Raw genomic sequence first — 72,089 nt, forward strand, 5'->3', positions numbered from 1 at the left:
TCAGTGTAGTCTCCGGTGGTATTGTGGCTGACACTGTTTCAGGTTGTTGTGTGTGTTATACCTCTTAGCTGGAAGCGCTGGGACGCTCCTTTGTTGGGGCAGCTGCGCGCTATACAAGATTCAATAACATAGCATAACAACATAACATATATTCATTTTGCTTCCATACTGCTCTGTGTAAAGTTAGCATTTGAGGCACCATTTTATATTGAGCCACCAATTTGTACCATGATCAGAACTAATCCTAGCTTTCTGAGAAATGTGTCCTCTCATGTTTCGTTTCTTCATGGTTCAATCTTGTCCTACTAATTACTGCACTGTTCTTGTTAGCGCATACCTTTCCCACTAGATATAGGCCCTTTCCCACCAACCTAGTGGTGGGCATGGGCAGAATGATAATGTATACCCAGTCTTAGAATTGAAACTTATCCTACTGTTTCTCTGTTTTAGCTGCACCCTAGTGGAAAAATCCATAGTTGCCGTGCTTTTGTTGGTTCTGAATTGTGCATAATGTATCTTATCTCTATACTTACTGATGGCTGTCCTTCTGTAGCACCCCTAAGTGGCTGGGCAGACCGGGCTCTGCTTGAGTGGGAAGGCCGAGAAAGTGGTCGCGAGTGACCCAGGTGATCCTAAATGGGCCACTTCCTTCACAAGGATGTTATTGCCAGTCGAAAACCACAATCAACCTTCCCTGGCTCGGTTAAAAAATGAACTTACACCCTTACTGTTTAAGATTGCATAAAACGTACTCTATTGTTTCAGTGATCTAGGGGTTCAGTTTAGTACCAAGAAGCTTTATTATCTGTGTGCTTTAATAATACCTTACACATAAAAATACACTGGTGTGTAAAGTAAGTATGAACAGGCACAAGTATTTCTGATGATATGGAACAGTGTGTTGACTATTTTATTCATAATTTTACACATGTATGGGATAAAGTAGCCCCTACAATACATTATAATAATATTACAAGCCACCCATGATTCCTTGACCTTATAGAGGATCAAGTCCAATATAATATGTGGCGCAGGGTGTTTAATACCTTATAATAAATGGTCATACCGTTACCCTTCTCAAAAACAGCTGAAATTATTTGTCTTTTCTTTCATATTGAAGATATGAGATACTTTCAGGCATGTAAAATAAAAGTGGAATCTGTGGTGTAAAATAAGTAAACAAATCTCAGTTAGATATTTGTTCCAATAAGATGCTATGATCCAATTAATGCAAGCCACATTTAAAAAACGCTGCAGCTCAGAATGTGTAGACACATGCAATATTTTATCTTTTCTATAATTACCTAAAGCGTGCTAAATATATGCATATTTCCATAAATATATCCTTTCTGCTCGTCGCTAAGCCTGGGCGTAGTACGCGAAGTAGCGCTACGTGTAGCTATGCGAAGTGCATTTCCCACTACGCGAGCTATGCGTAGCACTATGTGAACTGCGTAGTGCGCTGTTCGCGATGATTGCACAGTGCCTGATGCTTGTCCGCACTGTGCAATCATTGAAAACAGTATCTTTCACAGTGCGAGCTGTCTTTTACTGCCGCTCGAGTAGATTTTTACTCGAGCGGCAGTTTTCTCAAAGCGGACTGGTATTGTCTCATCGCGAGCGGTCGTGAGCATATGCGACCACTCGCAATGAGAAACCTGACCTCCCCGCGTTGAGAATCTCCCTTGAAGGTTTATTTTCCACGCTTGCAATCAGCAACTTGACATTGCTTTTCGCGAACGAGGTAAAAGTATCGCCGGGATGTAATTTTGCTTGTTCGCAGTCCACAACTTGACGTTGAGGACAGCGAGCAAGCAAAAAATGACCCCTATGCTATGCTACGCATGTTTGCACTGTGTTACATGCAATTCACGTAGTGCGAAGTAGCCCAAACTACGCGAGCATAGTGTAGTGCTTTGCCTAGGGTTACTCGTCACTGTTCACTCCGCAAATCAGGTGAAGGAGGAAGCACCAGGTTTTGTTTTTGTTCTTTAACTATCATGAGACTCCATGTCATGCCATTCTCCTTGGCTGCTGGAAGAAGGTATGATACTGTCAGTACTAATCTGTAATAACTTATTACTGTTGAGTAACAATGTCATTTCGTTATTACAGGAGATACAAGACATCACCCATCGCCATAATGCAGAAATTAGAGGCAAGAGTTTCCAGGTACATGCATTACATTATTATTAAATCAGATATTCGAAACAGAGCAGAATATGGTTGCATGATACAGAGTTCGATATTTACACTATCTGTCAACTACCCACAGTTGTGGAACTTTTGACAAATATGCTTGAGTGTTTAGAGGCCTTAATTACTGTCACATAACATATCTTCAATAATTTGTTTTAACTGGTATCACGAAACATCTATTCATGTGCCCCACCCAAAACGGACAGTTAAAGTTGTGGACGACTTCTCAAGTGCCCTTTTACATCTTATGAACCTGGACATTAAAATGCTCTGCTTAAGCGGATTTTTAAGAAAGTTTCTTGGACGGAGTAACCCCAAAAACCTCAAAAACCTCTTGAGGGAGGTGGGCACCATTTAGCATTGCCCACATGGACAGTGCCGGTGGCAGAAGTGGGTGGTGTAAAAAATATTTTGAGAATCTTCACTTATTTTTTTTTTTTAAGTAAATCCTGTCTCTTGCTATTAAAAGAGTCCACTGATTCCAGTATTCTGTAGTACCTAGGATGACCTAAAAACAAACGTGTACGTTTTTGTCATCCTTGAACCTTATGTGATGCCCATAAATGTGGAACTAAACTCTCAGACAGCAGAGGATTTAACCAGTTGTCTAAAACTTAAAAACTCGTCCATTTCAGATCATCTAAATCCAGTGTTTCTCTTTCCCTATAACTGGCTCCTCTCTTTTCTCTGCTCGGGTGATTGGCTACGGAGAGCCAGTGGGCTCAGCTCTCTTCGCAATGCAGCCACATGCGATGATCTCTCTCTCTCACTCTGCAACTAACTGCACATGATGAGAAGCTTGACATTTAACAAGGAGGGGGCGATCCCTACAGAGTAGGACTGCAGAGCTGTGTTTTGGTTTGTGAACATCCCAGTCAAGGAGGCGAAATGTGAAGCATCTGCCTGAAAACACAAACACAAGAACGAGACAGGGCGTCCTTTCTGCATATAAATAAGACCCTCATCACATGCAGTGCCAGGCGTTCTGCACTATAAAAGTCAGGTGCAACTGTACATTATGGAGTCCAAGTAGCTCGCCGTGATCGTATAGTGGTTAGTACTCTGCGTTGTGGCTGCAGCAACCTCGGTTCGAATCCGAGTCACGGCATTGCGGGTGGCAATGTCACGGCAGTTGGACAATAACTTTTCTTTGTTAATATACATTTTCAACAGATAGACTTTTTAGGTCTCGCCGCTCAATGCGCTTGCGAGAATATTGGGGCTTATCCAGAGTTTAACCAAACTGGCGATTTCATGAAGTGCCCGTGAAAAGCAAGCTCAATGCGCAAGCGCATTGACCTAAAAGCGCGTGCACATCTGCCAAGCCATCTGCCACCAGCAGCTTCACTTGGGATCCGCTCCGCCCCCTGCTGCACACATCACAGCCATCAGCCTCGCTCCCACGGGCAGCTTGGCCTCAGGCATTCACCCCAGCGCGACTTCTCCTCCCCCCTAATTACATCCCTCCTGTTTACCTCTTTCACGGCCGCGAGGCCGTGCTTCAAAGGGATCCGCCCCCTGCTTTAATTACATTAGCTTAGTTTTGGTGATTTTGGTTAATAAAATCTTGTTCTTTCACGGATTCCATACACATCCTTCAAGATTACAGCGAACGTTTCCCAGAGCCCTAAACAGAACGAATCGAGACTGCCACTTTTTCACAACTTTGAGGGATGTGCTAATGTTGCTGGCATAGCTGACATAATCACACTTATAGTGCCATTGCGCCCTTCCTTCGTGTAGTCTTCTATTTCCCTTCAGCTCCGGATTAATTATGCAGACCATGTCAGTGACTACACCAGAATCTATTCTGCTTTTCATATACTAAATATATCGGTATATAGAATGATGTTAAATCTACATATTGAAAAAATGCATAAATATTTCTCTGTGCTAAAGCATCCCGTTACGTTACAATTGTTCTCTTTCTGCAAAATTCTCACTCTATATTTCTGGTCTATCTCTGTCTCCGCTCTCCACCCCCTGTTCACCTCCCTGTCGTCTGTACTCTGTCTCTGCATCTCCCGCTCTCTCTCTGCTGCCCTCTGTCCTTGCAATCCTCCATCCCTCTCGCTGCCCCTGCTGCTGTTTCCCTTTCTCTGCATCTCGCCTGCTCTCTGGCTGTCTCCAGTGACGTGACCCAGTCTCTCTCACTGCCACACTTAGACTGCTCTCTGACTGTCTTCAGTGACCTCTCTCTGTCGCTGCTCGCCCCTCTCTCAGCTGCCCTCTGTCTGTCTAGGCTGCTCTCTGACTGTCTCCAGTGGCCTCTGTCTGTCTCTGGTCACCCCTCCTCACTATCACACACCCTCACATCCACTCACCTCACACCCTCACCCACCCTCACACCCCCTCACCCTCACACACCCTCACCCTCACACCCTCACTCACCCTCACCCCCTCACCCCCTCATCCTCACACACCCTCACTCACCCTCACACCCTCACAACCCTCTCACCCTCACTCACCATCACACCCACTCACCCTCACCCCCCTCACCCTCACACACCCTTACCCTCACCCCCTCACCCTGACACACCCTGTCACCCTCACACCGTTACCCTCATACCCCCTCACCCTCACCCCCTCACCCTCACCCCCTCACCCTCACACCCCCTCACTCACCCTCACACCCCTCACTCACCCTCACACCCCCTCACTCACCCTCACCCTCATACCCCTCACCCACCCTCACACACCTTCATACCACCTCACACACCCACTCACCCTTGCACACCCTTACCCTCACCCCCTCGCCCTCACACACCCTCAGTCACCCTCACACTCACACTTCCTCACCATCACACACCATCACATCCTCTCACCCTCACACACCCTCACCCACCCTCACACCCTCACCCACCCTCATGCCCCCTCACCCTCACACCCTCACTCATCCTCACCCCCTCATCCTCACACACCCTCACTCACCCTCACAACCCTCTCACCCTCACTCACCCTCACACCCTCACCCTCACACACCCTCACCCTCACACACCCTCACCCTCACACCCTCTCACCCTCACCCCCCTCACCCTCACACACCCCTACCCTCATCCCCTCACCCTCACACACCCTTACCCTCATCCCCTCACCCTCACCCTCACACCCCCTAACCCTCACCCCCCTCACCCTCACCCCCTCACACCCCCTCACAAACCCTCACTCACCCTCACACACCCTCACCCTCACACCCCCTCACACACCCTCATACCTCCTCACTCACCCTCATCCTCACACCCTCACACACCCACTCACCCTCACCCTTACACCCCCTCACCCTCACACCCCCTCACCCTCACACCCTCACTCACCCTCACGACCCTCTCACCCTCACACACCCTCACCCTCACACCCCCTAACCCTCACACCCCCTAACCCTCACACACCCTCACTCTCCCTCACACACCCTCACCAGCATAGCATAGCTGTTGGACCCGGCCTCGCGGCGTGGTCCTACCCTTCCCGCATGGCGGGCCCTGGACGACATCGGCCCTCCATCGACCCGCTGTCGCCCCCCCGGACACCACCCTCAACAAACTCTCGATGAGAGCAGCCCCCCCTGGCAACCCCCGGCTCTCCCCCCTGGAACCCGGCAAACCCGGCTCGCCCCAACTCTGCCGGTCCGGTCACCACCCCGGGCCACCATTTCAGGCCCGACTCCATCTTGGGCCCATCACATCCCGAGCACATGGCCTCGGCCCGACCCCGGTCGCGGCCCCAGCGAAGCCCCGACATCGAGGCACCAAGATCAGCCCAGGTGGTAGAGCGGCCACTTGACGGATCCCGGAGGAGGGGAGTTTCGATGGCCCCCCAGCCGTCCCCGGACGCCTGGTATCGATCGACACCTGCTGGGTGTCTGGACACCTTCATCCCGGCCCCTCTGCCCCCCAGGCGCGAGGGTCCGGACATCAAAGGACTCCAGTCCTATATCTGGGTCAGCCCTGGATCAGGACGCCAGTTGTATCTTGGAGTCGAAGCCCTGCTGACCTCGTCGCGGCTGATCCTGATAAGAACTCTTGTGCCTGGAACCTGGAACCTCTGAGCCCTGCTGACGCTGTCACGGCTCGACCAAGCTGAACCAACTTCGGAGCCCTGCTGACGCTGTCACGGCTCTACCAAGCTGAACCACCTTCGGAGCCCTGCTGATGCGGCCCGACACCGCTGAACCACCTTCGGAGCACTGCTGACGCTGACGCGGCTCAACCAAGCTGAACCATCTTCTGAGCCCCCCTGACGCTGTCGTGGCTCGACCAAGCTGAACCACCTTCGGAGCCCTGCTGACGCTATCGCGGCTCGACCAAGCTGAACCACCTTTGGAGCCCTGCTGACGCGGCTCGACATCGCGGAACCATCCTCAGAGCCCTGCTGACGACGTCGCGGCTCCTTGCACCCCCCCCAGCTCGAGGATTGAGAGCTGTGCGCAGGGTATCCTAGTACCAGTTGGTACCAAGACTGTCCCGCTACCCCCTTCCCCCTGATACTGAGACTTTTGAGGATCCCCCGATCCCCCTGTACATATTGCTGCGAGAACTTGCCTTTATTCTTTATATAAAGACTCTTAAATCTACTCTCGTGTGGTGTCCCTCTGTAGTGGTGTGATTGCTCGGCTGTTACGATTGTAGGAGAGGAGCCTCGTCAAGGAGGCCTCTCGACAGCGCTCTGCCTATTCCATAAAGAGAGGTGGGTCTCGGGCTGGTCAGTCAGACATCTTCTGTCTCCCCTGGGATCGCCTTTCTAACATTGGTGGCAGGCGACGGGATCCGAGCCGACGCATATCGTACAGCGAGTAACTCGCCCACTACTAACAGAGACCCACAGCAACCATGAGTGCTAAGGAAGCCGGAACGACCGCAGAGTTCCAGAAGGAACTATTGGAGGAGTACACACATAAAGAACTCAAACAATTTTGCAAAGACTTAGTTATCGCTACCACCGGACTAAGTACTAAAGAAGATTTTAAAGAAGCTCTGCAAACATGGGTGGAGGCCAGAGAGACACCACCCCCAACCGAAGGTGACACGGTCCCAGACGCAGCCCCCGCAGAGGAAAGAACCACCAACAGAGTCACGGACCTCTCCCGCGAAGACGCCAGAGAACGAGAGAGAAGCCGGCTCCACGAGTTGGAGCTCGCCCGACTCCGGCTGGACGGAGAACTCCAGCTAGCAGAAAAGAAAATGGCCATTGAGCAACTCCGGCTGCAAGGAGACCTAGAGGAGAGACGGAGGCAGAGAGAATTAGAAGAGAAGAAAATGACGCTCGAGCACGAGCGTGGCCTCAAAGAACTGGAGATCAAGGCCAAGAGCGAAGAAGCTGGCGCCGCTGTGATCCGAAACCCCCCCGCCTCCTACCGACACGAAGGTCCACATTTCCAAGGATGTCGTCAAAGAGTACTATAAAAATGACGACATCCAGCAGTGGTTTAAGGTCTACGAAGTCGCCATGACCGCGCACCGCATACCCCGAAAAGATTGGGGTGCCGGCTTATGGGGGAAATTCGTCAGCGAAGGAAGAGACACCCTGCTGGAACTGGCCGACGACGTGATGTCCTCCTATGATCACATGAAGGACGCCCTGCTCACCCGGTATGGGCTCACCCCTGAGATGTACTGGCAGAGATTCAGAGACTGTAAAAAGATCCCCGGTACTACATGGGTGGAGTACGTGAACTTTTATAGCAGAGCGCTAGAAGGGTGGATCAAGGGCAGCAAAGTGACCACCTAGGAGCAGCTGTTCGACCTCATCGTATGGGAGCACCTCTCCAACAACTGCTTTGTCGAGCTCAGACAGCATCTACTCGACAGCAAGCTGACCGAGCCACGGAAACTCGCCATCGAGGCCGATCAATGGGTGAGCACCCGGGTCCCCCGGACCCTGATAGGAGAATCCGGACGGAACACACAGGAGCACCCCCGCCAGCGAGGCGGCGGAGGAGGCCAGAACCGGAGCCGGGACTTCCCGCCTGCGCCGCCCCGGAGTCCAACCCGGGGGTCGCCCCAGAACAACACTTCGCCATCCCTGACCAGAAGAGGGCCCCCCCCAGCACGGCTGGGGCCCCGCCCGAATGCTACCTGCTACAAGTGCCAGCGGCCAGGTCACTTTGCCAGTGACCCCCACTGCCCCATGAACCAGCGTCGCGGCCCCACCGGGCCTCCGACCCACCAGATCGCTGCCGCAGCCCTGGGAGAAGGAGGGGAGGAAGAAGAAGAGGTCTACAACGAGGACCAGACTGAGTGGGAGCCAGCCGCCATGGCCCTAGTCTGTCTGGGTGAGAGAGACATGATCCCCCGGGCTCCACTCCCGAGCAACACCCAAAAATACCATCAGTGGGTCAACATTAATGGGCGCCGGGCCAAAGCACTCCGTGACACTGGAGCCAGTGTGACAGCCGTCCGCTGCCACTTGGTGACTCCCGAACAGATTCTACCAAATGTGCTGTGCCCCGTGCTGGCCGCCGACAATTCCGAGACCCTGTGCCAGATGGCCCGAATCCCCTTCGAGTGGGGAGGGGTGTCGAGCATGCTAAAAGTGACCGTCCGGGACGACGCCCCCGTGGACTGCCCCCTCGGAAACGACCTTGAGAGTTCCCCCTGGGCCCAAGTCGAGTGGAGAGAGCATCTGGGGATGCTGGGACTACCCGAGTGGGTCTGCGCGACCACCCGATCCATGGCAGCCCGGGCCCCGGCGCCGACCAAGGCCACCCCGACCGAAGAGCAGGAGTGGCCCGCGCCGCCGCCGCCCGCCGTCGAGGAAGAAACCGGCCTTGAGTCCGGGCCACCGGAGCCCAACCGCGAAGACATCGCCGAGCTCGGCGACATCCCTGAACTAGGCCAATGGCGCCAGGAAGGTGGTCCCACCCGAGAACAATTCCGGCAGGAACAGAAGACCTGTCCCTCCCTCGAGGGGACCCGGCAGCAAGCTCAAGCCGCCGGGGACACGTTGGGGTCCCACTGGGTCTACTGGGACCACGACCTCCTATACAGTGAACAGAAAATTGCCGAACTGGGGGCCAGCCGAGTGTTGGTGGTGCCCCTACGATTCAGAGACTTCCTCTTAAACCTGGCACACGACGTGCCCCTCGCAGGGCACCTAGGGCAGGACAAAACCTACAGCCGCCTGGTGACCCATTTTTACTGGCCCAAAATGCATAACGATGTGAGCAATCACTGCAGGACCTGTCCGACCTGTCAAGCCAGCGGGAAGAGTGGGGGAAAAGTCAAGGCCCCGCTCCAACCCTTTCCCGTGGTAACAACCCCCTTCGAGCGAGTGGGGATCGATATCGTGGGGCCCCTGGACCCCCGCACCTCTCAGGGGCACCGCTTCATCCTCGTCCTGGTGGACCATGCCACCCGCTACCCAGAAGCCATCCCCCTCCGGACCATAACGGCCCCCGTGGTGGGCCGAGCGCTAATGGGGATCTTCTCCTGAGTGGGGTTGCCCCGAGAGGTCGTGAGTGATCGGGGCACAAACTTTATATCAACATATATGCGGTCCCTGTGGCAACAGTGCGGGGTCACATATAAGTTCACCACCCCGTATCACCCCCAAGGGAATGGACTTTTGGAGCGGTTTAACAGAACACTCAAGGGGATGATCAAGGGCCTAGAAGAACCCCTCCGCCGCAAATGGGACGTCCTGCTACCCTGCCTCCTGTTTGCCTATCGGGAGGTACCTCAGAAGTCCCTGGGGTTCAGCCCCTTTGAACTATTGTACGGACACCCAGTCCGAGGTCCCCTCAGCCTGGTCAAAGAAGGCTGGGAGACTACAGTCCGAGATGCCCCGCCAGATGTCTACCGGTACCTCCTGACCCTCCGAAAACAGACTCGGAAGTTCCGGGAACTTGCCGAGGCCAACCTGGAGGCCAGTCAGGAGGAGATGAAACGCTGGTATGACCAGAACACCTCGTCCATCAAGTTCGAAACGTGCCAACAAGTCTGGGTCATGTCCCCAGTTTAACCCTGTGCCCTCCAGGACAAATGGATGGGGCCCTTCAAAATGGTGGAGCGCAAGAGCCCCGTCACCGATCTGGTGGACATGGAGTCCCCCAGGAACCCCCTCCGGGTTCTGCACGCCAACCGGCTCAAGCCTCACTTTGCCCGCACAGAGCTGAGCCTGCTGCTAGCTACGGATGACGGAGCCGAAGACGACTCCGAGCCCCTGCCCGACCTCCTGAAGTACTCTGAAAAAGACGGCTCCGTCGAGGGAGTCCCCCTCTCCTCCACCCTGACCTCCGAACAGCGCCAGGACTGCCAAGAGCTGTTGGGGCAGTTTGCGGACCTGTTTTCGCTCACTCCCGGGGTCACACAGTGGTGTGTCCACGATGTCGACACCGTGGACAGCCCGCCCGTGCGACACCGGGCCTACCGAGTTCCCGACCGAGTCGGGCCTGCATCCAGTCCGAAGTTGCCAAGATGCTAGCCCTGGGAGTGGTCGAGCCCTCAGACAGTCCCTGGGCCAGTCCAGTTGTCCTGGTCCCTAAAGCCGCCGCCCCCGGCGCCCCTCCAGTACTCCGGTTTTGTGTCGACTAAAGGGGACTGAATGCCGTCACCAGGACCGACGCCCATCCCATCCCCCGGGCTGATGAACTGATCGATCGCCTGGGGGCCGCCAGGTACCTCAGCACCTTCGACCTCACGGCCGGGTATTGGCAGATCGGCCTCACCCCTGGTGCCCAAGAGCGATCTGCCTTCTCGACCCCCGATGGCCACTTCCATTTCAAGGTGATGCCCTTCGGCATGAAAAATGCCCCGGCTACCTTCCAGAGACTGGTGAATAGGGTGCTAGCAGGGCTAGAAGAGTTCAGTGCCGCATACCTGGACGATATTGTGGTGTACAGCCTCCACTGGGACGAGCACTTGAGGCACCTCTGGGAGGTCCTGACGGCCCTCCGACGGGCCGGACTAACTGTGAAAGCGAGCAAGTGCCAGATAGGCCAAGGGTCTGTGACCTATCTGGGGCACCAAGTGGGGAGCGGCCATGTGGCTCCCCTCCAACCCAAGATTGACGCCATCATGGCCTGGAAGCCCCCGGTCACCCAGACAGCAGTCCGAGACTTCCTGGGGCTCACTGGATATTACCGGCGCTTCATAAAAGACTATGGGAGCATTGTAGGGCCCCTCACTGAGCTGACCTCCAAAAGGCAACCACAGAAAGTACACTGGACCCCCGAGTGTCAGACGGCCTTTGAGACTCTGAAGGCTGCCATGTGCACCGCCCCTGTGCTCCAAGCCCCCGACTACAGCCTAGAGTTTGTGGTCCAAACCGACGCCTCGGAGCACAGCATCGGGGCGGTCCTGTTACAGGTTAACCCCGAGGGGGTTGACCATCCTCTGGCCTTCATCAGTCGGCGGCTGCTGGCTCGAGAACAACGGTGGAGCACCATTGAAAGAGAAGCCTTCGCCGTCGTGTGGGCCCTAAAGAAACTTCGGCCCTACCTCTTCGGCACCCACTTCCGGGTCCAGACAGACCACCGGCCCCTGCGGTGGCTGATGCAGATGCGTGGCGAGAACCCGAAGCTGATGCGATGGTCCATCTCCCTGCAAGGGATGGACTTCACTGTGGAGCATCGCCCTGGCAACGACCACGCCAACTCTGATGGCCTGTCCCGCTTCTTCCGCCTCGACGAGGAGAATCCTCCAAGAAGATGGGTGACTCTCCCCGCCTTCAGCTGCAGGGGACGTGTGTTGGACCCGGCCTCGTGGCGTGGTCCTACCCTTCCCGCATGGCGGGCCCTGGGAGACATCGGCCCTCCATCGATCCGCTGTCGCCCCCCCCGGACCCCACCCTCAACGAACTCTCGACGAGAGCAGCCCCCCCTGGCAACCCCCGGCTCTCCCCCCTGGAACCCGGCGAACCCGGCTCGCCCCAACTCTGCAGGTCCGGTCACCACCCCGGGCCACCATTTCAGGCCCGACTCCATCTTGGGCCCATCACGTCCCGAGCACGTGGCCTCGGCCCGACCCCTGCCGCGGCCCCAGCGAAGCCCCGACATCGAGGCACCAAGATCAGCCCAGGTGGTAGAGCCGCCACTTGACGGATCCCAGAGGAGGGGAGTTTCGATGGCCCCCCCAGCCATCCCCGGATGCCTGGTATCGATCGCCCTCCGGCCTCCCTGGGCGCTGGCTCCACCCCCTGCTGGGTGTCTGGACACCTTCATCCCGGCCCCTCTGCCCCCCAGGCGCGAGGGTCCGGATGTCAAAGGACTCCAGTCCTATATCTGGGTCAGCCCTGGATCAGGACGCCAGTTGTATCTTGGAGTCGAAGCCCTGCTGACCTCGTCGCGGCTGATCCTGATAAGAACTCTTGTGCCTGGAACTTGGAACCTCTGAGCCCTACTGACGCTGTCGCGGCTCGACCAAGCTGAACCACCTTCGGAGCCCTGCTGACTCTGTCGCGGCTCTACCAAGCTGAACCACCTTCGGAGCCCTGCTGACGCTGTCGCGGCCCGACACCGCTGAACCACCTTCGGAGCCCTGCTGACGCTGTCGCGGCTCGACCAAGCTGAACCATCTTCTGAGCCCTGCTGACGCTGTCGCGGCTCAACCAAGTTGAACCACCTTCGGAGCCCTCCTGACGCTGTCGCGGCCCGACAAAGCTGAACCACCTTCTGAGCCCTGCTGACGCTGTCGCGGCTCAACCAAGCTGAACCACATTCGGAGCCCTGCTGACGCTGTCGCGGCTCGACCAAGCTGAACCACCTTCGGAGCCCTGCTGACGCTGTCGCGGCTCGACATCGCAGAACCATCCTCAGAGCCCTGCTGACGACGTCGCGGCTCCTTGCACCCCCCCAGCTCGAGGATTGAGAGCTGTGCGCAGGGTATCCTAGTACCAGTTGGTACCAAGACTGTCCCGCTACCCTCTTCCCCCTGATACTGAGACTTTTGAGGATCCCCCGATCCCCCTGTACATATTGCTGCAAGAACTTGCCTTTATTCTTTATATAAAGACTCTTAAATCTACTCTCGTGTGGTGTCCCTCTGTAGTGGTGTGATTGCTCGGCTGTTACAATTGTAGGAGAGGAGCCTCGCCAAGGAGGCCTCTCGACAGCGCTCGGCCTATTCCATAAAGAGAGGTGGGTCTCGGGGTGGTCAGTCAGACATCTTCTGTCTCCCCTGGGATCGCCTTTCTAACAATAGCAAAACATAGCATAGCATAACAAAACATAGCATAGGATAGCAAAACAAAACCTAGCATAACAAAACAAGAAATAGCATAGCAAAACACAACATAGCATTGCATAACAAAACACAACAAAACATAGCATAACAAAACATTACAAAGCCTAGCAAAACAAAACATAGCATAACAATACACAACAAAACATATCATAAGATAAAACATAGCATAACAAAACAAAGCATTGCATAACAAAACATAGCAAAACACAAAGCATAGTATAACAGAACACAGCATACATAACAAAACATAGCATAACCAAGCATATCAAAACATAACATAACTTAGCATAACAAAACACAACAAAACATAGCATAGCATAACAAAACAAAGCTTAGCACGGCATAACAAAACATTGCATAACCCAGCATAGCATAACAAAACATAGCATAACAAAACATAGCATAGCAAAACAAAGCATTGCATAATAAAACACAACAAAACATTGCATAGCATAACAAAACATAGCATAGCATAACAAAGCATAGCATAGCTAAACAAAACATAGCATAGCATAACAAAACATAGCATAGCATAACAAAACAAAGCATAGGATAGCAAAACTAAACATAGCATAGCATTAAAAACAAAGCATAAAATAGCAAAACAAACCATAGCATAACATTACATAACATAACAAAACATAGCATAACAAAACACAACACATAGCATAACAAAACATAGCAAAACAAAGCATAGCTTAACAAAACACAACATAGCATAGCATAACAAAACAAAGCTTAGCATAACATAACAAAACATAGCATAACATAGCATAGCATAACAAAACATAGCATAAGAAAACATAGCATAGCAAAACAAATCATAGCATAATAAAACACAACACAACAAAACATTGCATAGCATAACAAAACATAGCATAGCATAACAAAGCATAGCATAGCAAAACGCAATACCACTCAGTGCCACATAATTATATGCTACATAATTAAACTGCACTCAATGCAACATAATCTCCAAATACCACACAGTGCCACATAATTACACACCATATAATTACACTCTACTGAATGCAACACACTCCACACAATACCACTCAGTGCCACATAATTACATGGCACATAATTACACTGCACTGAATGCAGCATACACTCCAAATACCACTCAGTGCCACATAATTACACTCTACTGAATGCAAGACACACTCCACACAATACCACTCAGTGCCACATAATTATGTTACATAATTACACTGCACTCAATGCAACATACACTCCAAACAATACCACTCAGTGCCACATAATTACACGCCACACAATTACACTCTATGGGAGAGGTGTGGCGCCGCGGCCAGGGCGACTGACGTTGGAATCTGGGGACCACGGTTCATCCCGGCTCCAGGGGCAGGTTAGCCCAGCACCATGTGACTCTGGGCAATAGCTCGCTTAATCTTCCCGACGGCGCCTAGAGACCCCTACGGGTGATTGTGCGCTTTACAAATGTGGACTTTACTTTACTCTACTGAATACCTCAAACACTCCACACAATACCACTCAGTGCCCCACATAATTACACTTGACTGAATGCAACACACTCCACACAATACCACTCAGTGCCACATAATTACAAGCCACACAATTAAACTCTACTGAATACAACATACACTCCTCATAATACCACTCAGTGCCACATAATTATATGCCACATAATTACACAGCACTCAATGCAACATACACTCCAAATACCACTCAGTGCTACAACACATATTGTGTTACAATAGGTGTCACATTTGCGAAAGATAAAACTATTGGCATTGTAAATAACAAAGCTATTAATTTCGCTATTTTCAAAACAAGCACATAAATAAAAAATGTGTCATTTACAATACCAATAGCTCAAACTTTCCTAATGCGAGACCTATTGCATTGCAAATGCTTGTTTTTAAATACCGCCTGTGCCCATGATTTGTACTTTGCAAGTGGTGATAATGTCAGCTTTAATCAAGAGAAGTCATTTCATTATGATGACACAGCTGTACTGCAGTAGAGAAGGAGTGTTTTAATTAATAGCTTACTTTTAATATACTGTTGCATATTGTGGTCGGTGTAATTGCACAAAGGTTTTTACGGAATGCAGACACGTTTGCTTGTGTTTTTCTGTAGGGATGTTTGATTTTTTCCTGTAATGTTGCTTTATTTCTCGCCCAGACAAGAACGGGCATTAAAGACTTGTCCACATTAATGGGTAAACATGTATCCCTTTGTATCCCTTAAATATGGATAGAGACGGCCGTCCCATAAAGTGTAGCCCAGCTCCACGAGAAAGCGCTAGTAGCGTCCCCAAGTCTGCTGCATGTGATCTGTGTCTCTTCTCACCATACAGGAAGGGCCGATGGTTCATTGGTGCTTGTCTCTGTTCAGTGCAGAAAGCATTGCCTTTCCAACGCCTGCGGATGTCAGTTCTGTCACTTCTCTTCATTTCCGGCATGGGTTGTACTGTGCAGCATCTTTGTTTCTGTCTGGTTCGGGTACAGCCCGGGTGGTTTAACATTGACTACATCTAAAGATTCAGCATCAGCGGTGGCCAAGTTGTATCATCTTCTGTGTCTCTGAGGTTCATATGTACTATGGAAGCATTGGTGGGTCACAGATAGCACCTGTTACATACTACATGTGAGCTTCATAGCTGCTCTCTTCATATGAATCCCTGTGTTCTTGTCAGCCTCATGCATGGACTCGAATTATGTACAAATAACATCACATATCACGCATGAATACTGTCACAGTATTAACCATATGTAAGCATCACACGACATCGATCACAGCGAGGCATTGGTGGTTCAGTGGTAGAATTCTCGCCTGCCACGCGGGAGGCCCGGGTTCGATTCCCGGCCAATGCAGCACTATCTTTTGTAGTAATCATATATTTAGTATTTTTTGAAGTGTTAGAAATTGCCATAGAATTTTTAAATGAATTCGCACTATACAGTACTAGAACATTATATATAGGTTTGCGATTTCTTTGAAAGGGTGTTGACTTTATGAAATAATTCTTTCAGAGTAGCTTTCGGAGCTGTTCTAAAAAAAAATCCAGCCTTCAAGCCACGTGGCGGGTTTTACTGTGTTTAAAGCACAGTGCAGCAGCCTCGCTGTTTGTGACTACCTACACCACTACTCTCATGACAAAACTCATTTTTGTAACCAAAGCAATAAAATGAGGAAGGTTTGTGCAAATGCGTGTCGATTGGTAAACGTGCTTCGAAACATTAAAGAGGACTCAAGGCACTAAACCAACAAGAGATGTCGCTGTCATAGGTGGACCCTCCATTTCGATATGACCTATAATGCACGATGTACATTATTTGAGAATAAATGAAGCCCATGGTTCACCTAAGTTTTGTCTTATAATTGATTTGTTCATTTCTTACTTGTGTAGTAAATGTGTCAATACAGTTCGTGGGTAACCGTGCAGTAAAATGAATGAAAAGTAGAAAACGAGAAGTGGCCAGTACGGGGATCGAACCCGCGACCTTGGCGTTATTAGCACCACGCTCTAACCAACTGAGGTAACCGGCCTCGGTATCAGCGCTCACATGACCCAAATTAAGAAGTGAGGTGTCTACACATGCTTGTTCAATACTATACATTTTATGCGATTTCAACAATTTGCGGTATAGTAAGTGTGTTTCCCGCCTCTCGCCTTTCAGTTGCACCATCTAGAGCGGAGCTCAGCGCCACGGCGCATGCTCTATCAGGACACGTTTTAACCCTTCACGTCCTCTCTCCTCCTCGTCCTCTCCACACACCTGCCACAGTCTCACCCTTTCATTCCCCCCAGGGGGTCTTTTGGGCATCACAGGCTCGCGCACACACTTCCCTGCTCGACACGGTTACACATCTCAGGCATAAAGCATCAACCCTTAAACGTTCGCACTTGTTTGCCTGTCAAACAACTCATCCCAAGAAACCCCCGTTAACAACCCCTCCATTAACATCCGCTGTGACGGACCGTCACCCCCTTTCACATCCGTCTCTGTGACTCGTCGGGGTTCATACTGAGCACTTTCACAGCTCGTTTATGACAAAAGGCATTTAATCGTCATTCTATGTAAGGACACTAAAGACAAAGAGCAGCGATTCACAACCCGGAGTGAATCAACAGGCTGCCTGGACAAGCAATCCCTTCCCATCTAAACGACCTATTCAATGTGCCCAGCTGCATGCACTTTTAAAATTAGTATTTAACAATTCCCATTTAACAAAGTCTTTATGTTTCAAAGAATGAAGGTATGCAAATCTGATTTAGATTAATATATGTATTTTAAAAATTTAGTGAACAGTAAAAAATTATCACGCCCAACGTGGGGAACCCACGACCCTGAGATTAAGAGTCTCATGCTCTACCGACTGAGCTAGCCGGGCTCTGGTGGATTGAGGCACGCGTTGCTTTCTGCCCTTCCTATGTGACTTTTAGAGTATATCCAGTCTTACCCCTTCCCTATGTATATAGAGATAACTCTAATCACTAGTTTATGCAGGAGTCCGCTGTGCTTTCTACCATTCCTATGTGACTCTTAGAGTATATCCATGTGTATCCCCTCCCTAAGTAGATAGAGATATCACTAGTATATGCCTAGATTTGATCCATTTGTACCTCCTCCCTGTGTGATTTTATCTCTTGTACATTTGCAATTTTTTCTGTTTGTAACGCATGTGATCCTCAATCCGTATTTTTTCAACTGGTTCTTATGTAAGTCAACAATTTGCAAATTCTTTTTGTACCGACAGTCCTTATGTTTGAAACTGGGTCCTATGTAAAGCGCTCTGACACCTTCGGGTAAAGTTCGCGCTATATAAAATCGCATAAATAAATAAATAAATAAATAAATAACCCGGCTCACAATGGGAATGCACAGCCTGTGACATGCTTAGTTTTATTATAGTGCCTGTAGATCATCTAAGGAAGAGGAGACTGGAGGCACAGCTGCCTGGTCTGGTTCTTGCTTGACCTTGGTTGACTTTCCACCTCCCCTCTCCTTTTCTTCCACCTCTCTCTCTGAGTTATCTTAGTTGCTCCCTCCGTTACCCTCCTTCCCTCTCCGCGCCCCTGGCATTTTGTTTATTTTTTGATGGGGGAGTCCTCTTCCTGACTATCCGTTCCTGTGTTTAATTGCAAGACTCAAGACTAACTTTGTGGTTTTCTTGGCTGTGAAATGGAATGAGGTCAGTTGTGGCATTTAGGCATTGTCACGCGTGTCGGCCTCGTCCGCTGGATTATAACTAGGACCAGTGGAATTATGCGATTCTGAAGCTACGTCGTTTTCCGCATAACAATGGATTTGCTCTACTGGCCACATAATACATCACCTGCGGCATAATTTGAAAGTTTGAACAAAACAAAAATTGCGCAGTGGAAGACCCTTCACGTAGGTGGACTGGTCATTTTGAAGCTTCGTAAATATGCAATGGAACTTAAAGACAGGCATGATGCGCGGAGCCCTCAGTCTCACGAGTAGACAAGCTGCAGGGGTGGTAAACACCAGGGGCCTCATTTATGAGGCCGTGCATCACTTTTACGCCACCGGTGCGTCACTTTTTGTGACGCACCAGCAACGTAAAAAATGTGCCTTGTTGCACCATATTTACAAAGTGACGCATCTAGGTAGATGCATCATTTTGTAAACCCCTGCGCTACATTATACCTACGCCAGGTATAATGTATGCAGGGGGGCGTTTTGACGCAAGAAAGGGCCATAGAAGTGACGCAGTGAAATCTATGAGATTTCACTGCGCCACTACTAGGACACAAATGCGTCAATTTCTTACGCCAGCCTCACAGCAGGCTTAAGACTGACACAACACATTGCTGGAGTTGCGTCACTTTTGTGACACACTCCAGCAATGCGTCACTTTTGCGCCATACAGATACGTCAGAAACACTGATGTATCTGTAACTCCTTGTGCCATGATGCGTTATACTCTAAATATGACGCATCATTGGTGTCGCAAGGAGGGTGCAGTGAAAAAAGGGACGCATCGCTATTTTCACGCAGCGATGCGTCACTTTTCATAAATGAGGCCCCAGGGGGCAGATTTACAAGCCTGTTGCACCACTTTTGCGTCACTTTTTCCATGTTTGAAGTGACGCAAAAGTGGCGCATGGGGCTTGTAAATCTGCCCCCAGGAGTGTGGCATTGCTGCACCTCTTGTGACTTGTGAATAGAGTAACAGCCCACTTGTATCACAGCCCACTTGCATATCCATGTTCAATAGGGCCTCCTCGGTGCCAATCTGATCAACATTAGGCTCAAATCACGTTATACTCGCTTTCTGCTCGTGTACTAACATGACCCACCCCCTCCAAGGCCAGCCCCAAATAGCAGCCAAATAGAAAGTTTGTCATCGCAGACACTGGGGTGGAGGCGCCCCCTAACGCTCTAATATTGCAGGACGCGTCTTTTTAGGTTTCGCCTGGCGTCCGCTGCGCAGCAGCGTTCGCGCAGGCGAAATCTGTTGATCTACACTATGTGGCAATGTCCCGCCTTAGTCCACCATTGGCTAGCTCCATAAATGGAGGCTAGCCATTGGAAGACATTGTTGTCCGTCACTCTTTCCCCCGTCAGGACGCGAATCGGGGGCGTTCCCGTGCGTTTTTTAAGTCCCGCCCCCTTTTTTCGTCACCCGCCCCTTTTTTCGTCACCCGCCCCTTGGTCGTCACAGCATTTTGTTTTGGTGTTCATTACGAGTCTCAGAGGTAAGACGTGTTTATTATTTATTTTTAGGAACTGCTAATGTTAATGTGTGTTTAACGCTGACTTTACTGCTAATGTGTGCTTATTTTTAAATTTCTTTCAAGGCTTATCCCGTGTCCCGTCGTGACTGGCTGTTGTCTCAGTTTCCCGTTGTCCATGTATTCCTTTCCTATACTTTTAGAGGGAAACCGTTTTGACTTTACTGCTAATGTGTATTTATTTTTTATTTTCTTTCAAGGCTTATCCCGTGTCCCGTTTAGTAACTGCTAATGTTATCGTGTGTTTAATGCTGACTTTACTGCTAATGTGTGCTTATTTTTAAATTTCTTTCAAGGCTTATCCCGTGTCCCGTTGTGCCTGGCTGTTGTCTCAGTTTCCCGTCGTCCATGTATTCCTTTCCTATACTTTTAGAGGGAAGCCGTTTTGACTTTACTGCTAATGTGTATTTATTTTTTATTTTCTTTCAAGGCTTATCCCGTGTCCCGTTTAGTAACTGCTAATGTTATCGTGTGTTTAATGCTGACTTTACTGCTAATGTGTGCTTATTTTTAAATTTCTTTCAAGGCTTATCCCGTGTCCCGTTGTGCCTGGCTGTTGTCTCAGTTTCCCGTCGTCCATGTATTCCTTTCCTATACTTTTAGAGGGAAGCCGTTTTGACTTTACTGCTAATGTGTATTTATTTTTTATTTTCTTTCAAGGCTTATCCCGTGTCCCGTCGTGCCTGGCTGTCGTCTCCGTTTCCCGTCGTCCATGTATTCCTTTCCTATACTTTTAGAGGTAAGCCATTTTGACTTTACTGCTAATGTGTGTTTATTTTGTAATTTCTTTTAAGGCTTATCCCGTGTCCTGTCGTGCATGGCTGTCGTCTCCGTTTCCCGTCGTCCATGTATTCCTTTCCTATACTTTTAGATGTAAGCCGTTTTGACTTTGCTGCTAATGTGTGTTTATTTAAAAATCACTTTTTAGCCTTATCTCGTGTCCCGTAGTGCATAGCTGTTGTCTTTGTTTCCTGTTGTGCATGGACTCATTTGCCCTGTATGTATGCTGATGTTCCTGTGTTAAAGGTACAGTTAAGCGATTTGGACTTTGCTTCTAATGTGTGGTGGTTTTTTTTCCCGTCACCTTTTAGGCTTATCTCGTGTCCTGTCGTGCCCGCCATTGCTGTCGTCTCCGTTTGCCCTATGTCCCGTTGTTTTCCTCAACCCTATTTCGGAGTTTCAGGTAAGTGATGACCTTTTTTTTATTTAAGAATCTTTTAGTGAATGTGTTACTATTGAATGTCTTTTGTTCTGATATATTTTTAGGGGGTGTACTTTATTTCAATATGGCAGTGTGGGGCACGTTTTTATGGTTAAAGGCAGATGGTGATGTCTTAGGTGTCGTGTTTGTGTAAGTGTGCTTTTTGCATAACTTTATTCTCCAATTAGATAGTACTTTCGTTTTGTTTATTTTAATTTTACAATAGGCTTTTCATGTGAATATAGCTTACTGTTTATTCTATTTAATATTGCATGTTTTTCGCGAATCTGCTGTTCGTATCATTTGTATCATTTGCCGGAGGGAAGTACAGCCATGAAATACGTCAGGGTGGGGCACGTTTTAGATTTAATTAGCGGTAAGCGCCATCTTTTCCAGACTTCGTACATCTTTTCCAGACTTAGGAGCATAAGGCTTTCGTTTTGTTTATTTTAATTTTACAATAGGCTTTTCATGTAAATATAGCTTACTGTTTATTCTATTTAATATTGCATGTTTTTCGCGAATCTGCTGTTCGTATCATTTTTATCATTTGCCGGAGGGAAGTACAGCATTGGAAGACGTCAGGGTGGGGAACGTTTTAGATTTAATTAGCGGTAAGCACCATCTTTTCCAGACTTCGTACATCTTTTCCAGACTTCGGAGCATAAGGTAATTGCTATTTTGTACCAATGTTTTATTGAAATTGTCAACATAAGATGTATTTGTTTTTTGCATTTTATTTACAGGCGGCTGCAAAACTGACTTGACTTTACTGCTAATGTGTGTTTAATGCTATTAAGGCTTTCTGTGTCCCGTCGTTGACTTTACTGCTAATGTGTGTTTAATGTTATTAAGGCTTTCTGTGTCCCGTCGTTGACTTTACTGCTAATGTGTGCTTATTTTTAAATTTCTTTTAAGGCTTATCCCGTGTCCCGTTGTGCCTGGCTGTTGTCTCAGTTTCCCGTCGTACATGTATTCCTTTCCTATACTTTTAGAGGTAAGCCGTTTTGACTTTACTGCTAATGTGTGTTTATTTTGTAATTTCTTTTAAGGCTTATCCCGTGTCCTGTCGTGCCTGGCTGTCGTCTCCGTTTCCCGTCGTCCATGTATTCCTTTCCTATACTTTTAGAGGTAAGCCATTTTGACTTTACTGCTAATGTGTGTTTATTTTGTAATTTCTTTTAAGGCTTATCCCGTGTCCTGTCTTGCCTGGCTGTCATCTCCGTTTCCCGTCGTCCATGTATTCCTTTCCTATACTTTTAGATGTAAGCCGTTTTGACTTTACTGCTAATGTGTGTTTATTTAAAAATCACTTTTTAGCCTTATCTCGTGTCCCGTAGTGCATAGCTGTTGTCTTTGTTTCCTGTTGTGCATGGACTCATTTGCCCTGTATGTATGCTGATGTTCCCGTGTTAAAGATACAGTTAAGCTATTTGGACTTTGCTTCTAATGTGTGGTGTTTTTTTTTCCCGTCACCTTTTAGGCTTATCTCGTGTCCTGTCGTGCCCGCCATTGCTGTCGTCTCCGGTTGCCCTATGTCCCGTTGTTTTCGTCAACCCTATTTCGGAGTTTCAGGTAAGTGATGACCTTTTTTTTTATTTAAGAATCTTTTAGTGAATGTGTTACTATTGAATGTCTTTTGTTCTGATATATTTTTAGGGGGTGTACTTTATTTCAATATGGCAGTGTGGGGCACGTTTTTATGGTAAAAGGCAGATGGTGATGTCTTAGGTGTCGTGTTTGTGTAAGTGTGCTTTTTGCATAACTTTATTCTCCAATTAGATAGTACTTTCGTTTTGTTTATTTTATTTTTACAATAGGCTTTTCATGTAAATATAGCTTACTGTTTATTCTATTTAATATTGCATGTTTTTCGCGAATCTGCTGTTCGTATCATTTGCCGGAGGGAAATACAGCATTGGAATACGTCAGGGTGGGGCACGTTTTAGATTTAATTAGCGGTAAGCGCAATCTTTTCCAGACTTCGCACATCTTTTCCAGACTTCGGAGCATAAGGTAATTGCTATTTTGCACCAATGTTTTATTGAAATTGTCAACATAAGATGTATTTGTTTTTTGCATTTTATTTACAGGCGGCTGCAAAACTGACTTGACTTTACTGCTAATGTGTGTTTAATGCTATTAAGGCTTTCTGTGTCCCGTCGTTGACTTTACTGCTAATGTGTGTTTAATGTTATTAAGGCTTTCTGTGTCCTGTCGTTGACTTTACTGCTAATGTGTGCTTATTTTTAAATTTCTTTCAAGGCTTATCCCGTGTCCCGTTGTGCCTGGCTGTTGTCTCAGTTTCCCGTCGTCCATGTATTCCTTTCCTATACTTTTAGAGGTAAGCCATTTTGACTTTACTGCTAATGTGTGTTTATTTTTTATTTTCTTTCAAGGCTTATCCCGTGTCCCTTCCTGCCTGGCTGTCGTCTCCGTTTCCCGTCGTCCATGTATTCCTTTCCTATACTTTTAGAGGTAAGCCATTTTTACTTTACTGCTAATGTGTGTTTATTTTGTAATTTCTTTTAAGGCTTATCCCGTGTCCTGTCGTGCCTGGCTGTCGTCTCCATTTCCCGTCGTCCATGTATTCCTTTCCTATACTTTTAGATGTAAGCCGTTTTGACTTTGCTGCTAATGTGTGTTTATTTAAAAATCACCTTTTAGCCTTATCTCGTGTCCCGTAGTGCATAGCTGTTGTCTTTGTTTCCTGTTGTGCATGGACTCATTTGCCCTGTATGTATGCTGATGTTCCCGTGTTAAAGGTACAGTTAAGCTATTTGGACTTTGCTTCTAATGTGTGGTGTTTTTTTTCCCGTCACCTTTTAGGATTATCTCGTGTCCTGTCGTGCCCGCCATTGCTGTCGTCTCCGTTTGCCCTATGTCCCGTTGTTTTCGTCAACCCTATTTCGGAGTTTCAGGTAAGTGATGACCTTTTTTTTTTATTTAAGAATCTTTTAGTGAATGTGTTACTATTGAATGTCTTTTGTTCTGATATGTTTTTAGGGGGTGTACTTTATTTCAATATGGCAGTGTGGGGCACATTTTTATGGTAAAAGGCAGATGGTGATGTCTTAGGTGTCGTGTTTGTGTAAGTGTGCTTTTTGCATAACTTTATTCTCCAATTAGATAGTACTTTCGTTTTGTATATTTTAATTTTACAATAGGCTTTTCATGTAAATATAGCTTACTGTTTATTCTATTTAATATTGCATGTTTTTCGCGAATCTGCTGTTCGTATCATTTGCCGGCGGGAAGTACAGCATTGGAATACGTCAGGGTGGGGCACGTTTTAGATTTAATTACCGGTAAGCAACATCTTTTCCAGACTTCGTACATCTTTTCCAGACTTCGGAGCATAAGGTAATTGCTATTTTGTACCAATGTTTTATTGAAATTGTCAACATAAGATGTATTTGTTTTTTGCATTTTATTTACAGGCGGCTGCAAAACTGACTTGACTTTACTGCTAATGTGTGTTTAATGCTATTAAGGCTTTCTGTGTCCCGTCGTTGACTTTACTGCTAATGTGTGTTTAATGTTATTAAGGCTTTCTGTGTCCTGTCGTTGACTTTACTGCTAATGTGTGCTTATTTTTAAATTTCTTTCAAGGCTTATCCCGTGTCCTGTCGTGCCTGGCTGTTGTCTCAGTTTCCCGTCGTCCATGTATTCCTTTCCTATACTTTTAGAGGTAAGCCATTTTGACTTTACTGCTAATGTGTGTTTATTTTGTAATTTCTTTTAAGGCTTATCCCGTGTCCTGTCATGCCTGGCTGTCGTCTCCGTTTCCCATCGTCCATGTATTCCTTTCCTATAATTTTAGAGGTAAGCCATTTTGACTTTACTGCTAATGTGTGTTCATTTTGTAATTTCTTTTAAGGCTTATCCCGTGTCCTGTCATGCCTGGCTGTCGTCTCCGTTTCCCGTCGTCCATGTATTCCTTTCCTATAATTTTAGAGGTAAGCCATTTTGACTTTACTGCTAATGTGTGTTTATTTTGTAATTTCTTTTAAGGCTTATCCCGTGTCCTGTCGTGCCTGGCTGTCGTCTCCATTTCCCGTCGTCACTGTATTCCTTTCCTATACTTTTAGATGTAAGCCGTTTTGACTTTGCTGCTAATGTGTGTTTATTTAAAAATCACTTTTTAGCCTTATCTCGTGTCCTGTAGTGCATAGCTGTTGTCTTTGTTTCCTGTTGCGCATGGACTCATTTGCCCTGTATGTATGCTGATGTTCCCGTGTTAAAGGTACAGTTAAGCTATTTGGACTTTGCTTCTAATGTGTGGTGTTTTTTTCCCCGTCACCTTTTAGGCTTATCTCGTGTCCTGTGGTGCCCGCCATTGCTGTCGTCTCCGTTTGCCCTATGTCCCGTTTTTTTCGTCAACCCTACTTCGGAGTTTCAGGTAAGTGATGACCTTTTTTTTGTTTAAGAATATTTTAGTGAATGTGTTACTATTGAATGTCTTTTGTTCTGATATATTTTTAGGGGGGTACTTTATTTCAAAATGGCAGTGTGGGGCACGTTTTTATGGTAAAAGGCAGATGGTGATGTCTTAGGTGTCGTGTTTGTGTAAGTGTGCTTTTTGCATAACTTTATTCTCCAATTAGATAGTACTTTCGTTTTGTTTATTTTAATTTTACATTAGGCTTTTCATGTAAATATAGCTTACTGTTTATTCTATTTAATATTGCATTTTTTTCGCGAAACTGCTGTTGGTATCATTTGTATCATTTGCCGGAGGGAAGTACAGCATTTGAATACGTCAGGGTGGGGCACGTTTTAGATTTAATTCGCGGTAAGCGCCATCTTTTCCAGACTTCGTAGCTTAATGTAAGTGCTGTATTGTACCAATGTTTTACTGTAATTGGTGACTTTAGATGTCTTTGTTTACTTTTTCTTTACAGGCGACTGCAATAGAGTTATGTATGCTGATGATCGCGTCTTAGAGGTAGAGGTAAGCCATTTTGACTTTGCTATTATTGTATTTTTCCACATTCACTTTTAGGCTTATCCCGTGTCCCATCGTGCCTGGCTGTTGTCTTCGTTTCCCGTCGTGCATGGACTCCTTTGCCGGGTATGTATGGTGATGTTCGCGTCTTAGAGGTACAGGTAAGCCATTTTGCCTTGGCTTCTTATGTGGTTTTTTTTTGTTCACATTTTAGGCTTATCTCGTGTCCTGTCGTTCGTGGCGTCTCCAGGGAAAACATCGTATGTAAATTGCTCTTTATATTTGCTTTTGCGTTTGTTTTACAAATAGATCGCAGCTCGTGTCCCCTCTGCCGTCTCTGCTTGTAGTCTGGCAAGTCTTGTTATGTATTGCTTTGTTTGCCAGTTTCTTTTCGAAGTTTTAACAGGCTCCTGTCCAGCTGCTGTCACCTCTGTCAGGATTTAGGTACAGCGGATACTGTTTGCTCGAGTCAGGTAAGCGGGCGTTCTCATGAAAAAATTCAATGTTAAATGCTCTGTTGCCTTTGGGACCTCTTTACAGGCTCGTGTCCATCTTTTTTTTTTCCTTGGTACAGCGGATGCTGTTTTACAGCGCCAGGGTAAGCCATTATGTGTTTTTACCTACTCTGATGTATTTTTACGTTTCCTTTATACGTCTATTCAACATTGTGTCATCTCAAGTGTTTAAGGCCACGTTTTCTGTTTCCTTTACTTTTCTCAGATTGAAAGTAACAGCACTTTTTCTTTTTTTCTTTTTTTTTTTAACAGGCAGACAACTTGGAGCCGCATCTCTTTCAAAGTAACACCATGCTTTGTAATTCAAGTTAGGGCAAAGTCACACATCCCCACTAACGATTCTACAAAGTCACAACATCGGCAATCCTTTCATTCTTCGGGACAGACTCCTCCTATCTACAATTAACATCTTCGTCTAGCCTGTCTAGCCTCTTTCGGAGTTTTAGGTAAGACATTGTATTTTTTTATTATTTAAGAATCTTTTAGTGAACGTGTCACTATTAAATGTCTTTGGTTGTTGTTTCTTTATAAGTATCTGCTGAAGCGTTATTGGACGGGACATCTGTGAGTTTTGACTACCTTGAAACTACATTGTGCTGTATTGCATGATATTGGGTATACAATGTGTTCCCTAATTATGCATGCTACTTTATCTTCACTTAATAAAGTTTCAAGGGATTTGAACGTAATGCTTTTTACGAAAGTGTTGCTGATAGCTTTTTAGGGTGTGTACCTTATTTCAATACGGCAGTGTGGGGCACGTTTTTCTGTAAAAAGCAAATGGCGATATCTTCCGTCAAGCTTACAGGTAAGTGCCACTTTTCTTTTATGTTGTTATACTAATGTTTTTGATTCTGTGACATTTTTCTGTTTCTGAGTTTTTAGGTATTCACTGTCCGTGTCGTGTTCGGGTAAGTGTGCTTTTTGCATAACTTTATTGTTATCCAATTTGATTGTACTTCCAGTTTGTTTCTTTTAATTTTACATTTGACTTTTTATGTAAATATATAGCTCACTGTTTATTCTATTTAATATTGCATGTTTTTCGCGAAACTGCTGTTCGTATCACTTGCTGGAGGGAAGTACAGCATTTGAATACTTCAGGGTGGTGCACGTTTTAGATTTAATTAGCGGTAAGCGCCATCTTTTCCAGACTTCGTAGCTTAAGGTAACTGCTGTATTGTAACAATGTTTTAATGTAATTGGTGACATTACATGTCTTTGTTGTTTGCTTTTTCTTTACAGGCAACTGCAATAGAGTTATGTATGCTGATGATCGCGTCTTAGAGGTAGAGGTAAGCCATTTTGACTTTGCTATTGATGTGTTTTTTCCCATTCACTTTTTAGGCTTATCCTGTGTCCCGTCGTGCCTGGCTGTTGTCTTTGTTTCCCGTTGGGCATGTACTCCTTTGCCGGGAATGTATGCTGATGTTCGCGTCTTAGAGGGACAGGTAAACAGTTTTGACTTGGCTTCTTATGTGTTTTTTTTTTCTTCACCTTTAGGCTTATCTCGTGTCCTGTCGTGCCCGCCATTGCTGTCGTCTCCATTTGCCCTAGGTCCCGTTGTCTTCGTCTTCCCTCTTTCGGAGTTTCAGGTAAGTGATGCATTTTTTATTATTTAAGAATGTTTTAGTGAACGTGCCACTATTACATGTCTGTGATTGTTGTTTCTTTATGTATCTGCTGAAGCGTTGTTGGACGGGACATCTGTGAGTTTTGACTACCTTGTAACTACCTTGTGCTGTATTGCATGATATTGGGTATACATTGTGCTCATTAATTATGCATGCTACTTTATGTACAGTTAATAACGTTTCAAGGGATTTGAACATGATGCTTTTTACGAAAGTGCTGCTGTTAGCTTTTTAGGGTGTGTACCTTATTTCAATACGGCAGTGTGGGGCACGTTTTTATGGTAAAAGGCAGATGGTGATATTTTCCGTCAAGCTTACAGCTAAGTGTCACCTTTTTTTAATGTTGTTAAAAAAATGTTTTTCATTCTGTTGTAATGTCTTTGTTCGTATGACTTTTTATGTATTCACTGTCCGTGTCGTTTTTGGGTAAGTGTGCACTTTGCCGAACTTTATTGTTATCCAATTTTATTGTACTTACATTTTGTTTATTAGATTTTTACGTAGGTTATTTTATGGATAATATATAGGCTACTGTTTATTGTATTTACTATTGACTGTTTTGGGCGAAACTGCTGTTCGTATCATTTGCCGGAGGGAAATACAGCATTTGAATACGTCAGGGTGGGCCACGTTTTACATTTAATTAGCGGTAAGCGCCATCTTTTCCAGACTTCGTAGCTTAAGGTAAGTGCTGTTTTGTGCGAATGTTTTCGTGAAATTGGTGACATTAGATGCATTTGTTTCTTTACAGGCAACTGCAAAAGACTTGCTCATTGGGGCACCCAGGTAAGTGCTTTTTGCCTAACATATTGCCCAGTAAGTATAGCCATTTTGACTCTGCTTCTAATCTGTTTTCAATTCATGCACTTTTTAGGCTTATCCCGTGTCCTGTCGTGCCTGGCTGTGGTCTCCGTTTACAATTGTGCATGGACTCCTTTGCCCGGTATGTATGCTGATCTTCGCGTCTAAGAGGTAGAGGTAAGCCATTTTGACTCCGCTTCTAATGTGTATTTTTTTGTACATTCACTTATTAAGGATTGATTATCCCCTGTCCTGTTGTGCGCCGTGTCCTGTCGTGCCTGGCTGTTGTCTCCGTTGACCGTCGTGTGATTTCTAGACTTCACCATCCGTGCTGCTGTGACATACTGGTAAGTGTGATTTTTGCCTCACTTTATTGTTATCCAATTTTTATTGTACTTGCATTTTGTTTCTTTTAATTTTACGTTGGACATTTCTGGTTAATATATAGCCTACTCTTAATTGTATTTCATATTGCCTGTTTTGGGCAAAACTGCTGTTGGTGTCATTCGGCGGGGGGGTGTAGTAGAGCATTTGAATACGTCAGGGTGGTGCACCTTTTAAATTTCATTCGCGGTAAGCGCCATCTTTTCCAGACTTTGGAGCATGAGGTAATTGCTATTTTGTACCAATGTTTGATTGAAATTGTCAACATAAGATGTATTTGTTTGCTTTTCATTTACAGGCGACGGCAAAACAGTTGTTCAACGGGACACCCAGGTAAGTGCTTTTTGCCTAACATATTTGTGATCCGATTCCTATTGTGCTTGTTTTGTTTGTATTTTTTACTTTTCAATTTATTGTACATATTAGTTTAGTTTTTATTACAATGAATACTTTCTGTTTTCATCGAAACTGCTGTTCGTTTACTTTTTGGGGAATGTACCGCATTTTAGAACCTCAGTGTGGGACACGTTTTTAAATTAATTACAGGCAACCGCCATCTTTATCACTGTTCAGAGCTTAAGGTGGGTGCTGTTTGTAACGAATGTTTTATTGAATTGGTCACTGTTAGATGTATTTGCCTGTTAATTTTCCTTTATAGGCAACTGCAAAAGCATTGTTCAACGGGACATCCCCGTAAGTATGCATTTTCCAGAACTTATTTGTTATCCGATTCGTATTTTTATGTTTTTTGGGGCTTGTATTTACTTTTTTACTTTGCAATGTATTGTACATATATTGTTTCGTGTTTCTTACATTGAGTGTTTTCTGTTTTCATCGGAAATGCTTTTTGCTTGGTTTTGGCGGCAATGTACCGCTTTTCAATACATCCTCTTTCAGAGAGTTCGGAACTTAAAGTAAGTACTGTTCGTGGCGTCTCCAGGGAAAACATCGTATGTCAATTGCTCTTTATATTTGCTTTTGCGTTTTTTTACAAATAGATCGCAGCTCGTGTCCCCTCTGCCGTCTCTGCTTGTAGTCTGGCAAGTCTTGTTATGTATTGCTTTGTTTGCCAGTTTCTTTTCGAAGTCTTAACAGGCTCCTGTCCAGCTGCTGTCACCTCTGTCAGGATTTAGGTACAGCGGATACTGTTAGCCCGAGTCAGGTAAGCGGGCGTCTCCATGACAAAATTCAATGTAAAATGCTCTTTGTATGTACTTTGGCGTTTATTATTTGTCTGTTTGTTTTCACGCTCTTCTCAGACTTGTGTTCAGCTCCTGTTGCCTTTGGCACCTCTTTCCAGGCTCGTGTCCATCTCGTTTTTCCTTGGTACAGTGGATGCTGTTTACAGAGCCAGGATAAGCCATTATGTGTTTTTTTGTCTACTCTGATGTATTTTTACGTTTCCTTTATACGTCTATCCAATATTGTGTACTCTTAAGTGTTTAAGGCAACGTTTTCTGTTTGTTTTACTTTTCTCCGATTGAATGTAACTGCACTTTTTTTTTTATTTTAACAGGCAGACAACTTGGAGCTGCATCTCTTTCAAACTAACACCATGCTTTGTAATTCAAGTTAGGGAAAAGTCACACATCCCCACTAACGATTCTACCAAGTCACAACATCGGCAATCCTTTCATTCTTAGGGACAGACTCCTCCTATCTACAATTAACATAGGGCTAGACAGCGACATCCTCACTAACAATTACAAACACTTCGTACCTAGACATCCCTTTCATTTCTACAAAGAAGCACCTCACACCAAAATTAACATACGGCTACACAACATATCACCGACGTGCTGTGCTGTTCTTCAACACCGAGTGTTGCCCTCCTTTGTTATTTAATTTAAGTAACAGCCTTTCTTTTTAATTTCACAGTATTTAAACCAGTAATGCAACAGTCGGAAACATTTCTGGAGAGGACACCGCCAGGTATACTTCGGGACAGCGGACTTAATCGTGTTACCTAAAACAGTAAGTAACTTTGTGCTTAGCAAAAGAAAATAGGCTCTCGTATTAGCGTGTTTGCATTTGTTTGTACTTTTTCCTTTGCTCTCTGTACTTGAAACAATTTATTATAAAAAATCTATACCTGTTCCTGTTTTTTTTTTTAACAAAGTATACAATGGGGCAGATTTATGAAGGCCTTGCGCCGCCGGTGCGTCACTTTTAACATGGGGAAAAAGTGACGCACCGGCGGCGCAGGGCCTTCATAAATATGGCCCAATGTTTTATGAAACTACTGCGGAAATATTCATATTGGAGTTTCTTCGATTGCTGTTTTCACTGAGGGAAACTACATGTACGATAGCTATTTACGTTCTCAAAATTCTACCTTTTAACCCATTGCTTTTAGTTAATTTACCTATTGCTTTTAGTTAATTTACACATTGCTTTTAGATACCTTTTTCAATCTACTATATTTTACACTTATTTTTAACACTTTACCTACATTCCTTTCAGTTTGCCATTTACGTGTGCACTCCAGAAACGGGTTCTTCGCAGTTCTAAAAATTCGCTTCCTTTTTATACGTCCAAAAATGTCGTAATGCGAAGGGGGTGTTAATGTAATACTATTGCTTCTTTAAAATGTAAGGTTCAAATGTTAAAAAATACATATTTTTAATTGCCTCACCAACAAGCTGCTGTGATGCGGAGTAATAGCAAGCTGGGCTAGTGTTAAATACGTGGAAACAATTGCGGTAACAAACTTTATGCGAAAATGTCACGCTTTTACATAGTTTCCTTTTACAGTATTTTTAAATCACGTTCAGTTTACCGACAAAAAATGATATCTGTAAATATGTTGTGTTTCTTAGCATGTACTTAGTATACGATGTCCACTTTCGATATTAATACATGTTTTTGCGTGCGCAATAGCACCAAATTAGATGCTTCGTGCACAACAAAATGTTAAAACATTCGTTTTCACCTTAATTGACGTAAATGAGGCAGCTGTTGGTAATGGCCGGCTCGGCTGTCCCTGTTTTAAATTTAATAATACAATTTTTTACGCAAATAGTTAATTCCTTTCAATTGCGGTAACAAACTTTATGCGCAAATATCACCCTTTTACATCGTTTAATTTTTCAATTTTGTAATCGCGTTCAGTTTCGCCCAAAAATTGATATCTGTAAATATGTTGTGTTTCTTAGCATGTACTTTGTATAGTATGTCCGCTTTCAATGTTAATACAGGTTGTTGCGCGCGCTACAAATTAAATGCATCGGCGCACAACAAAATGTTAAAACATTTGTTTTCACCTTAATTGACGTAAATGAGGCAGCTGTTGGTAATGGCAGGCTCGCCTGTCCCTGTTTAAAATTAAATAATACAATGTATTAGGCAAATAGGTTAAAAATTTCAATTGCGCTAACAAACTTTATAAGGAAATGTGACGCTTTTACAAAGCTTCCTTTTACATTTATTTTTATCAGTCTGTTTACAGAAAAAATTATATCTATGTAAAATTATGTTCTGTTTCTTACCGTGTACTTTTTACAGAATTTTTGGGGTGCGTTCGCTATTTACGGGCGTAGATTTCTATGTTTTTATACAGACTACCTTAAACTGCTCTTATATAGTTAATATAGACTTTTACTACTTGCATTTAATTTCCCATCTTGCATGCAACACTCGTATTTTGTATAGCATGTCCACTTTTAACGTTAATGTCCACTTTCAAGGCTAATACAAGTTGTTGCGCGCGCAACAGTACCAAATTAGATGCATTGCGCACAACAAAATGTAAAAAAACATTTGTTTTCACCTTAACAGAAATGAGGCAGCTGTTGGTAATGGCAGGCTCGCCTGTCCCTTTTTTAAATTAAATAATACAATGTATTAGGCAAATAGTTTAAAAATTTCAATTGCGCTAACAAACTTTATAAGGAAATGTGATGCTTTACAAAGCTTCCTTTTACATTTATTTTTATCAGTCTGTTTGCAGAAAAAATGATTGATATCTATGTAAAAATATGTTCTGTTTCTTAGCGTGTACTTTTTACAGATAATTTTTGGGGTGCGTTCGCTATTTACGGGCGTAGATTTCTATGTTTTTATACAGACTACTTTAAGCTGCTCTTATATAGTTAATATAGACTTTTACTACTTGCTTTTACTATGCCATCTTGCAGGCGACACTCTTATTTTGTATAGTATGTCCATTTTTAACGTTAATGTCCACTTTCAAGGCTAATCCAAATTGTTGCGCGCGCAACAGCACCAAATTAGATGCATCGCGCACAACAAAATGTTAAAAAATTCGTTTTCACCTTAATTGACGTAAATGAGGCAGCTGTTGGTAATGGCAGGTTTGCCTGTCCCTGTTTTAAATGAAATAATACAAGGTTTTATGGAAATAATTTAGCACTTTCAATTGCGGTAACAAACTTTTTGCAAAAAAATCACGCTTTTACATAGTTTAATTTTACATTTATTTTTAATCACTTTCAGTTTACAGTCAAAAAATTGATATCTGTAAATGTTGTTTCTTCGCATGTACTTTCTATTGTATGTCCACTTTCAATGTTAATACAAGTTCTTGCGCGCCCACCAAATTAGATGCATCGCGCACAACACCTTAATTGACGTAAATGAGGCAGCTGTTTGTAATGGCAGGCTCGTCTGTTCCTGTTTTAAATTTAATAATGTTTTAGGGAAATAGTTAAGCACTTTCAATTGCGGTAACAAACTTTATGCGAAAATGTCACGCTTTTACATAGTTGCATTTTAAATTTTTTTACTCGCGTTCAGTTTACAGACAAAACATTGATATCTGTAAATGTTGTTTCTTAGCATGTACTTTGTATAGTATGTCCACTTTCAATGTTAATACAATTAGATGCATCGGCGCACAACAAAATGTTAAAACATTCGCTTTCACCTTAATTGACGTAAATGAGGCAGCTATTGGTAAGGGCAGGCTCGCCTGTCCCTGTTTTAAATTAAATAATTCAATGTTTTAGGCAAATAGTTTAACAATTTCAATTGCCCTAATAAACTTTATAAGGAAATGTGACGCTTTTACAAAGTTTCCTTTTACATTTATTTTTATCAGGGTCAGTTTACAGACAAAATAATTGATACCTATGTAAAAATATGTTCTGTTTCTTGGCGTGTAGTTTTAACAGAATATTTCGGGTGCGTTTGCTATTTACGTGCTTCGATTTCTATGTTTTTATACAAAATACTTTAAGCTGCTCTTATATAGTTAATATAGACTTTTAGTACTTGCCTTTACTTTGCCATCTTGCATGCAACACTCGTATTTTTTATAGTATGTCCACTTTTAAAGTTAATGTCCACTTTCAAGGCTACTACACGTTGTTGCGCGCGCAACAGCACCAAATTAGATGCATTGTGCACAACAAAATGTAAAAAACATTTGTTTTCACCTTAACCTAAATGAGGCAGCTGTTGGTAATGGCAGGCTCGCCTGTCCCTGTTTTAAATTAAATAATACAATCTTTTAGGGAAATAGTTTAACACTTTCAATTGCGGTAACAAACTTTATAAGGAAATGTGACTCTTTTAAAAAGCTTCCTTTTACATTTATTTTTATCAGGTTCAGTTTACAGACAAAATAATTAATATCTATGTAAAAGTATGTTGTCTTTCTTAGCGTGTAGTTTTCACAGATAATTTTTGGGGTGCATTCGCTATTTACGTGCGTAAATTTCTATGTTTTTAGACAGACTACCTTAAGCTGCTCTTAGATAGTTAATATAAACTTTTACTACTTGCATTTACTTTGCCACCTTGGATGCGACACTCGTATTTTGTATAGCCTGTCCACTTTTAAGGTTAATTTTATTCATATCATTTATCCAGTCTTAACTATGCCTTCTTAAAGTAGCTTTCGTACTGAATTGTAAATGTTTTGTAATTCCCTCACCAACAAGCTACTGTGATGCAGAGTAATAGTATGCAGGGCTAGTGTAAAATACGTGTAAACAATTATTTACTGAACTGTAATATTGAAAGGTAACAAAATACATTTTGTTGCGCAAGCAACAGCACAAAATGTAATGCATCGCAGACAACATAATGTTACAAAAAGTCATTTTAATATAACTTGACGGAAATGAGGCACCTGTTGGTAATGCAACATCGCCTGTTTCTGTTAATTTAAGATGAGACCATTTTTTTAGGAAGTACTTTAGCTATTTCGTTAGCAAAGTATATTTCAGAATGTGGAGCATTTACATACCTATAGTCCAAAAATAGGCCATTTTTTAAATATAAGAAGTGAAACACATTAGCTGCTAAAGACCAAGGGCTTGGCTATTAGTGGCTTTTCGCAGCACACATTACAAATGTATTGCTTTATTTATTTTCAATCGTAATATTTTTCTAACACTCTTATTTACTTACACGGGGGAGAAAAAACGCCAGCCATTTCCTAAAACACCACCATCTACTATACATCTTTTACGTTGGTTAAGACAAAACGGTACGTTCATAATTTATAATGCTTGTGTATTTACTCTTATGCCTTCTTCCTTGTGTTACTTACTAAGTAAGGTAAGTCTGTACATATCATTTATCCAGTCTTAACTATGCCTTCTTAAAGTAGCTTTCGTACAGAATTGTAAATGTTTTGTAATTCCCTCACCAACAAGCTACTGTGATGCAGAGTAATAGTGTGCAGGGCTAGTGTAAAATACGTGTAAACAATTATTTACAGAACTGTAATATTGAAAGGTAACAAAATACATTTTGGTGCGCAAGCAACCGCACAAAATGTAATGCATCGCAGACAACATAATGTTACAAAAAGTCGTTTTAATATTACTTGACGTAAATGAGGCACCTGTTGGTAATGCAAGATCGCCTGTTTCTGTTAATTTAAGATGAGACAATTTTTTTAGAAAGTACTTTAGCTATTTCGTTAGCAAAGTATATTTCAGAATGTGGAGCATTTACATAGCTATAGTCCAAAAATAGTCACTTTTTTAATATAAGAAGTCAAACACATTAGCTGCTAAAGATGAAGAGTTTGGCTATTAGTGGCTTTTCGCAGTACACATTACAAATGTATTGCTTCATTTATTTTCACTCGTAATATTTTTCTAACACTCTTATTTACTTACACAGGGGAGAAAAAACACCAGCCATTTCCTAAAACACCACCATCTACTATACATCTTTTACGTTGGTTAAGACAAAAAGGTACGTTCATTATTTATAATGCCTGTGTATTTACTCTTATGCCTTCTTCCTTGTGTTATTTACTAAGTAAGGTAAGTCTGTACAATGCATCCTTTAATGCACCAATTGAAATACATGCTGTACACAACAAATGCTTTTTACAAACACTTCTACACACAAGCTCTTCACACGCCCTCTCCACACACGCCCTCTCCACACACGCCCTCTCCACACACGCCCTCTATACACACGCCCACGCCCTCTCCACACACGCCCTCTCCACACAAGCCCTCTCCACACACGCCCTCTCCACACACGCCTTCTATACCCACGCCCTCTATACAAACGCCCTCTATACACACGCGCCCTCTATACACACGCGCCCTCTATACACACGCGCGCACTCCCTCTACACACGTGCGCGCCCTCTACACACGCGCGCGCCCTCTACACACACGCGCACCCTCTACACACGCGCGCCCTCTACACACACGCGCGCCCTCTACACACGCACGTGCCCTCTACACACACGCGTGCCCTCTACACACGCATGCGCCCTCTCCACACGCATGCGCCCTCTACACACGCATGCGCCCTCTACACACGCATGCGCCCTCTACACACGCATGCGCCCTCTACACACGCATGCCCTCTTCACACACGCATGCCCTCTACACACACGTGCCCTCTACACACACGCGCCCTCTACACACATGCGCCCTCTACACACACGCGCCCTCTACACACACATGCACTCTACACACTATGTTTAAAACAAATTTAACATACACTATAGTACATACTGCACTACATTATTCTTACAAACTTACTGTAATACACTTTTCATTCACACTTATGCATTATAATAAATACTCTTTGAAAAACACTTTTATATACTTGCATTCTTTATTAACAGACACCTACTTTATTTAATGTCTCTTTGCCACATAGTCTGCATTACGCTCTCTGCATTACGCTCTCTGCATTACTCTCTCTGCATTACTCTCTCTGCATTACGCTCTCTGCATTACGCTCTCTGCATTATGCTCTCTGCATTACAATTCATGCACCGTGCAAACAGCACCATACATACTGGACAAAGCAGTCTATGTACGATGGTAAATGGAGATAACAGCCAGGCACAACAGGACACGAGATAAGCCTAACAAGTGAATGGAAAAAAAATCATTAAAAGCAGAGTCAAAATGGCTTACCTCTAAGAAGCGAACAGCAGCATACATACCAGGCAAAGTAGTCCAAGCACGACGGTGCCATAAAAGAAGGCAGGAGCATAGTGCTGGGAGCAAGGTGCACACAGATTAAAATGCAAGGAGCGTAATGCAGACACCATAGTGCACAAAGCCCAATGTAGATAACTTAATGAAGAGCCCAGTGCAAAGACTGCAATGCATACTCTTTGCCACAAAATGCAAATTAATACAGCAAAATCCCATTACATGTGCAAGGCATTTTGACTTCCAAGTTAGGAAATTATTTAATTGCATGAAAGAAATCCAATTGGCAAAATTATTGATTACTTTTATAGAGTGGAATTCCAACAACGTGGATCACCACATATACATGCAATAATATGGATAGAAAATGCTCCACTATATGAAAGTTCTGATATCAATGAAGTCACTACTTTTATAAATCAGTATGTTACATGTGCAAAAACCCCAGATCCAGCTATAGAGTCGTTAATACCCCTACAAAGACACGGCCATACAAAAAACTGCCGTATAAAACATAAAAGAACATGCAAATATCATTATCCAAGATATCCTATGCCTGAAACTTTTATACTTGAACCAATAGAGCTAGACAAAACAGATAAAGAACTCTTACAACAAATTGAACTAATACATTTAACTATGAACACCCAAGATTTCCCAAAATATACTTTTGATCAATTTTTAGATTCAATGTAATTAGATGTAAAACAATATACTTTATGTATACAATCTATTATACAAAAAAATATGATTTTTCTAAAAAGGGCACCAGCTGAATGCTTTATTAATAACTACAATCCTATTATTTTGCAAGCATGGCAAGCAAATATAGATATCCAATACATCTTAGATGCATATGCATGTGCTGTATATGTTGTTTCATATATTAGTAAATCACAGCGAGGAATGAGCAAATTAATTGCACAAGCTGCAAAAGAAGTACATCACAATCCAAGTATTAAAGAACAACTTAAGCATATAGGTAACACATTTTTAAACTGTACAGAAATAAGTGCACAAGAAGCAGCCTATCTTATACTTCAAATTCCTTTAAGGAAAAGTTCAAGATCTTTTGTATTTATTAATACAAGTCCTACAGAAAAGCGTACGTACTTATTAAAAGACATAGAAACAATACATTTGTTACCAGATGCATCTTGTAAAATACAATATGATAATATTATTGTAAAGTACAGCAAACGCCCTGAATCATTAGAAACATGTACATTAGCGGACTATGCATCTATATATAATGAAAAGAAGAAATGTAATAAAAAACAAGAAACAGGGCATGACAATTTCCTTACTGAAAATAACTTTCATAGCTCAGATGAAGAAGAACTTGAGATTAATTTACAAGATCAAAAAGACTATGTACAAAGAAAAAAACAGAGAGTAATTCACTCCTGCAGATTTAACCCCAAAAATGATTCTGAAAATTACTATAGAGAATTGTTAATGCTTTATTACCCATGGCGAGAAGAAAAAAAAATCATTAATAATAAGACAAATTATTATGAGCGATATCTACAGCTTAAAGACACAGTTGACTATAATCATAATAAGTATAATAGGCATATTAAACCAATAACACATAATAGCAATGAAAATGATATATTAGATCCATTCCTTATACCAATAGATGTAGAAACAGATGACAACATAGCCTCTGAAGTACAAGATAATGAACAGCCATTATATGACCCCTCATTTGATTTAGGCATTAGAAGTACAACTATAGAAGAAGCACTAACAAATAATATAATGCCAGATGAACAATATAACAGCATGATGCAAAATCTTACAGCAGAACAACTTAACTTTATATATCATCACTTGCATTGGGTGAAAACAAAAGAAATACCCTGCTACACATTTTGTACAGGCGGAGCAGGAGTAGGCAAAAGCTTCCTTATTACAGCACTTTACCAAACATTAATACGTTACTACAATACAAAAGCAGGGGAAAATCCAGATAACATATATGTATTGCTTACAGCTCCAACAGGCAAAGCAGCACATAACATTCATGGCAAGACGCTACATAGTACCTTTAAAATACCTGTTTCACAAACACTAACTCATAAACAGCTAACTCATGAGAATAGGAGTACATTACAGAGTCAGCTAATGCATCTTAAATTGCTAATCATTGATGACATTTCAATGGTTGGGGCTAATTTATTCAATTTCATACATAATAGATTACAAGAAATAAAAATGTCTAATCTCCCTTTTGGCGGAATATCCATTTTAGCTATTGGAGATTTTTACCAATTAAAACCAGTATTTGACACATACATATTTCAAAATCCAAACCATTCATACAGGCCAGTAAGTACCAATTTATGGCAGACACATTTTAAGATATTTGAGTTAACGAAAATAATGAGACAACTAAATGACTTGCCATTTGCTGAACTACTAAACAGATTAAGAGAAGGGAAACAAACTAATGAAGACATAATACAGATACAAACACGAGAATTAGAACCCCTTGAAAACATTATAAAAACTATTCCTTATATTATGGGGACTAACAATGAGGTTAATAATATTAATAGTGCAGTTTTATTGGAACATATAACACAATACGCAGTTTACACAGCAACAGCGATAGATACAGTTGCAGCAGATCTAAGTGAAGTAGTAAAAAAAAAAAATACTAGCAGTTACCCACAGACACAACGAAAACAATGGGCTTGCCATTCATATTACATATTGGACTACAATTACGATATGATTTAACTAGCAATATAAATGTTAATGATGGATTAACAAATGGTGCAACAGGTATTGTGGAATTTGTAGAGGCTATTAATAACTGCCCACATGTAATATGGATTAATTTTGATCAAGAAACTGTTGGCAAATTAACAAGGCAAGAAAATAGACACATATATCACAGTAACATTAAGTCACATTGGACACCAATTCATGCTATAACACGGCATTTTCAATTTACACAGAAATATATAACAATTATACGCAAACAATTCCCATTGCGACAATCATCAGCACGTACTATACATAGGACACAAGGAGCAACTATTGAACCCCTTTACATCCACTTTAACAATAGCAAAGTACATCATTTGCATTATGTAGCTTTAAGCAGAGCAAAATCTTTACAGAACATATATATTAAAAACTTTCAGCAAGACAAAATAGTTGTACATCCAAAAGTACATGAAGAAATGACACGCTTGCGGACAAACATGCAATTGGAAATATCAGTACCACAATTAGAAAAGTATAGCCAACAGTGTAATATTATTGTGCACAACATACGGTCCTTGCAAAAAAATTACACTGCTATCAAAGCTGACTCAAATATCATGCATAGTGATATTATATGCCTCACTGAAATAAACACAACTAGAAAAGCAGATACCAATAATTTCTTGATACAACAATATCATCTGCTCATATTTGATAAATTTAACAATCAGCAAACAAAACATGGAATAGCCATTTATTACAGAAAAAGTATTTTCTTACTGCCAATATATGAAACACAACACGAAATTGACATTTTATATTTTACTCTGCATCTTAATGATTGCGACTACTTATTTGTTATACTATACAAGCCACCACATGTACGTCTACAGACACTATTACAAGTGTTAACTTCAATAATAAATTTTTATCCAGATTATAAATATGTGATCATGGGAGACTTCAACATAGATTTAACACAAGTGTCGCTAAACGCAGCATTACTATTAGAATATATGATAGAACAATTTCAATGTCAACAAAAAATACAAGAATACACAACAAACTACAATTCAACACTAGATCATATCTATAGTAATGTAGATTTAATGCACTATGGTATAATAGAATCATATTATAGTGATCACAAAGCATTATGGATAGCAGTTTAATATGCAAAATAAATTCCTTTAACATGTGCTTTTCTTCCAGGTAATTACAAAATGGACAAAATGTATAAACGGAATGTGTACTAACATTTACTCTCATTTCAGATGATTTCCATACAAGAACTTAAGCAGACAAAACAGGAAGAAAGCAAACCGTATCAAAAAGCTATCAGAGCTAACATAGTCAAATGTTCTACAAAAACGAACTATAAGAACGCAAAAAAAGAAAGCAAAGTATTATATCATCTTGCTTTAGCTGATCAAAGTGCTTCAATTAAAGGGACATGCTATAATGAAGAATTGTACCAACAAACAAAAGAAGGACATGCAATTATAATTCGCAATTTTTTAACAAAAAACAATGTAGTAATTTTAACAAAGCAAACTAAGATATCAAGAATAACACCCTTAACTATTCCTATGGAAATTAAGCAAGAGGCAGAATATATACTGCAACCGCCTGCTCCACCAATTTCGCCAATAAAAACTGTAAAAGAAGCGAATTTACGCACTTTAATGAGCATATCTGGAACAATATCGGAGGTACGTTCATTACTAAGTAAACATATGTCCACAAAAACTGTTAACACACAACACTCTTGCGCACACCCACTCACACACACCACACTCTTTCACACCCACCACTCTCTTTCACGCCCCACTCTCTTTCACCCCCAATATCTTTCACCCCCCAATATCTTTCCCCAACACGCTCTTTCGCCCCCACACGCTCTTTCGCACCAACACGCTCTTTCGCCCCCACATGCTCTTTCGCCCCAACACGCTCTTTCACCCCCACACGCTCTTTCACCCCCACACGCTATTTCGACCCCACACGCTCTTTCGACACCACACGCTCTTTCGACGCCACACCCTCTTTGGCCCCCACACGCACATTCGCACCACACGCTCTTTCTCCCCACACGCTCTTTCGCCCCACACGCTCTTTCACCCCACACGCTCTTTTGCCCCACACGCTCTTTCCCCCCACACGCTCTTTCCCCCAACACGCTCTATCGCCCCACACGCTCTTTTGCCCCACACGCTCTTTCGCCCTCACACGCTCTTTGGCCCCCACACGCTCTTTGGCCCCCACATGCTCTTTGGCCCCCACACGCTCTTTCCCCCACATGCTCTTTCGCCCCACACGCTCTTTCGTCCCACACCCTCTTTCGCTCCTGCATGCTCTTTCGCTCCAGCACGCTCTTTCGCCACCACACGCTCTTTCTCCCCCACACACACTCTATCACACTCACTCTTTAACAATTTCACACTCTTTCTCACTCTTTCACACTCTTTCACACTCTTTCACACTCTTTCACACTCTTTCACAATATTTCACACTCTTTCACAATCTTTCACACTCTTTCACACTCTTTCACACTTTCACTGTTTCACACTTTCACACTCTCACTGTTTCACACTTTCACTCTTTCACACTCTCACTGTTTCACACTTTCACACTCTCACTGTTTCACACTGTTTCACACGTTCACACTCTTTCACACTCGTTCACACTCGTTCACACTCTTTCACACACTTTCACACTCTTTCACACACTTTCACACTCTTTCACACACTTTCACACTCTTTCGCACTCTTTCGCACTCTTTCCCACTCTTTCCCACTCTTTCGCACTCTTTCACACTCTTTTGCACTCTTTCACACTCTTTCACACTCTTTCACACTCTTTCACACTCTTTCACTCTTTCACACTCACTCTTTCACACTTTCACTCTTTCACACTCTCACTGTTTCACACTCTTTTACACGTTCACACTCTATCACTCTTTCACGCTCTTTCACACTCTTTCACACTCTCACTCTTTCACACTCTCACTCTTTCACACTTTCACTCTTTCACACTTTCACTCTTTCACACTCTCACTCTTTCACACTCTCACTGTTACACACTCTTTCACACGTTCACACTCATTTACTCTTTCAAACTCTTTCAAACTCTTTCACACTCTTTCACACTCTTTCACACTCTTTCAGACTCTTTCACACTCTTTCACACTCTTTATCACTCTTTCTCACTCTTTCACACTCTTTCACACTCTTTCACATGCTTTCACACTCTTTCACACTCTTTCACACTCATTCACACTCATTCACACTCTCTCACACTCATTCACACATTCACACTCTTTCACTCTTTCACACTCTTTCACACTCTTTCACACTCTTTCACACTCTTTCTCACTCTCACTCTTTCACACTCTTTCACACGCATTCACACTCTCTCACACTCATTCACACATTCACACTCTTTCACTCTTTCACACTCTTTCACACTCTTTCACACTCTTTCTCACTCTCACTCTTTCACACTCTTTCACACTCTTTCACACTCATTCACTCTTTAACACTCTTTCACACTCTCACTGTTTCACACTCTTGTGCACTTTCACACTCTTTCACACTTTCATACTCTTTCACACATTCACACTCTTTCACACTCTTTCACACTCTCACTCTTTCACACTTTCACTCTTTCAAACTCTCACTGTTTCACACTCTTTCACACGTTCACACGTTCACACTCTTTCACTCTTTCACACTTTCACACTTTCACTCTTTCACACTCTCACTGTTTCACACTGTTTCACACTGTTTCACACTCTTTCACACTCTTTCACACTCTTTCTCACTCTTTCACACTTTTTCACATCCTTTCGCACTCTTTCACACTCTTTCACACTTTCACTGTTTCACACTTTCACACTCTCACTGTTTCACACTTTCACTCTTTCACACTCTCACTGTTTCACACTTTCACACTCTTTCACACTTTCACTCTTTCACTCTTACACACTCTCACTGTTTCACACTCTTTCACACATTCACACTCTTTCACTCTTTCACACTCTTTCACTCTCTTTAACACTCTTTCACACTCTTTCACACACTTTCACACTCTTTCACTCTCTTTCACTGTCTTTCACACTCTTTAACACTTTCACTTTCACTCTTTCACTCTTTCACACGTTCACACTCTTTCACACTCTTTCACACTTTCACACTCTTTCACACTTTCACACTATTTCACACTTTCACACTCTTTCACACTCTTTCACACTTTCACTCTTTCACAGTCTCACTGTTTCACACTCTTTCACACGTTCACACTCTTTCACTCTTTCACACTCTTTTACTCTTTCACACTCTTTCACACTCTTTCGCGACCACACTCTTTCGCACCCACACTGTTTGACACACACACTCTGCTATTTCTAAATTTCATATTTTATTTACTTACAAAAACATACTCTTAACAATACACCATCTAAAAAATAAAAAACACAGGATACAAATATTTTTCTTTATCTTACAGGAAGAAGAAACAAAAACTGTCTTTATCGCAGGGCAAGAAACGAAACTGAAATCAATAACAGTTCACGATACAACAGACTCTGTAAAAATAACACTTTGGAGAGATGCGGCAGACTTTACAGTTGAAATTGGACCATACATTAAAATGACTCACCTGAATGTCCACGAATTCAACAGCAAGAAGATATTAAATACAACACGGAATACACAATTTCAAGTAAGTACAAGTACAAAATAATATTTGTAACTCGCTCTAATAGTCAGTCTCTAATACTTACTCTATTAAAGAGTTTCTACTAGTCTACACACTCTAATAATAACTCTACTATCTACTACTCACTATCTACAACTCAACTACTCATTCAAATACTGACTACTACAATACTAACTAATACTCAACTACTCTACTACTAACTCCACTACTTACTCTTTACTACTTACTGTTTGTTACTAACATTTTACTACTCTTACTTTACAAACACTTTACAACTCACACTTTCATACTCACACTTTACTGCTCACACTGTACTACTCACACTTTAATATTCCCTCTCTAAAACTCAATACACTACTCCCTCTAGTACTCTACTACGTACTTAACAAAGCTCTAGTAATAATACTCACAAAATGAGTCAAACTCTACTACTTATTCTATTAAGGTTAGACTGCTCTCTACTCACACTCTACTAATAACTCAACTATCTGGTAATCACTATTTACAACTATAAATTTAGACTACTTCTTCTACTACTCCCTACTACTATACTCAGTAATACTCACTCCAACTCACTCCACTACTTTCATGTTTACTACTCAATATTTACTACACACTAAGTACTCAAACTTACAACTCACAGTTTTAATACTCACTCTCTCAAGAACTCTACTACTCCCTCTACGACTCTACAACTTACAAAATTCCCCACATCACTCTATTACTCACTCTACTAATAACTCAACTCCTCTACTACACGCTCTCTAATAACTCTAATACGCACTCTCTAACAAAAAAAGCTGTTCAACTACATCTATTAAATATATTTACTTTTTAAAAACATTTTGTTAGGTCATATGTAAACAGTAGATTTAGTAAAAGATGTTTAGTCTCATCTATGCTATCTCTATAACATTCTCCAGTTATTATCATGTTTTAACTCTGCATATAACAATCATTTTTCCATTTAGCTCAAAGAAGAAAATAAGTATTTATGAAAATTACTCAAGTAACACTTTTCTTTTTCCTTCACAGAAAATACAACCACCAAAAGAAAAAATGACTATAACAATACATGGACAGGATACTGCAAATCAAGAACTAAGTACTATAACAGTACAAATTGAAAATGCAGAACATTTGCAATCGGTTGAAATAAATAATTCTGTACTAATGGACTACTTCAACATCACAGCAGATATTGATGACTTTGCAGAAGCTCTCATTGAATACCTGCCAACAACAGTTAATGTCTTATTCCAAAATGGATACATCATTCAAATCCTTGAAGATTAAAAAATTGTACAATACGCGACATTCACAAAAAAAAAATTTAAAAATTATATTTGCTTTAATAATTTTTTAAAAACTTTATAACTTGTTATTTGTAACATATTTTCATTACTGTTTATAAAGTACATGATTAGAGATTAATCTACAATTGTATATATATATATATATTTATATATATATATATATATATATACATAAATATATATATAAAAGTAAAATTGAAACAACTCATGCGTACATAGTATTCTCATTCACAAAACATCAAACTTATTGCATTGCAAATGCAATACTTCTACGTATTACCAGTTAGAAACAACGCCTGTTTTACATTACGTAACTTCCGGTAAAGTGACCAACAATTATCAGATTTATTCTCTTATACTCTCTACTACTCCCTCTAGTATTTGGAAACATATCCATCATCTATCCTCCCATCGATCATTTCACTCATCCATCTCTCCATCCACTCTTCCACTCATCCATCCAACCATTTACACTTTCACCCAAGCTATCCTTTCACTCATCCATCCAACAATTTACACTTTCACCCATCCAGCCATCCTTTCACTTACTAATACATCCACCCAGTCACTCATCCGTCCACCCATTCAACCTTTCACTTATCCATCCATCCTTTCTTCCTGCTCTCCACCCTCCCTTTCACTCATGTATACATTCTTTGACTCATCCATCCATCATCCATCCATCTGTTCACCAAATACATCCTTTCACTAATCCATCCTCTCTTCCACCCATCAATCCATTCACTCATCCATCCAACTATGTACCCTTTCACCCAAGCTATCCTTTCACTCATCCATCCACTCTTCCACTCATCCATCCACTCTTCCACACATCCATCCATTCAATCCTCCATCCAACAATTTACACTTTCACCCATCCAGCCATCCTTTCACTTACTCATTCATCCACCCAGTCACTCATCCGTTCACCCATTCAACATTGCACACATCCATCCACGCATCCATCCTTCCTGCTCTACATCCTCCCTTTCATTCATGTATGCATTCTTTGACTAATCCATCTTTAGGTTCTTCTTTTCACTCATCCATGCACAAATTTGCCCATCCATTCTGCCAATAATTCATCCATGTTTTCACTCATCCATCTATCCATCCTCCATTTCACTCTCCATTCCCCTTTCACTTAGACACCCATCCTTCTATCCACCCTTCACCCATCCACCCACTCATCCATTTACTCATCCACTCATGAATTCATCCATTAACAACTCATCCACACATAGGGGCTCATTAGGATGGCGGACGGAAGAGCCACCGCGGCCCTGGAGTAGGCGGAAAAACCCTTTTCCGTGTCCGCCTGCCGCGGATACTCCGTCCGCCATATCAGGATAGGAAAACGTGTCAAATTTCCGTCCGCGACGGAAAAGCACGCACCGCCGCCGAACTACACACGACCACGTGGCGGACGGAACACATCCGGAGGCCCCGCCGTACGTACTGACGTCTAAGACCGTCCCCCAAATCAAGATGGCGGAAAACACACATAAAACCGCAGCGGAAAAACAACCTGTCTGAACACGGCGGAATCCCCACAGCGAACATAGGTGACATAGCAGAGATACCCACCGCAAGCTGACCACCACCATGGACCCAGCGCTACACGCTTTCCCGATGCTCTTCGCGATCCACCACGTCCTAGTCATGGCCCACTATGGACGACGACGCAGGTAAGGCACAAACCATTGGCTGTCTGGAGGGGAATACCAGCAAGGGACGTGACGTAGGGAGGGGGAGTGTCATGTTACCGAAACCACTGATGAGAAGCATATACGAATACACATTTGTAGTACGCAAGCATGAATGACAACGACAGTCCACGAGACTTGATAGACTACCTTTATTGTACAAAATAGGGGTATAATCACAGTGTATGCGTGAGCATGGACAAAGTGGGCACCAGAGGATGAACATCATAGGCAGCACATCAGAGGGAGGAATGCAGTATCAGAGCATCAACAGGGCATTGTGCAGTACAGAGCAGGTACATCATTGGCAGTAAACGAGAGGGCAGTATGCAGTATCAGAGCATCAACAGGGCATTGTGCAGTACAGAGCAGGTACATCATTGGCAGTAAACGAGAGGGCAGTATGCAGTATCAGAGCATCAACAGGGCATTGTGCAGTACAGAGCAGGTACATCATTGGCAGTAAACGAGAGGGCAGAATGCAGTATCAGAGCATCAACAGGGCATTGTGCAGTACAGAGCAGGTACATCATAGGCAGGTAACGAGAGGGCAGTATGCAGTATCAGAGCATCAACAGGGCATTGTAGAGTACAGAGCAGGTACATCATAGGCAGGTAACGAGAGGGCAGTATGCAGTATCAGAGCATCAACAGGGCATTGTGCAGTACAGAGCAGGTACATCATTGGCAGTAAACGAGAGGGCAGAATGCAGTATCAGAGCATCAACAGGGCATTGTAGAGTACAGAGCAGGTACATCAGAGGCAGCACGTGAGAGGGGCTAAGTGCATCAACAGTCCATTGCACAGAACAGGTCCATCAAAGGCAGCACGTGAGAGGGGCAAAGTGCATCAACAGTCCATTGCACAGAACAGGTCCATCAGAGGCAGCACGTGAGAGGGGCAAAGTGCATCAACAGTCCATTGCACAGAACAGGTCCATCAGAGGCAGCACGTGAGAGGGGCTAAGTGCATCAACAGTCCATTGCACAGAACAGGTCCATCAGAGGCAGCACGTGAGAGGGGCAAAGTGCATCAACAGTCCATTGCACAGAACAGGTCCATCAGAGGCAGCACGTGAGAGGGGCTAAGTGCATCAACAGTCCATTGCACAGAACAGGTTGATCAGAGGCAGCACATGAGAGTGCAGAATGCAGTATCAGAGCATCAACAGGGCATTGTGCAGTACAGAGCAGGTACATCATTGGCAGTAAACGAGAGGGCAGAATGCAGTATCAGAGCATCAACAGGGCATTGTGCAGTACAGAGCAGGTACATCATAGGCTGCACAAGTACGTGTCCCTACCAACCCGTCACAGGAACCACAAGAGTGCCACGCAGTTCTCAATGGACACACCATGTGAAATAACATTTGAGTGAAGTGTTCAGCACCTCACATCACAGAATCAGGGGGACTGCGTGAACTACCTGCCTCGGACACACTGGCAGCACCAGCAACAGGAGTGTGAGACACAGCCACAGCCCGAGTGACACACACATGGGCCACGGACCCAGACACACTGGCAGCACCAGCTACAGGAGTGTGAGACACAGCCACAGCCCGAGTGACACACACATGGCCCACGGACCCAGACACACTGGCAGCACCAGCTACAGGAGTGTGAGACACAGCCACAGCCCGAGTGACACACACATGGCCCACGGACCCAGACACACTGGCAGCACCAGCAACAGGAGTGTGAGACACAGCCACAGCCCGAGTGACACACACATGGGCCACGGACCCAGACACACTGGCAGCACCAGCATCAGGAGTGTGAGACACAGCCACAGCCCGAGTGACACACACATGGGCCACGGACCCAGACACACTGGCAGCACCAGCAACAGGAGTGTGAGACACAGCCACAGATGTAGTCACTGACACGTGAGCCACTGACCCAGACAGACTGCCAGCACCAGAAACAGGAGTGTGCAACACAGCCACAGATCTTCTAACTGACACGTGAGCCATAGACCCAGATACACAACCGCCGTGCCCGGCCATGTACACAACCGCCGTGCCCGGCCATGAACACAACCGCCGTGCCCGGCCATGTACACAACCGCCGTGCCCGGCCATGAACACAACCGCCGTGCCCGGCCATGTACACAACCGCCGTGCCCGGCCATGTACACAACCGCCGTGCCCGGCCATGAACACAACCGCCGTGCCCGGTCATGTACACAACCGACGTGCCCGGCCATGAACACAACCGCCGTGCCCGGCCATGAACACAACCACATGGCCGGGCACGGCGGTTGTGTACATGGCCGGGCACGGCGGTTGTGTTCATGGCCGGGCACGGCGGTTGTGTACATGGCCGGGCACGGCGGTTGTGTTCATGGCCGGGCACGGCCGTCCTAGGCCCGGCCGCTCCGGCCGGTGTACGGTGGATGATGCAAGGTGACTGTAAGGGGGGTCATGAACTGGCATGTCCATTGAGTACATCTACAGGGTGTATAGGCCTGCACCTCCCCCGCTGAGTACGTGCACCGCCATGGAGGCGCCAGTGATAGAACATTGTTGCAACTGAAGCATCCGTGCCTGAGGCTTGCACGTGCGGTTGCCGATGTGTGCCCGTGACGGTCCCTGCACATGCAGCCAATGGGAAGAGGGACGCTGGCCGCGTATGGCCCTTGGGAAGTAGCGGAAGTTGAGCACCGCCATGGCGGCGCCAATTATGTTAGTCAGACGCTGCACCGTGATGTGTTGTGTGCAGTTGCGTCATGAGGGATGTGAGCGTGATAGGGAAAGGTCATATATCATACAATATAGCATGTGTGTCCATACAATGCCCATCGGTCGGCACACAATGGGCAACAGATGTGCATTTGTACGTGTTGACGTCGGGTGTGACCCTACAGACGTTCTTACATCTTCACAACTACACAGTACATCACGGCTGTGTGGCCAAATTATGCATCTGTTGTCAGTGTCTTGTTCTGGCGAGGTGACTACAGTGGTGGTGGTACACATGCATTCCGTGTATGTGTTTTGTACGTTGTGTCACCATGCATGTAATTACCGTATGCACATCATTATTGGTGTTGCCATTTGTGCTTGATGACATGGCGTGTGTATAATTATCGTTTGTGTGCATGCAGTTGCATGTGTGTCTGTGATGTGGCTACTAAACATTAGGGTGAAGACTGAAGTTTTGTCAGTAAGGTTCACATGTGATGGAGTTGTACACGTATGCGTCGTTTGTAAGTTGACCTAAGTTACATCTCTCTCCCACACAGGAGGGCTCCAAATGTGCATCGGCCATACACTGTGCTGGAGGATATGGTTGACGAGGAGGTGATTCGGAAATTCCGGCTGGATCGACATCGGTTGCTGGAGCTTGTGGCTCAATTGTCTCCTCATCTGCAGCCACGTAGGACGTATCCTGGGTCGATTACACCCACTGCAAAGGTCATGGCGGTACTACATTTCTTCGCTACTGGCACATTTCAGTACACAGTTGGACATGCCGGGGGGATGTCACAGGCCATGTTCAGCACGGTTCTTCGGGATGTCTTAACAGCTATGATGCTGTACAAGAATGACTACATACATTTCCCACGGCCGGAAGAGTTGGCAGCTGTCAAAGCTGATTTCTATGCACTGGGCCACATACCTCACGTTGTGGGCTCAATTGATGGCACACACATCGCTATCATTCCACCACGGGCCCGGGAACAAGTGTTCAGGAATCGAAAACACTTCCATTCGCTGAACGTGCAGGTGGTGTGCCTGGCAAACAACATCATCTCCCATGTGTGTGCAAGATTTCCTGGCTCCGCACATGACGCCCACATCATGCGGAGCAGCAATGTCCCACGACTCATGGCAAATCTGCGACCCGGTCAAGCGTGGCTTGTTGGTGAGTGTGCAGTGGGGACTCTTGTGATCTCTGTGTTGCATGGGGTACCCACCATATCTTGTTGTGATGTTTGTGTCTGTCATCCCCCTACATAGGCGACTCGGCTTACCCAAACCGGCCCTGGCTCCTCAGTCCCCTACGTAATCCGAGAACAGCGGGTGAAATGCGGTACAATGAAGCACATGGAAGGACACGGAGAGTCATCGAACGTACCTTTGGACTGCTAAAGTCTAGGTTTCGGTGCCTCGATAAGACCGGAGGGGCCCTGCCTTACTCACCAGGAAAAGTATGCAGGATCGTGATTGCCTGCTGCATGCTCCACAACCTGGCAGTACGCAATGACATTGAACTGCTGTTGGACCCTGAAGACGAAGAAGTTCCTCGGCCTCCCATCCCACCCATGTCGACTGATGAGGATAGTGGTGAGGAGGAAGGTGTGGACCAGAGGCGCCAGCTCATAGATCGCTACTTCCCTTGAATGTGAGTAACTTCCTCTAGTGGCGGTTGACAAGGCCTCATGTATGTTTGCTGGTGTTGTGTGGATGTGGGGTTCATCAGCTGGGTGTTGTTTGTGATGGTTGCATATGTGTGTCTTCATGTCTTTGGACATACAAGTCTCCATGATGTGTGTGCTCTCATCCCATGCTTTTGTGATGGTTGTCGTTTGTGTAATGTTGCTGTGCATTGTGTTGTGATGTGTGTGAATCTGTTTCCTGACGTGTGTTTGCTGTCTCTGATTTTCTCTATGTCACTCCCGCAGCGACATGATCATGTACGACTATGATCCCTGAACCTGTTTACGTCTGTTTCTGAAGGCAATCATGTGAATAAACATGGAGGCAAAACATCATTGTGTGAGTAAGTGCAATTTATTTACAGGTTGTGCTTCTGTGCTGGTGAATATTTACAAGTAAGTGGGGTGGAGGGAGTTGGAGTTGAAGGTAATGGCAGATGAAATGTCCGTGCTGACACCACATTGGGGGGTGTCAGGGTAGTCCAGCAGACCAGTGGGATTGATTGTCTGTGGGACAGGATACTTAGCTGGGTGAATGTCTGGCACAGGCAGTGACATTGTCATGGTCGTCCCCTCTTGGAGCGTGTGGATGGCGCTCCAACACTGCTCTCAGCCACTTCCTGCCTCGGCCGGCCCCTCCGTCTCTGAGGTGGAACAGAGTCAGCTGGGAGGGCAGGTTGTTGATGGGCCACATCCGTCGCCAGGGGCACAGGTGGTGGTGGCGGCGGTGGAGGCGGAGGTGACGGTGGAGGGGGAGGCGGAGGTGACGGTGGCGGTGGCGCTATGACACTTGGTGGAGGGGGGGGGGTTGTTCCGGCCAACCCATTCCCTCCACATCGTTGCCTGCTGGCCCATGATCTGCAACATCTGGCCAAGGATGCCACAGATTTCACGCTGGACGTTGGTGTTGTCCACTGAGTCCTGGTGTGCACGATCTGCGTTTGCCTGGGACAGGTCGTATGACGCCTGGCACCTGGCAAGGGCTTGTAGGGACTGTGCCACTGGATGGGGTAGCTGTCCTTCCTCTGCACGGCGGTGTGTGGCTCGCCTGATTGGCTGATGTCCCGTTGCCTGTGTTTGTGGCCCACTCACCCTGCCTGTGTGTGAGGCCGATGGACCAGCGTCGTGCGCTGGATTATGCTGGGTGGCACCGGCAGGAGTCGTGGTGCTGGTGGTAGTGGTGGTACTGGTGGTACTGGTGGTACTGGTGGTACTGGTGGTGGTGGGGACTGTGCAGATCACAGAGACAGGTGTCGCTGGAGTCACACATGCGACGTTGGTCGGTCCCGGGAGTCCCTGTGAGCCAGATGGCCCTGGCTGCGTGCTTGGTCCCGCTCCATCCTCCGCACCGGAGCTGCCTGTGTCCTCGTCACCAGAGAGTCCTGTAGGTGTGGGAGGCGAGGCTGGCGGCCGGGTACTGGTTTCCCCAGTCAGTTGACGATCACCTGAGGGACAAGATAGTGCTGGTCAGTAATGTGGACATTACATGGTTATATAGATTTGTAGACATTTTTGTTTCCTGTCGCACACACCCCACCCTCCACCACCACCACCCTCCCCGTGGACACATGGGCCTGTTGGGAGTTGTAGTTTGGGCCTCTCACACACCCCACACACCCTCCACCACCACCACCACCACCCTCCCCGTGGACATGGGGGCCTGTTGGGAGTTGTAGTTTGGGCCTCTCACACACCCCACACACCCTCCACCACCACCACCACCACCCTCCCCGTGGACATGGGGGCCTGTTGGGAGTTGTAGTTTGGGCCTCTCACACACCCCACACACCCTCCACCACCACCACCACCACCCTCCCCGTGGACATGGGGGCCTGTTGGGAGTTGTAGTTTGGGCCTCTCACACACCCCACACACCCTCCACCACCACCACCACCACCCTCCCCGTGGACATGGGGGCCTGTTGGGAGTTGTAATTTGGGCCTCTCACACACCCCACACACCCTCCACCACCACCACCACCACCCTCCCCGTGGACATGGGGGCCTGTTGGGAGTTGTAGTTTGGGCCTCTCACACACCCCACACACCCTCCACCACCACCACCACCACCACCCTCCCCGTGAACATGGGGGCCTGTTGGGAGTTGTAGTTTGGGCCTCTCACACACCCCACACACCCTCCACCACCACCACCACCACCCTCCCCGTGGACATGGGGGCCTGTTGGGAGTTGTAGTTTGGCCTCTCACACACACCACACACCCTCCACCACCACCACCACCTCCCTCCCCGTGGACATGGGGGCCTGTTGGGAGTTGTAGTTTGGGCCTCTCACACACCCCACACACCCTCCACCACCACCACCACCACCCTCCCCGTGGACATGGGGGCCTGTTGGGAGTTGTAGTTTGGGCCTCTCACACACCCCACACACCCTCCACCACCACCACCACCACCCTCCCCGTGAACATGGGGGCCTGTTGGGAGCCATGGACATGTTAGTGAGTTGGTGTCCAACGTGCATGGGTTGGGGCGTAGGAGATGTTTCTTCTCAGTTGTGTGAGCCTGACCATGTCGTGCTGATCGTGGTGCTTGGTTTGTACTCACCAGTCTCTTCTCCTTCATCAAGTCCGTCTAGGCTCTCTGGGTGTAGTATCACCAGCACCTTCTCCTCCTAATCGGTGTAGGGTATGGGCTCCGGGGGTGTGCCACCGCTAGTATGATTGGCTCTAGCAAAGTTTTTAGCTCGGATGCCCTTGACCCTGGTCTTCAGGTCATGCCACCGCCTCTGAATGTCATGCTTCGTCCTCGGCACAGTCCCCGACGCATTCACCCGAGTGACGATCCTGTCCCACATGTGGTTCTTTTGCGCCACGGACGTCTGCTGGACTTGGGCCCCGAAGATGTGGGGCTCAACACGGATTATTTCATCTACCATTACCCTCAACTCTGTCTCCGTGAATTTGGGTTTTTTTTTGGGTGCCATGGTGTGTGGTGCTCAGTGTGTGAGTTGAGTGAGTTGGGGGGTGCAGGTGTGTGGTGTGTGATGTGTAGGATTTGTGTGGTGGGTGTTTGTGTGGTGGGTGTGGTAGGGTGGTGGGTGGGTGTGTTCTATGTGAGTTTGCAGTATCTCGAATTGGGCCTCTTGCTGGCAGCAATGCTGTGATGCAAAGGATTGTGGTAGCGTGTGGGTGTCATTTTATAGTCGTGTCTCAATGGTTGTTGGCAGTCAGGTGGTAGTCGGCGTGTTGACTAGTGTGCATTATTGGATAATTGGGACGTGTCATGGTGGCTTGTGCTTGGTGTTGGTGGGGGGGGGGCGTTGACAATGTTCGTATGTTTGCTTTGGACTTGCGGTACACTTTCTAACATTTGTTTGCCGCTAGGGATGTTGTTCGTGTTGGCCTTCCGCAGTGATGCTGTGGTTATCGTAGCATTCTTTCCGCCGCGGACGTGGATGGCTGTGAGTTCCGTGGTACGGGCGGATTTATCCTAATTGCGGCCACGGAGTATTCACAGGTATGGCGGTACATGTGTCATTTTCCGCGGTCATTTCCGTCCGCGGCAGTGGTTGTTCATTGGACTCTGTCCGCCGCGGACGGAGTTGGATGTGTTCCGTCCACCGCGGACGGTGTTGGTTATGATCCGTCCGCCGCGGTCGGAGTTTCGTGACATGATTATCCTAATCCCAACCGCGGAATCTCCGCGGCGCAGCCGGGAGTAAAATTTCCCCCACCATGGCGGACAGTACCCATTTCCGTCCGCCATCCTAATCGACCCCTAAGTCTCTTCTATCCATCCTTTTACTCTTCTACCCTCCTCACTCACTCATCCATCCTTACATCCACACTTTCACTCATCCATCTATCTATTCATTCATCCTTTCACTTATCAATACATCAATGCATCCATAATTTCTCTCATCCATCCACTGACTGATCCATCAGCCTCCCTTTCATTGATCCATCCACCATTTCACTAATCCATTCACTAATGCCTTTCGTGTTGTTTGCTACCGCTGGTCTGCTCTCTGTGTCCAGCTCCCCAAACCCCGGATTTTTGCCTCAACACCTCGCGGTTCCCGCTTCGCGGGACCCGCTTCGCTGCCAGGACCAAGGAAACGCTAAGGACCACTCAGGGTGCAGAAAGGGCAAAGCAGGGCTGCGAGGAAGTGCAGGGACTCAATGTTCCAGGAGTCCCTGCCGGCCGATTGAGCACACCTGGCCGCTCTCCCTGCTAGCCCCGCCCCCATGAGCACCGGGTGATCAAAAGACCCACCTCTTCCTTCTATCAGCGGGACCCTCTGCCTTTCATGTTGTTTGCTGCCGCTGGTCTGCTCTCTGTGTCCAGCTCACCAAACCCCGGATTTTTGCCTCAACACCTCGCGGTTCCCGCTTCGCGGGACCCGCTTCGCTGCTACGACCAAGGAAGCGCTAAGGACCACTCAGGGTGCAGAAAGGGCAAAGCAGGGCTGCGAGGAAGTGCAGGGACTCAATGTTCCAGGAGTCCCTGCCGGCCGATTGAGCACACCTGGCCGCTCTCCCTGCTAGCCCCGCCCCCATGAGCACCGGGTGATCAAAAGACCCACCTCTTCCTTCTATCAGCGGGACCCTCTGCCTTTCGTGTTGTTTGCTGCCGCTGGTCTGCTCTCTGTGTCCAGCTCACCAAACCCCGGATTTTTGCCTCAACACCTCGCGGTTCCCGCTTCGCGGGACCCGCTTTGCTGCCAGGACCAAGGAAGCGCTAAGGACCACTCAGGGTGCAGAAAGGGCAAAGCAGGGCTGCGAGGAAGTGCAGGGACTCAATGTTCCAGGAGTCCCTGCCGGCCGATTGAGCACACCTGGCCGCTCTCAATGCTAGCCCCGCCCCCATGAGCACCGGGTGATCAAAAGACCCACCTCTTCCTTCTATCAGCGGGACCCTCTGCCTTTCGTGTTGTTTGCTGCCGCTGGTCTGCTCTCTGTGTCCAGCTCACCAAACCCCGGATTTTTGCCTCAACACCTCGCAGATCCCGCTTCGCAGGACCCGCTTCGCTGCCAGGACCAAGGAAGCGCTAAGGACCACTCAGGGTGCAGAAAGGGCAAAGCAGGGCTGCGAGGAAGTGCAGGGACTCAATGTTCCAGGAGTCCCTGCCGGCCGATTGAGCACACCTGGCCGCTCTCCCTGCTAGCCCCGCCCCCATGAGCACCGGGTGATCAAAAGATCCACCTCTCCTTCTATCAGCGGGACCCTCTGCCTTTCGTATTGTTTGCTGCCGCTGGTCTGCTGTCTGTGTCCAGCTCACCAAACCCCGGATTTTTGCCTCAACACCTCGCGGTTCCCGCTTCGCGGGACCCGCTTCGCTGCCAGGACCAAGGAAGCGCTAAGGACCACTCAGGGTGCAGAAAGGGCAAAGCAGGGCTGCGAGGAAGTGCAGGGACTCAATGTTCCAGGAGTCCCTGCCGGCCGATTGAGCACACCTGGCCGCTCTCCCTGCTAGCCCCGCCCCCATGAGCACCGGGTGATCAAAAGACCCACCTCTTCCTTCTATCAGCGGGACCCTCTGCCTTTCGTGTTGTTTGCTGCCGCTGGTCTGCTCTCTGTGTCCAGCTCACCAAACCCCGGATTTTTGCCTCAACACCTCGCAGTTCCCGCTTCGCGGGACCCGCTTCGCTGCCAGGACCAAGGAAGCGCTAAGGACCACTCAGGGTGCAGAAAGGGCAAAGCAGGGCTGCGAGGAAGTGCAGGGACTCAATGTTCCAGGAGTCCCTGCCGGCCGATTGAGCACACCTGGCCGCTCTCCCTGCTAGCCCCGCCCCCATGAGCACCGGGTGATCAAAAGACCCACCTCTCCTTCTATCAGCGGGACCCTCTGCCTTTCGTGTTGTTTGCTGCCGCTGGTCTGCTCTCTGTGTCCAGCTCACCAAACCCCGGATTTTTGCCTCAACACCTCGCGGTTCCCGCTTCGCGGGACCCACTTCGTTGCCAGGACCAAGGAAGCGCTAAGGACCACTCAGGGTGCAGAAAGGGCAAAGCAGGGCTGCGAGGGCTCAATGTTCCAGGAGTCCCTGCCGGCCGATTGAGCACACCTGGCCGCTCTCCCTGCTAGCCCCGCCCCCATGAGCACCGGGTGATCAAAAGAACTAATCCAATTTGTCCAAATTACCTCTTAAGTGGACCACCCCACCGCTGCGCGGGAGCGCGCGGGAGGGCGCCGGGAGAAGCCCGGGACAAGGGCGGGCCCTCTGTGGCCCTCCGTGGCCTGCAGTGCCTGGCCTGGGCAAGCCCCTTTATCTTTTCCTACATTTGTACTGTTATGGCTATTGACTTTGGGTTGTAAGTTCACCAGCCACTTACCTGTTTGGTCTAACTTACACACGGTTAGGCTTAGGTATTACTTATTTTAGTGTCACTTGGCTTCTGGGTTTTTTGGCTAGCATTCGCTTTCTTTTTTACCCCCAGCCAGTCTCCTTCTCTCTAGCGATGTCCACTCGTAAAACTCGGAGCCAGAAAGCTGGTAATGCTAAAACCAAAAAAGTTATTGGCACTCTAGATAACTTTATTTCGCGCACTAATTCTTTGATTGATCAGGGAATTTCCCTTATGGAGAGGAGGGTTTCGATGGATCTTGCCCAAGCGAAAAGGTCATCTCTTGGCAACATTGCTTTAATTCATTCCCCGCCCCAAGGAACCAATAATTCTGCTCCTCTCCTTAGCCAGTCAGCTGATGATCAAACCCCTGCTACGTGCCTATTACCTTTGCCTATTAATCCTCCCCCTACGAGTATACCATCTATTGTTAATCCCCATTTAGAGAAATCAGTTGCAACAGTGGTAGTAATTCATCGTGATAATGAATCTTTACACGTGGGTGGTTCTGATATTATTATGCCAGCTTTAAATCCCTCGAATTTTTTAACTGATGATCCTGTTATAATTTCACAAGAGGCCATGGGTCCAATTGTTGGGGAGGCTAACTCGGGTGATGGGATGGTGGAGGAAGGGACTCTCCGGGCCTCCATTGATCAATTTGAGTCTGATATGTTGGATTCCACCCCCAATTTATTATCATTGGGTGTTCCAGATGACATAACGCATGATAGTAGTTTGGCCAGTATCTTGGATATTAGCGGAGGCAATGACTCTTCAGTTAACTCTGAGGGCGGACTTGATTCTTTAATGAATTCTATGTCTACTCTTATTAAATCATTGCTCTCGCCCTTGGAGTCTAGGCTTGCTAATATAGAACATCAACTCGATACTATTCTCTCGCTAAAAGATCCCAAGTTGGTTCACCCCGGTCCTCGTACCTCTGTGGTAACATCTTCTGTCTCCAATAATGTGCCCATCACTAAAAATCCACCTACGGGGACTACCTCGGTACCTTCATCCAGTTTGCCCAGTAAAAATCCACCTACGGGGGCTACCTCGGTACCTTCAACCAGCTTGCCCAATTCTGCATTGCAGGTGAATAACATAAAGGGTACCAATAAACCCCCTACGTCCACATGTCCGAGCGCTGTGAAGAGAAAGGTTCCCAGTATCCCAGCCCCTATTATCCCCCAGCCACAACCTAGAAAATCCAACACACGACGAAGCATCAATTTACCACCTGATGCATGTCCGTTTGTGGTTGTTTTGACTGGCATCCCTGAACTGCCCTTGTCTACTTCTGAGCCCTTTTGGGCAATTAAAAATAAAGTATGCCATTGGCTAGACAAAAATTACCCGCCACCCTCTGGTCTAAATAAGAACATACTTATGGTAGAGAGGGCCCCTTGGGTAGGTGGGAAGAAGAAAAGTATAAAGGGTGATTGTGTCGTTATCACATTTGAGGACCCGCGATTGGTGGAATTTATTTGTTCCTTTCCTTCATGTGATAACAAGTCGGTGGTATCAGCTAAACCGCTGTCTTTCTTTTACGCTCAAGAGGGCCATGAGGATGCTAGATGGAGTTGGTTGAGGTTGACTAATAAAGGGTCAGGGAGAGGGAGTAATGAGAGTGTTAAGTCCATCTACCAGAACACCCAAAAGTGGGGAGTGGCTGCCGAGGAAGGTTGGAACTTAGTCCCTAGGAGGAAGGGGCATCAATGGATGGGTGATTCCCAGTTGAATGGAGAAGGGTGGGGTCCGCAGCTTAACTACCCTTTATTTCCCTGCTACAACCGTTTTAGTGGGCTGGATGGGGTGGACTGACCATCAACTCAGTCCCATGAAGTTCCCAATGAGCGAGGGATGCTTACTCCCCTGGGTATTGGTCTTATTTCCAATTCAAGAGAGGTACAATCCAACCTAGATAACACCAGTTTAGACACATTGGTAGGGGACATTGATACTTTGACATCTCCAAAAAAACCCTCATCGTCTCTTTCCCCTATCAAAATCCTGTCTTGGAACATAGCAGGGTTAAAGAAAAATCTGTCTAATCCTGCTTGGAATAATTTCTTAGAGGATTATCATATCTGTATGTTCCAAGAAACCTGGTGTGTTCAGCCAGAATATAAGCATGGTTATTCCACATTCTTTGTTCCCGCAACTCTACCGGGGAAGGGGCGCCCATCGGGAGGTTTACTTATCTGGATAAGGATAGATTTGAATAGTGTTGTCACCATTAATCATATCCCCTCCAACGACATACTGCACATCACTGTCAAAAGCCAGTCTGGCAGAAATGTTCTGGATCTTTTTTGTGTTTATGCCAGAGGCCTACTGGATGGTCAATCCTCACCCACATTGGAGTTGCTAGATAATAGGCTATCCTCCCTCCCCCACAAATCTTCAGTACTAGTGGGGGGTGAATTTAACTGCACCTTCGAGCCCCTGGACGAGGAGGACCTTTTGGGTTCTCATAACAAACTAGGGAACCAGTTTATTCCATCTTTAACTTTGGCTCCAATCAAGAAGTGGTCTGCTAGAGCGATCCAGCTAAACGCCTTGGTGTCTGCCCATGACCTTTGGGCCTTAAATGGTCGTACTACATCAGATCGTAGGGGCGCAATGACCTTCAATCGAATAGGCTGCTCTTCACGGATCGATTACATCCTTTTAGATGTCTGGTCATGGGCTAACCTTGTTGATATGGAGGTCTGCCAGAGGACTGACAGCGATCATAATCCCCTTTCTATGGGTATATTTTGGGGTGATAATATTGGCAACAGTGTCCCTAATGAGTTGATTACCAAAGAATTAGTTCCTTCTAACTGCAACTGCAGGCTCAAATGGAATGTAGTCAGGTGTGATGAAGGGATACTTGATAATATTAAAGCTCTAGTTCTGGCTGCAACGAATGATTTATCACCAGTTACCCCAACTCTCCTCCACTCTCAGGGGCCCACGACAGCAGCCAAGTATAAGTACAAGAACCTAATAGGTGAGATTAGTACATTTTTTACCAAAAAAACCAAGGGCCATCAATTGACTAAATACACCCAAAGGAAGGGTAACCCCTGGTATACAGTCTCCTGTAGGAAAAAAAGAAAAGCCATTTCCTTGGCCATAAAAAACAAGGAAATATTAGCTGCTAGAATTGCAAGACAAGACTACCGCAATAGCATTGCGAAAGCCAAAAAAGAATGGGAAGAGAAACATTGGCAGGCACTCAAGGAAGCAGCTCATGGGAAAAACGCCAATGCGTTTTGGAAATTAATAAATATTCTTGACAGGCGTGGTGCTGAGCCTATCCCAAACCACATCACTGAGTACCAATGGCATTCCCATTTCTCCAAGTTATATGGCGAAGGTAGTCTGGAAGTTGTGCCAGCTTCTTCCGTACTAGATATTGGTTGTTTGGTCCAACCAAATGGTGACATTATAAATGAGTTGTTCACGCCCCGTGAAGTCCGGGATGCCATCCACAAAATAACTCCGGGTAAGGCTCCTGGCCCGGATGGAATTCCGGGGGACCTATTGTTGCATGACCCTACGACCTGGGCCGTTTTTATTGCAAATATTATGAATCTCATTCAGTCCGGCCACCAAGTACCTGATTCGTGGAAAGGCGCAGAAGTCGTTACTATTTTTAAAAAGGGTGAGAAAGAGGACCCTGCCAACTACAGACCAATTAGTTTAATTGATGTCATTCAAAAAGTAGTTGGCAGGGTCATCATAAATCGGATCGAGAGCTGGTTAATGGAAGATAACATTTTGTCCCATTTCCAGGCAGGATTCAGAAGTAATGTAGGAGCAATTGATCAGGTTTTTAGATTCTGTGCAGTTTTTTGGAAAACAGTGTCAATAGCCAGAGGGAGTCTTTACCTGGCCTTTATAGACTTAAAAACTGCATTTGATGTAGTACCCCGTGCCAAATTATGGGACGTTTTATTGGACATGGGTTTCCCATCCTATTTGCTACAATTTATTATTAAATTACACGAGGGTACATTTGCTAGGATTCGGTGGGGGACGCAGGGGCAACTCACAAAGAGTATTCCTGTCAACAGAGGGGTGCGGCAGGGGTGCGTGATGGCCCTTACTTTGTTTTCTCTCTTCATAAATGGAGTGGTGAATCATCTGCAAGAGACACCGGCAGATGCCCCTATTATTGCTGGAGAGAAAACACCATCGCTCCTCTTCGCCGATGATACCCTTCTGTTATCTAAAACCCCCAAAGGTCTCCAAATCCTTCTTGATCGCTTTAGTGTTTTCTGTCAGGAACGGGGACTCACAATAAACACTACAAAAACAAAGCTAATGGTTATGACTACCAAGAGAAACCATAGGAATATACACCTGTTTTTGAATGGATCAAGCCTTGAGGTAGTGGAAGAGTTTGACTACCTCTGGGTTAGAATTAATAATAAAATGAAATGGGAATCCCATATGACCAAAATGATTTTAAATTTTAAAAGAGTGTCCGACAATATTTTAAAGAACCAGCGTCTCTCAGTGAGTAGACCAATAGCCCCCGCCCTGTCAGTTTATGAGGGAAAGGCAATAGCCTCAGCTGTTTATGGTTCAGAAATATGGGGCATTGAGAATACCCATACCCATGTCCTAACTGAGAACAAGTTCATAAGAGATTTGGTTTCCCTTCCAACCTCTACCCCATTGAAACCATTATTTGCAGATTTGGGTAGGAGGTCTATTCGGGACATTGTCCAGCTACGTCCTCTTTTATATTGGGTGCGCCTAAGGAGGACTCCCGAATTAGCGAATTATGCTAAAGTGTTTGATGAAATATTAAAACTAAACACCTCGGGCAAGATCAAGTGGTTAAATGTTCTAAAACAACTTACAGCTAGCGTGGGTTTAAGCGATGCATGGGCTTCCCAATCCCCCCCACCAAAACAAATGGTAAAAAAACTTTATTGGGACTGGATAGAGGCCAAGGCCTTGCATAACCCAAATTGGGGGCAACTAACTGAGAACTTTTTGTCCCATAAGTGCACCACAAAGCTAAAACTGTTTTTGGACTTTATCCAGGTTCCCCGGGATAGGACACTTTATCTGAAATTTAGACATGGTACACTGCCCCTTAAAAATTTTACGTCTAGATGGGGTAGAAGGAGGGAAGAGGATAGACAGTGTCCGGGTTGCACCAGCCCAGAAGAATCATTAGGTCACTTCCTTTTTGCCTGTAAAGCATATACCCAAGCTAGGAACAAATGGTTGAAACCTGTATTAAAGAACCTTGGAGTTAGGGATTACAAATCAGCCCTGCGTATCATCATCTCCAATACCTCTTGTATGGTTACTGTCTGTGGGGTTGCAAAGTTTTTATCACGTGCCTGGATCATTAGGTTAAAGCTGTTAAATAATGTGTCTTCAGTCAATATTCCTATATGATTTGATTTCCCATATGTATCTTTTGTAATGATGAAATGGTTTTTATATTCATGTATGTATTGTATGTTTGTACTTTTTATGATACATGTGTCGAATAAAAGTATAATGACTGACTGACTAATCCATCCACCTGTTTTTACACATCCATCTACACTTCCACCCATAAAAAAATCTATTTACTCTCATCCATCCTTCCACTCATGCATCCATCCATCTTTTTTCTCATCATCCATTCACCCTTCACTCATTATCCATCCACCCTTTCACTCATCTATCCATCCTTTCACTCATCCATCCACCCTTTTACCCATACATCCACCGTTTCACACATACATCTATTTATTTACTCTTTCTCTCATCCATCCTTCCACTCATTCACTCATCTATCCATCCTTTCCCTCATCATTCCATTCACCCCTTCACTCATCCATTCATACTTTCACTAATCCATCCAGCTATGGCTTCCTTGTATAACACATTTTGTCTGCAAAATGTCTGTAATACACATTAAATATAAATGAAAAAAAAAACTATTTACAAGATTGTGTTTAAAAATTAATCTAAGTCATGAGGGCAAAACTCTGTAGAACAGAGCTGGCTCTTTCACCCCACACCTCCCCTTCACTCCCACCCCCTTTGAAAGGCTGGTGCCCTGGGCCAGAGACCACTTTGCAGATGCCTTAAAAGTTCTCTGAAAAAGTAGAGCTAACTCTCCCAGGAGGGGTTAATTCACAGCGCTGAAATACTTCAGCTGCAGTGGGAGGCAAGGGGTCTCCTCTACTAAAACTGAAAGCGTGTCTAACTTTTTGAAAGGCGAAACCGTTGCATTGTATGCGAAAAAGAAGGGGGTATCCCCGACTATAGTTCCTAATTCGGGATATATCAATCAGTTGAAAGGACAGTTAATTAGGAACAAAGATAATGAGTGGACATGAACTGACATCAGACAATGAGGAATGTATCTAAACAATATGCATGGTACAAAAATATATGTTTTATTTTTTGTTATTCAATTATCATTTAAAAAGCAGTCATTTTTGTCTCCTGTCTATATGTGATGAACAATCTACATATATGCAATGTTATATACATTATTTCATTTCCATTAGTCATACATTGCATTACAATTCCTTGTGTGGAGATTTTATTTTGGATATTAATCCAACTAAACAATTCAATCTAAAAACATGGCTAAAGGTTACGGCTGTGAGCCTTCATCAGGAAGCCATGAATATTCCAAATGAACCTGAGGGTCAAATGATGAGATGGAGAGCAGCCTTTGAAGGGTATGTTATTACTGTGCGCAATGGGCTTATTCCGTAGAGTTCGGTATCTCAGGGACCATAGGTATTGATGTTCCAAACGTAGTGCACAGGGGTTTTATTCTGTGTGCTCGGTCCGTCACGTGTTACGATATTGAAGTCTGTTAAGCTGGGGTCGCAATATTTCATTTAATTAAATCTTGTACCATTGTATTGATTTTCGTTTTTCTTGTGTGATGTGGAATTTGATGAAAATTGCAAAAAACACAGTTGATGGACAGAATGTAGAACAATGTCATACATTCACCCCAGTACAAGGATCTGGGCCTAAATCCATCGTTTTTTTGCACTCCACATCACCCTGGGTTAGACACTGGCTATATGCAAATCAGCTCTGATCCTGTGCCACGTGGGAACAGTCCAGTCCGAACTACCAAGCCATGTCTTTCCCAGACCGGAATCAAGCATCCAAGGACCGGTTTCTGGCTATCAGCCTTCATTCAGCCTGGATAGCTTGACTCCAGTGATGTGGAGAGCCTGGGACTCACGTCTGAGCATCCCCAGCCCACTCGGGGTGAAAATTGCAAAAAACACAGTTGATGGACAGAATGTAGAACAATGTCATACATTCACCCCAGTACAAGGATCTGGGCCTAAATCCATCGTTTTTTTGCACTCCACATCACCCTGGGTTAGACACTGGCTATATGCAAATCAGCTCTGATCCTGTGCCTCGTGGGAACAGTCCAGTCCGAACTACCAAGCCATGTCTTTCCCAGACCGGAATCAAGCATCCAAGGACCGGTTTCTGGCTATCAGCCTTCATTCAGCCCGGATAGCTTGACTCCAGTGATGTGGAGAGCCTGGGACTCACGTCTGAGCATCCCCAGCCCACTCGGGGTGAAAATTGCAAAAAACACAGGTGATGTACAGAATGTAGAACAATGTCATACATTCACCCCAATACAAGGATCTGGGCCTAAATCCATCGTTTTTTTGCACTCCACATCACCCTGGGTTAGACACTGGCTATATGCAAATCAGCTCTGATCCTGTGCCTCGTGGGAACAGTCCAGTCAGAACTACCAAGCCATTTCTTTCCCAGACCGGAATCAAGCATCCAAGGACCGGTTTCTGGCTATCAGCCTTCATTCAGCCTGGATAGCTTGACTCCAGTGATGTGGAGAGCCTGGGACTCACGTCTGAGCATCCCCAGCCCACTCGGGGTGAAAATTGCAAAAAACACAGTTGATGGACAGAATGTAGAACAATGTCATACATTCACCCCAGTAAAAGGATCTGGGCCTAAATCCATCGTTTTTTTGCACTCCACATCACCCTGGGTTAGACACTGGCTATATGCAAATCAGCTCTGATCCTGTGCCTCATGGGAACAGTCCAGTCCGAACTACCAAGCCATGTCTTTCCCAGACCGGAATCAAGCATCCAAGGACCGGTTTCTGGCTATCAGCCTTCATTCAGCCTGGATAGCTTGACTCCAGTGATTGATGTGGAGAGCCTGGGACTCACGTCTGAGCATCCCCAGCCCACTCGGGGTGAAAATTGCAAAAAACACAGGTGATGGACAGAATGTAGAACAATGTCATACATTCACCCCAGTACAAGGATCTGGGCCTAAATCCATCGTTTTTTTGCACTCCACATCACCCTGGGTTAGACACTGGCTATATGCAAATCAGCTCTGATCCTGTGCCTCGTGGGAACAGTCCAGTCCGAACTACCAAGCCATGTCTTTCCCAGACCGGAATCAAGCATCCAAGGACCGGTTTCTGGCTATCAGCCTTCATTCAGCCTGGATAGCTTGACTCCAGTGATGTGGAGAGCCTGGGACTCACGTCTGAGCATCCCCAGCCCACTCGGGGTGAAAATTGCAAAAAACACAGTTGATGGACAGAATGTAGAACAATGTCATACATTCACCCCAGTACAAGGATCTGGGCCTAAATCCATCGTTTTTTTGCACTCCACATCACCCTGGGTTAGACACTGGCTATATGCAAATCAGCTCTGATCCTGTGCCTCGTGGGAACAGTCCAGTCCGAACTACCAAGCCATGTCTTTCCCAGACCGGAATCAAGCATCCAAGGACCGGTTTCTGGCTATCAGCCTTCATTCAGCCTGGATAGCTTGACTCCAGTGATGTGGAGAGCCTGGGACTCACGTCTGAGCATCCCCAGCCCACTCGGGGTGAAAATTGCAAAAAACACAGTTGATGGACAGAATGTAGAACAATGTCATACATTCACCCCAGTACAAGGATCTGGGCCTAAATCCATCGTTTTTTTGCACTCCACATCACCCTGGGTTAGACACTGGCTATATGCAAATCAGCTCTGATCCTGTGCCTCGTGGGAACAGTCCAGTCCGAACTACCAAGCCATGTCTTTCCCAGACCGGAATCAAGCATCCAAGGACCGGTTTCTGGCTATCAGCCTTCATTCAGCCTGGATAGCTTGACTCCAGTGATGTGGAGAGCCTGGGACTCACGTCTGAGCATCCCCAGCCCACTCGGGGTGAAAATTGCAAAAAACACAGTTGATGGACAGAATGTAGAACAATGTTATACATTCACCCCAGTACAAGGATCTGGGCCTAAATCCATCGTTTTTTTGCACTCCACATCACCCTGGGTTAGACACTGGCTATATGCAAATCAGCTCTGATCCTGTGCCTCGTGGGAACAGTCCAGTCCGAACTACCAAGCCATGTCTTTCCCAGACCGGAATCAAGCATCCAAGGACCGGTTTCTGGCTATCAGCCTTCATTCAGCCTGGATAGCTTGACTCCAGTGATGTGGAGAGCCTGGGACTCATGTCTGAGCATCCCCAGCCCACTCGGGGTGAAAATTGCAAAAAACACAGTTGATGGACAGAATGTAGAACAATGTCATACATTCACCCCAGTACAAGGATCTGGGCCTAAATCCATCGTTTTTTTGCACTCCACATCACCCTGGGTTAGACACTGGCTATATGCAAATCAGCTCTGATCCTGTGCCTCGTGGGAACAGTCCAGTCTGAACTACCAAGCCATGTCTTTCCCAGACCGGAATCAAGCATCCAAGGACCGGTTTCTGGCTATCAGCCTTCATTCAGCCTGGATAGCTTGACTCCAGTGATGTGGAGAGCCTGGGACTCACGTCTGAGCATCCCCAGCCCACTCGGGGTGAAAATTGCAAAAAACACAGTTGATGGACAGAATGTAGAACAATGTCATACATTCACCCCAGTACAAGGATCTGGGCCTAAATCCATCGTTTTTTTGCACTCCACATCACCCTGGGTTAGACACTGGCTATATGCAAATCAGCTCTGTTCCTGTGCCTCGTGGGAACAGTCCAGTCCGAACTACCAAGCCATGTCTTTCCCAGACCGGAATCAAGCATCCAAGGACCGGTTTCTGGCTATCAGCCTTCATTCAGCCTGGATAGCTTGACTCCAGTGATGTGGAGAGCCTGGGACTCACGTCTGAGCATCCCCAGCCCACTCGGGGTGAAAATTGCAAAAAACACAGGTGATGGACAGAATGTAGAACAATGTCATACATTCACCCCAGTACAAGGATCTGGGCCTAAATCCATCGTTTTTTTGCACTCCACATCACCCTGGGTTAGACACTGGCTATATGCAAATCAGCTCTGATCCTGTGCCTCGTGGGAACAGTCCAGTCTGAACTACCAAGCCATGTCTTTCCCAGACCGGAATCAAGCATCCAAGGACCGGTTTCTGGCTATCAGCCTTCATTCAGCCTGGATAGCTTGACTCCAGTGATGTGGAGAGCCTGGGACTCACGTCTGAGCATCCCCAGCCCACTCGGGGTGAAAATTGCAAAAAACACAGTTGATGGACAGAATGTAGAACAATGTCATACATTCACCCCAGTACAAGGATCTGGGCCTAAATCCATCGTTTTTTTGCACTCCACATCACCCTGGGTTAGACACTGGCTATATGCAAATCAGCTCTGATCCTGTGCCTCGTGGGAACAGTCCAGTCCGAACTACCAAGCCATGTCTTTCCCAGACCGGAATCAAGCATCCAAGGACCGGTTTCTGGCTATCAGCCTTCATTCAGCCTGGATAGCTTGACTCCAGTGATGTGGAGAGCCTGGGACTCACGTCTGAGCATCCCCAGCCCACTCGGGGTGAAAATTGCAAAAAACACAGGTGATGGACAGAATGTAGAACAATGTCATACATTCACCCCAGTACAAGGATCTGGGCCTAAATCCATCGTTTTTTTGCACTCCACATCACCCTGGGTTAGACACTGGCTATATGCAAATCAGCTCTGATCCTGTGCCTCGTGGGAACAGTCCAGTCCGAACTACCAAGCCATGTCTTTCCCAGACCGGAATCAAGCATCCAAGGACCGGTTTCTGGCTATCAGCCTTCATTCAGCCTGGATAGCTTGACTCCAGTGATGTGGAGAGCCTGGGACTCACGTCTGAGCATCCCCAGCCCACTCGGGGTGAAAATTGAAAAAAACACAGTTGATGGACAGAATGTAGAACAATGTCATACATTCACCCCAGTACAAGGATCTGGGCCTAAATCCATCGTTTTTTTGCACTCCACATCACCCTGGGTTAGACACTGGCTATATGCAAATCAGCTCTGATCCTGTGCCTCGTGGGAACAGTCCAGTCCGAACTACCAAGCCATGTCTTTCCCAGACCGGAATCAAGCATCCAAGGACCGGTTTCTGGCTATCAGCCTTCATTCAGCCTGGATAGCTTGACTCCAGTGATGTGGAGAGCCTGGGACTCACGTCTGAGCATCCCCATCCCACTCGGGGTGAAAATTGCAAAAAACACAGTTGATGGACAGAATGTAGAACGATGTCATACATTCACCCCAGTACAAGGGTCTGGGCCTAAATCCATCGTTTTTTTGCACTCCACATCACCCTGGGTTAGACACTGGCTATATGCAAATCAGCTCTGATCCTGTGCCTCGTGGGAACAGTCCAGTCCGAACTACCAAGCCATGTCTTTCCCAGACCGGAATCAAGCATCCAAGGACCGGTTTCTGGCTATCAGCCTTCATTCAGCCTGGATAGCTTGACTCCAGTGATGTGGAGAGCCTGGGACTCACGTCTGAGCATCCTCAGCCCACTCGGGGTGAAAATTGCAAAAAACACAGTTGATGGACAGAATGTAGAACAATGTCATACATTCACCCCAGTACAAGGATCTGGGCCTAAATCCATCGGTTTTTTTTGCACTCCACATCACCCTGGGTTAGACACTGGCTATATGCAAATCAGCTCTGATCCTGTGCCTCGTGGGAACAGTCCAGTCCGAACTACCAAGCCATGTCTTTCCCAGACCGGAATCAAGCATCCAAGGACCGGTTTCTGGCTATCAGCCTTCATTCAGCCTGGATAGCTTGACTCCAGTGATGTGGAGAGCCTGGGACTCACGTCTGAGCATCTCCAGCCCACTCGGGGTGAAAATTGCAAAAAACACAGTTGATGGACAGAATGTAGAACAATGTCATACATTCACCCCAGTACAAGGATCTGGGCCTAAATCCATCGTTTTTTTGCACTCCACATCACCCTGGGTTAGACACTGGCTATATGCAAATCAGCTCTGATCCTGTGCCTCGTGGGAACAGTCCAGTCCGAACTACCAAGCCATGTCTTTCCCAGACCGGAATCAAGCATCCAAGGACCGGTTTCTGGCTATCAGCCTTCATTCAGCCTGGATAGCTTGACTCCAGTGATGTGGAGAGCCTGGGACTCATGTCTGAGCATCCCCAGCCCACTCGGGGTGAAAATTGCAAAAAACACAGTTGATGGACAGAATGTAGAACAATGTCATACATTCACCCCAGTACAAGGATCTGGGCCTAAATCCATCGTTTTTTTGCACTCCACATCACCCTGGGTTAGACACTGGCTATATGCAAATCAGCTCTGATCCTGTGCCTCGTGGGAACAGTCCAGTCTGAACTACCAAGCCATGTCTTTCCCAGACCGGAATCAAGCATCCAAGGACCGGTTTCTGGCTATCAGCCTTCATTCAGCCTGGATAGCTTGACTCCAGTGATGTGGAGAGCCTGGGACTCACGTCTGAGCATCCCCAGCCCACTCGGGGTGAAAATTGCAAAAAACACAGGTGATGGACAGAATGTAGAACAATGTCATACATTCACCCCAGTACAAGGATCTGGGCCTAAATCCATCGTTTTTTTGCACTCCACATCACCCTGGGTTAGACACTGGCTATATGCAAATCAGCT

General features: G+C 45.5%; 1 protein-coding gene and 2 non-coding genes across 3 annotated transcripts; all 3 read left to right on the top strand.

Moving 5' to 3' along the window:
• The first annotated feature begins 3,235 nt into the window (after positions 1-3,235).
• Positions 3,236-3,307, top strand: TRNAH-GUG (transfer RNA histidin (anticodon GUG)). Its single transcript has one exon. It is a non-coding gene; the product is annotated as a tRNA-His (tRNA).
• Positions 3,308-16,163: 12,856 nt separating this feature from the next.
• Positions 16,164-16,234, top strand: TRNAG-GCC (transfer RNA glycine (anticodon GCC)). Its single transcript has one exon. It is a non-coding gene; the product is annotated as a tRNA-Gly (tRNA).
• A 25,794-nt stretch (positions 16,235-42,028) lies between these two features.
• On the top strand, positions 42,029-46,744 carry LOC144799081 (uncharacterized). The gene is made up of 3 exons (XM_078670267.1): positions 42,029-42,427; positions 45,222-45,437; positions 46,470-46,744. The coding sequence occupies exons 1-3, from the start codon at positions 42,305-42,307 to the stop codon at positions 46,728-46,730; spliced, it is 600 nt and encodes a 199-aa protein (XP_078526393.1). The 5' UTR covers positions 42,029-42,304; the 3' UTR covers positions 46,731-46,744.
• Positions 46,745-72,089: the final 25,345 nt, after the last annotated feature.

The sequence above is a fragment of the Lissotriton helveticus genome, chromosome 12, assembly GCF_964261635.1.
Source record: "Lissotriton helveticus chromosome 12, aLisHel1.1, whole genome shotgun sequence".
Taxonomy (NCBI): Eukaryota; Metazoa; Chordata; class Amphibia; order Caudata; family Salamandridae; genus Lissotriton; species Lissotriton helveticus.

Excerpts from the sequence above, each read along its gene's own strand:
- LOC144799081 (XM_078670267.1), top strand. The coding sequence starts at position 42,305 with ATGGAAATTAAGCAAGAGGCAGAATATATACTGCAACCGCCTGCTCCA. Across the intron at positions 42,428-45,221 it reads TATCTGGAACAATATCGGAG|GAAGAAGAAACAAAAACTGT; the intron begins GTACGTTCATTA and ends TTTATCTTACAG. Across the intron at positions 45,438-46,469 it reads CACGGAATACACAATTTCAA|AAAATACAACCACCAAAAGA; the intron begins GTAAGTACAAGT and ends TTTCCTTCACAG.